At 39.4% G+C, this 72,089-nt stretch overlaps 4 non-coding genes across 4 annotated transcripts; 2 read left to right on the top strand and 2 right to left on the bottom strand.

The window, feature by feature from the left end:
- The first annotated feature begins 19,757 nt into the window (after window positions 1-19,757).
- Window positions 19,758-19,865, top strand: LOC112700429 (small nucleolar RNA R71). Its single transcript, XR_003153339.1, has one exon. It is a non-coding gene; the product is annotated as a small nucleolar RNA R71 (small nucleolar RNA).
- Window positions 19,866-44,246: 24,381 nt separating this feature from the next.
- On the top strand, window positions 44,247-44,354 carry LOC112700541 (small nucleolar RNA R71). The gene has a single exon (XR_003153448.1). It is a non-coding gene; the product is annotated as a small nucleolar RNA R71 (small nucleolar RNA).
- Window positions 44,355-53,995: 9,641 nt separating this feature from the next.
- On the bottom strand, window positions 53,996-54,099 carry LOC112700021 (small nucleolar RNA R71). The gene has a single exon (XR_003152947.1). It is a non-coding gene; the product is annotated as a small nucleolar RNA R71 (small nucleolar RNA).
- Window positions 54,100-58,167: 4,068 nt separating this feature from the next.
- On the bottom strand, window positions 58,168-58,275 carry LOC112699839 (small nucleolar RNA R71). Its single transcript, XR_003152776.1, has one exon. It is a non-coding gene; the product is annotated as a small nucleolar RNA R71 (small nucleolar RNA).
- Between the last annotated feature and the right edge of the window lie 13,814 nt (window positions 58,276-72,089).

The raw sequence follows: 72,089 nt of genomic DNA, 5'->3' as shown, positions 1-72,089 counted from the left end.
CCAATCCATCTTATGACTTAAGATGTCCTTCATGAACTTAGCATAAGAAGCTAGCTGTTCAAGATCCTCTGCAAAAGGGGATATTGATCTCTAATGTTCTGAGATAATCCGCAAAGCGAGCAAACTATTTATCTTTTTCCTCTTGATAGAGTTTCTGAGGAAATGGCATCTTAGCCTTATACTCATCAATCTTAGTTGATGAAGGCTGAGTGTCGTGTGTATTAGAAGACGGGTTATTAGCATGCTTAGGAGGGTTGTTATCAGTATGTAACTGGCCTCCCTTGCTTGGGCGTTCCACGCCCATATTGCTGCCAGGAATACTATTCCCTTTTGGGCGTTCAATGCCCTTGTTGGTGTCCCCTATTGGGTGTTCAACGCCAGGGATGGATACCATTCTTGGTGTTGAACACCAATGACATTCCTCTTTGGACATTCAATGCCCTCAAAGACGTCTTGGATATCAGTCTAGTGTTCCTCTCTTGCATTTTCTTCCTTTGATCTCTTGTTGTACTGAGGTTGGGTGTTTAAGGATTTCTCACTCCTCAGTTGAATAGCCTAGCATTCCTCTGTTATCTGCTTAGATAACTGCTGCCTTGTTTGACTCAGCTAGGCTTCTACATTCCTGCTAGAATCTTGAATTTCTCGCAAAGCCTCTTGTAGTTCCAGTAGTTATTGGGCAAGGGCATGTAGTTGTTGAGTCAATGGGCTATCTTGCTCTGGAGGGTTGGATTCAGTAGATATTGCCTTAACCTCTCCTTTCATAGAAGTCTCAGCAGCTGAGTACAGATGTTGATTAGTAGTAACTGTCTCAATAAGCTCATGAGCCTCTTCAATGGTCTTTCTCATATGTATGGAACCACCAGCAGAGTGGTCCAATGACATGTTAGCCATGTCTGAAATTCTATAGTAGAAGATGTCTAATTGTACCCATTCTAAAAATATTTCAGTGGGACATTTTCTTAGCATCCTTCTATACCACTCCCATGCATCATGAAGAGATTCATTTTCTCCTTGTTTGAAGCCTTGGATGTCCAGTCTCAGCTAGCTCATCTTTCTTGGAAGAAAGTATTGATTTAAAAACTTGTCTAATAACTGTTTCCAAGTTTTCAAGCTAGCTTTGGGCTGGTTATCCAACCACCTATTTGCTTGGTCCTTTACAGCAAAAAGAAAGAGTAATAGTCTATAGACACCTTGGTCTACTCCCTCATTGTGTACTGTGTCAGCAATCTTTAAAAAATCTGCCAGAAATTCAGAAGGTTCTTCTTGTGGAAGTCCAGAATACTGACAGTTTTGCTGCACTAAGGTAATGAGTTGAGGGTTTAGTTCAAAGCTACTTGCTCTGATGTGGGGTATGCTAATACTTCTTCCATAGAAGTTGGCAGTGGGGTTTGTATAAGACCCCAGAGTTTCTCTGAACTCTTCATTCCTATTTAGGTCCATGATGAAGAAAGGTAGGAGAAGAAGAAGAATTAAAGAATTAAAATATTTTTATTTTATTTATTTAATTGAATTCGAAAATAAAGGTTAATTAATTAAAAATATTTGAAAATTAATTAATAAATTTTTGAAAATAGAAGAGAGAGATAGAAGAGAATTTTTGAAAATAGGAGAGAGAAGAACTAGTTAGAAAATTTTAAAAAAGAAGAGAGAGAAAACAAGTAACTAATTAAGAAAGATTTGAAAATAAAATAAGATAGAGAAGATAAGATAAGTTAAGTGAGATAAGATAAGATAAGGAAGTTAAGAAAAGATAAGTTTTAAAAAGATTTGAATTTAGAAATTTGAATTTTGAAACAAGACAAGATAAAGATTTGAAAAAGATTTGATTTTTTAAAAAGGTTTAATTTTTTAAAATTTGAAATTTAAATTTTGAAATTTGAAATTGAATTTTAGAATTTGAATTTGAGATAAGATAAGATAAGATAAGATAAGATTTTTGAATTTTAAAGAAAGATAAAAAGATAAGATAATATTTTTGAAAAGATTAGATTTTGAAAAGATTTGAATTTTGAAATTTAAAACTAAGAAGATAAGATAATAATTTGAAATTAAAATCTAAAATTTTATTAAAATTTTAGAAAATTAATAAAAGATAAGAAAATATATTTTATTTTTTTATTTTTTTTTTGAATTTAATGAAGAAACAGAAAAACAACAAAAAGACACCAAACTTAAAATTTTTAGATCTAAGACACCTACTATGTGAAAATTGCAAACAAAAACACAAAGAGACACCAAACTTAAAAATTTTAAGATCAAAACAAGAAGAAAAACAAGAGCACTTTGAAGATCGAGAAGAACACCAAGAACAAAACTTAAAAGAATTCAAAGAAAACAAGAACATGCAAAAGACATCAAACTTAAAAATTTTGAAAACCAAAGACAAAATTTTTGAAAATTTAAAGAAAAAACATAAGAAGACACCAAACTTAAATATTAACACAAGAATCAAACAAAAGACACTATTTTTGAAAATTTTATGAAAAAGACTTAGAGAAATTTGAAAATTTAACAAGAACAAAAACAAAAGACTTAAACCAAAAACAAAGATTAAACAAAGAAAAGAAAAACGTTTTTGAAAAATTTTTGAATTTTTTTTTCAAAAAAGAAGAAGAAAATAAAAAGACTCAAACAAAATTAAAGACAACATCTAAGCAACAAGATAATCCGTCAGTTGTCCAAACTCGAACGATCCCCAGCAACGGTGCCAAAAACTTGGTGCACAAATCCCCACACTTCGTACAACTAAACCAGCAAGTGCACTGGGGCATCCAAGTAACACCTGAGCGAGTCAGGGTCGATCCCACGAGGATTGTGGTTTGAAGCAAGTTATGGTTATCTTGTAGATCTTAGTTAGGTGAGTAGGAGATGTTGGTATGTTGTTTAACTGCATAAAAGGAATAATGAGATGTAAACTAGGTTGACCTATTTATAATGATAAGAAGATGGTTAAGGATTGGATATGCTTTGTCCTTCTGGATTAACTCTGGTATTACTGTCTTTTTCAATTGTGAATGATTTCTTCTATGGTAGGCTGTATGTGACTGTCGCCGGTTGAGAGGTCACCAATACTCCTCCAGATCTGAACCCTAGGGTTAGTGTGGATCGATTCTGATTGAGGGTGAAGCTCCTACAGTCCATTGTCCTTAATGATCCTACTCAAAATGCCACAGACAAGGTAGGATCTTTCGGACCAGAGAATGCTGCACCTTTAGGTTCTAGCCTCTACCACAGAGACCCTTATCTCCCTATACCTCAGCCGAACTAGTCTCTCGAGAAGTCTCCAACGAAGTCATGGATTAGCTATCTAAGAGATGTATAATCAAGCTGGTGGTTCAATGCTTTTTAGTTACGTATTCACACAAACCCAAGAAGAAAACGGGTGGTTGTCAAGTACGCGGTCTTAGAATGAAAAACAAAGATAATTGTCATGGGTCATCGCATTCATCAAGTTAAAGAACGAAGATACATCTTAGAATTGAATCAAACACAGATTGAAAGGAAACAGTAATACTTTTATTAATCCATAAAACTCAAAAGGACTCTTCCCCTCAACCCAGGAGGTTTAGAAACGCATACTGATAGAAAATACAATGTGAAAAACGAAATAGGGCTGATCTCTCTCTCTCTCGAAGATCGTGTAAAAATTCTTTAAATACTAAGCTAATGACTAAGGATTACATAAGAAAGGGTAAAACAGTCTTTTAGTGCTTAAATCCACTTCCGAGACCCACTTGGTAAGTGTTTGGGCTGAGCTTTGATGAGATCCATGTGCTAGAAGGCCTCTAGGGAGCTGAACGCTGGCTAGAGGGTCCTCTTTGGGCGTTTGGACGCTGGTCTCCTTCTTGTGGGCGTTGGACGCTTGGACAGGGGTAGATGGTTGGCGTTGGACGCCAGTTTTGAGCCTTAAATTCTATAGCAAAGTATGGACTATTAACATTGCTGGAAAGATCTGAAAGTCAGCTTTTCATAGCTGTTAAGAATGCTCTATTTGGACTTCTGTAGCTCCAAAAAAGATCTTTGAAGTGCAAGCAGGTCAGATCCAGACAGCATCTGCAGTGCTTTCTCTGTCTCTGAATCAGACTTTTGCTCCGGCTCATCAATTTCAGCTAGAAAATACTTGAAATTGCATAAAAACACACAAAATCAAAGTAAAATCCAAAAGAGTGAATTTTGGACTAAAACCTATGAAAACTTAATAAAAATTAAACAAAACATGCTAAAAACTATCTGAAAATGATGCCAAAAAGCGTATAAAATATCCGCTTATCAGCTATCCAGTTCAACTTAGTTAGGCAAATAGAAAAGGGATTTTGATGGTTGAATGCATAAAACAATAAATAAGAAAATAAAGAAATCAATTAAATGGTTTGGTGTGAAAACAGAATGAAAAAATAGTTAAGGCTTCGGAGATGTTTATCTTTCCGGATTAAAACTTCTTACCAACTATTTTAACAATGAATGATTCATTCTATGGCAAACTGTAAATTTCTAAACCCTAATCTCTTAGTGATTTAGGCTCCCCTAACCTTCGTTAACCGCCACTCTCGTGGTCACTTAATTTCGATTAGAGGGCTAAGTTCAAAAACTAGTTTATGGCCACAAAAATCCTAAATACCCAAAGCAAATCAGATAATATATCACATATCACAATTAGTTCATGTAATTAACAATTTAAAAAGAGTTTGCTTTCAAGCTATAGTTCATCTGAGATAACTCTCTCAAGAATCACAGGAATACAAGTAGAATAAGGGTCAAACTCTCCTTCCACACAAATTCATAAGATTAATAATGAAAACAATCCTTAGAATTGAATCAATACATTAATTAAAATAGAAGAATAATAGTTCTAATCTATAGAAATAAAAATATCTCCTAACCTTAACCGATAGGTTTAATTGCTCATGACTTACAGAGAAAATAGGTTTCTAAAAATGTGCGAAAGCAAGATGATCTAAGTTCTAAGTGATATTTTTCCTTTTATTCTAACCTAATTTTATCCAGAAATAAATTAAAATAATAAATCATAAAACTAAAAAATATTGTTTGTAAATAAAAATTATAAAAAGAAAATAAAATAGAACTTATAAATGTTAAATGCACTTGAGAAGCCCAAAGAGAGGTGATTTCGGTCATCTGCTAGCGTTTAATGCTAGATTGGGTGTTAAACGCCCCAAACAGAGTGATGGCTTGCATGTTTGTATCCTCAAGGTTTTCTAGCAATATATAATAGTCTATACTTGTCTTTGGAAATTAAGGTCCAAAACGGGTGTTGAACGCCCAAAACACCACCTTTCTGGCGGTCAACACCCCAAAGGGAGCAAGCTTGGTGTTTGGACACCAAAAAAAGATCAAAATCGGTGTCCTATGTCCCAAGAGGAGCACTAGGACATGGATTCACCCCAAGCTCAGCCCAAACACTCACCAAGTGGGCCTGGAAGTGGATTTTCGCACCCTTTAGCTTAGTTTATCACATTTTTGTAATTTTTAATTATGAGTAACATCTTTTAGGTCTAGTATTTGATTATAAATAAGAGACTTCCTTCCTCTTGAGGATTAGGCCTCCCAAGAGGGGAGAAATACAGACACATTACTATTATTATTTTCTGTAAGCTCTGAGCAACTAAACCTCCTAAGTTAGGGTTAGGAGCTCTGCTGATTCTCATGGATTAATAATATTGCTGTTTCTAGCTCAATACACATTTGATTCCATTCTCTTGTGCATTTTCACTCTTCATTTCATGAATTGAGGATGAATTATGACTTTCATCCTTGTTCTACATGGGTTCCGTGTGAGTGCTGACCCGAATAGCATTGAACCACAGCTAGAGAGTGCACTGGGATTCCAAGAGCATACCTGGGCGACTTTGGATAAGTGACATAAAATCCTATTGACTGTGGGTTACTGAGGTCTCTATAGCGTTAAGGCTAGAGTCAGAGAAGTAACGTTCCTTGATCCGGAAGATCTGACCTTGTTTGTGGCGTTTTGAGTAGGATCGCAAAGAGGAATAGATTGCTTAGGTCTTCACCTTCGGCCATAGTGGGAAGCCATGAGTTAACTTCATGAGAGGACATGAGTTGCTCGAATATAGTGGACTGGTATGGTTTAGAAGAGATTAGTTTGATGAGAGGACATGAGTTAATCACTTATGGCTGCCATTGAATGAATCATTCGTTATTGAAGTAGATAGTAAGAAAAGTTAATCCAAAAAGAATACGTATCTTCGAAGTCTTAACTAAATCCTTATCACTATTTTTCACATCAATCTGATATTTCATTCTTTATTATTTTATTTATGCATTCAAACAAACAACCATCTTTTCAAATCGCCTGACTAAGATTTATAAGATAGCCATTGTTTGCTCAATCCGACAATCCTCGTGGGATTCGACCCTCACTCACCTGACGTATTACTTGGACGACCCGGTGCACTTGCCGGTTCAGTTGTGCAGAGTTCAATTTCGTGCACCAAGTTTTTGGCGCCGTTGCCGGGGAGTGTTCGAGATTGACAAACAAACGGACTATCTTGTTGCTTAGATAAGGCACTTTTTGAGGTTTTATTGCTCTTTACTTGTGTTATTCGTTTTCCTTTGTCAAAAACTTTTTCGAAACCTTTTCTTTTCTTTATCTTTTGTTTGAGTCTTGTGTCAATCTTTAAGTTTAGTGTCTTTTTTGTGTTTCTTGGTTTTTCTTTCCTTTAGTTTTTCGAAAAATTATCTTAATTGTTCTTTCTTTGTGTTCAAAATTGTTCTTGCTATTTTTCTTTGTTTGATCTCAAAATCTTTAAGTTTGGTGTCTCTTTATGTTTTTCCTTTCCAGAATTTCGAAAAGTATAGTCGTTGATTTCAAAATCTCTAAGTTTGGTGTCTTTCTGTGTTTGTCTTTGCAAATTTTTGAAAATTATTGCTTTGATTTCCAAAATTTTTTAAGTTTAATGTCTTTTGGTGTTTTTCCTTTTTCAAATTTTCGAAATTAGTGTCCTTGATCTTCAAAATTTTTAAGTTTGGTGTCTTTTTGTGTTTCTCCTTTGTAATTTTCGAATTTCATAGGTTTTGAATTTAAAGTTCTTAAGTTTGGTGTCCAATTAGTTATCTTTTTGTTTATCTTGTTATCTTTTCCAATCTTTATCATATCTTTTTCCTTAATTTTTAAAATTCTGGTAGCTTATCTTATTTAATTTCAAATTTTAAATTCAAATTTTTAAAGTGTAGTATCTTGTTAGTTTTTCTTTCTTTCAAAATTGAATTTCAAATCTTTAAAAAAATTTTCAAATCTTATTTTATCTTCTTTGACTTATTCTTTCAAAAATTAAAATTTCAAAATCTTTGTTTGACTTTTTAAAACTTTTTAAAATCAAATCTTCTATCTTAAATTTTAAAATCTTATCTTATCTTGTTTGACTCTTTCTTTCCAAATTTGAATTTTAAAATCTCTCTTTGACTTTCTCTTTTTAAATTTCAAATATTTTCAAAATCAAATCTTTTTCAAATCTTATCTTTTTTTTCTTGATTTCCAAATCTTGTTATCTTATCTTTAATTTTAAAGTTAAAATTTTAAAAGTTAAGTATTTTGTTAGTTGTTCTTTTCAAAATTTGATATTCAAATCTTTAAATTTTTCAAATTATATCTTATTTATCTTTTACTTGATTCTAGTTATATGATTTAAATTCAATTTTAAATTTAAATTTTAAAAGTTTGGTGTTTCTTTTGTGTTTTTTCTTTCTTGTTGAATTTCAAAATTTCTTTTTCTAAACTATTTTTAAAATTTTTCTAAATTTAAAAAATTATTTTTTTATTTTTGAATTATTTTTTATGTTTTTATTTATTTTATTTACTTCATTTTGAAATTTTAATTGAAAAAAAGTTTTTTTCTTCTTGAGCATCTCACTAGGAGCTCTCTATACTCTGACATAGAGACTCCCACTTTTCTTTGTCTTTTGTTTGTGTATGCAGGAACAGGAAGAGTGCACTATGGATCTAGAGGGAAAGGCACAACCAAGAAGAACCTTGGGGTCTTATACATCCCCCAATTCTGACTTCTATGGAAGTAGCATCAGTATACCTCCTATTGGAGTAGCTCATTTTGAGCTCAACCCATAGCTAATCACTCTAGTGTAGCAAAAATGCCAGTTTTAGGGACTTCCACAAGAAGAACCCCCGGAATTCCTTGCTGAATTCTTGTAGATAGCTGACACAGTAAGAACTAGCGGAGTAGACTAGGATGTCTATAGGCTACTGCTGCACGAAATTGTGATCATCAACAATGGCACCAAAGACTTGGAGCTCTCAAACGTGAATCACACTTTGTTACAACTTCGCACAACTTACCAGCAAGTGCACTAGGTCGTCCAAGTAATACCTTACGTGAGTAAGGGTCAATCCCACAGAGATTGTCGGCTTGAAGCAAGCTATGGTCACCTTGTAAATCTCAGTCAGGCGGATTCAAATGGGTTATGGAGTTTTCATAATTAAAAGATAAATAAATCATAAAATAAGGATAGAGATACTTATGTAATTCATTGGTGGGAATTTCAGATAAGCGTATGGAGATGCTTCATCCCTCTTGAATCTCTACTTTCCTATTGCCTTCATCCAATCCTTCATACTCCTTTCCATGGCAAGCTGTATGTTGGGCACCACCCTTGTCAATGGCTACTTCCCGTCCTCTCAGTAAAAATGGTCTGAATGCACTGTCACTGCACGGCTAATAATCTGTCGGTTCTCGATCATGTTGGAATAGAATCCAGTGATCCTTTTGCGTCTGTCACTACGCCCAACACTCGCAAGTTTAAAGCTCGTCACAGTCATCCCTTCCCAGATCCTACTCGGAATACCACAGACAAGGTTTAGACTTTCTGGATCTCAGGAATGGCCACCAATAATTCTAGCTTATACCACGAAGACTCTAATCTTTCAGAATGGAGGCTAAGAGATATACGCTCAATCTTAAGTAGAACGGAAGTGGTTGTCAGTCACGCGTTCATAGGTTGAGAATAGTGATTAGTGTCACGGATCATCATGTTCATCATATTGAAGTGCAGTGAACATCTTAGAATAAGAATAAGCATGAATTGAATAGAAAATAGTAGTAATTGCATTAATACTCGAGGAACAGCAGAGCTCCACACCCTTAATCTATGGTGCGTAGAAACTCCACCGTTGAAAATACATAAGTGATGAAGGTCCAGGCATGGCCGAATGGCCAGCCTACCCAAATGTGAAAATATAGCGTACATGATGTCTCTATGATTTGAAGATGAAAATACAGTAGTAAAAGGTCCTATTTATTATGAAACTAGCTACTAGGTTTACAAAAATAGGTAAATGATGCCAAAATCCACTTCTGGGCCCACTTGGTGTGTGCTTGGGCTGAGCATTGAGCTTTACACGTATAGAGGTCTTCCTTGGAGTTAAACACCAGCTTTGGTGCCAGTTTGGGCATTTAACTCCAACTTTTATACCAGTTCTGGCGTTTTGATGCAAGAAAATGGCAGAGAGCTGACTTTTTGACGCCATTTTACGTCGTCAAAACTCGCGCAAAGTATGGACTATTATATATTGCTGGAAATCTCTGGATATCTACTTTCCAACGCAATTGAGAGTGCACTATTGGAAGTTCTGTAACTCCAAAAAATCCACTTCGAGTGCAGGGAGGTCAGAATCCAACAGCATCTGCAGTCCTTTTTCAGCCTCTGAATCAGATTTGTGCTCAGGTCCCTCAATTTCAGCCAGAAAATACCTGAAATCACAGAAAAACACACAAATTCATAGTAAAGTCCAAAAATATGAATTTTTCATAAAAACTAATAAAAACATCCCAAAAAGTAGCTAGATCCTACTAAAAACTATATAAAAACAATGCCAAAAAGCGTATAAATTATCCGCTCATCACAATACCAAACTTAAATTGTTGTTTGTCCCCAAGCAACTGAAAACAAAATAGGATAAAAAGAAGATAATATACAATGAATCCCATAGTATCACTGAAACTTAATCCTAATTAGATGAGTGGGGCTTGTAGCTTTTTGCTTCTGAATAGTTTTGGCATCTTAACTTTTTCTTTGAAATTCAGAATGATTGGCATCTATATGAACTTAGAATTTTAGATAGTGTTATTGATTCTCCTAGTTCAGTGTGTTGATTCTTGAACACAGCTACTTTATGAGTCTTGGTCGTGACCCTAAGCACTTTGTTTTCCAGTATTACCACCGGATACATAAATGCTACAGACACATAACTAGGTGAACCTTTTCAGATTGTGACTCAGCTTTGCTAAAGTCCCCAGTTAGAGGTGTCCAGAGTTCTTAAGCACACTCTTTTGCTTTGGATCACGACTTTAACCACTCAGTCTCAAGCTTTTCACTTGGACTTTCATGACACAAGCACATGGTTAGGGACAGCTTGATTTAGCCACTTAGGCCTGTATTTTATTTCCTTGGGACCTCCTATCCATTAATGCTCAAAGCCTTGGATCCTTTTTACCCTTGCCTTTTGGTTTAAAGGGCTATTGGCTTTTTCTGCTTGCTTTTTCTTTTTCTTTCTTTCTCTTTTTTTCGCCAATTTTTTTCATTGCTTTTTCTTGCTTAAAGAATCAATTTCATGATTTTTTAGATTATCAATAACATTTCTCTTTGTTCATCATTCTTTCAAGAGCCAACAACTTTAACATTCATAAACAACAAGATAAAAAATATGCATTGTTCAAGCATTCATTCAGAGAACAAAAAGTATTGCCACCACATCAAAATAATTAAACTAGTTTCAAGATAAAATTTGATATCCAAGTACTTCTTGTTCTTTTGTAATTAAGCACATTTTTCGTTTAAGAGAGGTGAAGGATTCATGGAGTTATTCATAGCTTTAAGACATAGACACTAGACACTAATGATCATGTAATGAAGACACAAACATAGATAGAACATACAACATAAAGCCGAAAAATAGAAAATAAATAGACAAGGAGATTAAGGAATGAGTCCACCTTAGTGAGGGTGGCGTCTTCCTCCTCTTGAAGAACCAATGGTGCTCTTGAGCTCCTCTATGTCTCTTCCCTGCCTTTGTTGCTCCTCCCTCAAAGCTCTTTGATCTTCCCTGCCTTTGTTGCTCCTCCCTCAAAGCTCTTTGATCTTTTCTAATCTCATGGAGAATGATGGAGTGCTCTTGGTGTTCCACCCTTAATTGGTCCATGTTGTAACTCAAGCTTTCCAAAGAAATGTTGAGTTGCTCCCAATAATTGTGTGGAGGAAATTGCATCCCTTGAGGCATCTCAGGGATTTCTTGATGAAGGACTTCCTCATGCTCTTGTTGAGTACCATGAATGGGCTCTTTAGTTTGCTCCATCCTCTTCTTAGTGATGGGCTTGTCCTCTTCAATGAGGATGTCTCTTTCTATGACAATCCCATCTGAATAGCAAAGGTGACATATGAGATGAGGAAAGGCTAATCTTGCCAAAGGTGAGGACTTGTCAGCCACCTTGTAGAGTTCTAGAGGTATGATTTCATGAACTTCTACTTCCTCTCCAATCATGATACTATGGATCATGATGGCCCGATCCACAGTTACCTTAGATTGGTTACTAGTGGGAATGATAGAGCGTTGGATGAACTCCAACCATCCTCTAGCCACAGGCTTAAGATCCGGTCTTCTTAATTGAACCGGATTGCCTTTTGAGTCTCTTTTCTATTGAGCTCCTTCTACACATATATCCATGAGGATTTGGTCCGACCTTTGATCAAAGTTGACCCTTCTAGTGTAGGGGCGTGCGTTTTCTTCCATCATTGGCAAGTTGAACGCTAGCCTCACGTTTTTCGGATTGAAATCTAAATATTTTCTCCGAACCATTGTAAGCCAATTCTTTGGGTTTGGGTTCATACTTTGATCATGCTTCCTAGTGATCCATGCGTTTGCATAGAACTCTTGAACCATTAAGATTCTGACTTGTTGAATGGGGTTGGCAAGAATTTCCCAACCTCTTCTTCGGATCTCTTGTCGGATCTCCAGATATTCACCCTTTTTGAGCCTAAAAGGGACCTCAGGGATCACTTTCTTCTTGGCCGTAACTTCATAAAAGTGGTCTTGATAGACCTTTGAGATGAATCTCTCCATTTCCCATTACTCAGAGGTGGAGGCAGTTGCATTCCCTTTCCTCTTTCTAGAGGTTTATCTGGCCTTAAGTGTCATAAATGGTTATGGAAAAACAACAAGCAATGCTTTTACCACACCAAACTTAAAATATTTGCTCGTCCCCGAGAAAAAGAAGAAAGAAAGATGTAGAAGAAGAAGAAAATGGAGAAGATGAAGGCTGTATAGAGTTCGGCCAAAGGTAGAAGAAGGTAGTTGTGATGTGTGAAAATGAAAGGGTGAAGGCGGTATTTATAGGGAGAGTGGCTGAATGGTTTGGGAGGGAAATGGTTTTGAATTTTGAAGGTGGGTGGGGTTTTTGGGGAAGAGTTAAGGAGGTGATTAGTGAAGGGTATTTGGGGAAGAGATATGGAGGTGATTGGTGAAGGGTATTTGGGGAAGAGTGTTGTAGAAAGGTGTGAAGAGGAGAGAGAGAGTGAGTTGAGGTTGGTGGGGATCCTGTAGGGTCCACAGATCCTGAAGGGTCAAGGAATTCTTCATCCCTGCTCCAATTGGGCGTTTACAACGCCTTAGAGTGCAATTCTGGCGTTTAAACGCCAGTCTGCTCCCTGTTCTGGCATTTAAACGCCAGTTTTTCTTCCTGTTCTGGCATCTAAACGCTAGTTTGTTGCCCTGTTCTGGCATTTAAACGCCAGTCTGGTGCCTTATTCTAGCGTTTAAATGCCCAGAAAGCTGCCAGATTGGGCGTTTAAATGCCCATTTTGCTACCCTTACTGGCGTTTAAACGCGAGTAAGTCCTTCCTCCAGGGTGTGCTGTTTTCAATGCTATTTTTTATTTTTTTCTTTATTTTTGTAATTGTCTTTGTGACTTCACATGATCATCAACCTAAAAGAAAATAAAATAATATAGATAAAATTAAAATAAAATTGGGTTGCCTCCCAATAAGCGCTTCTTTAATGTCAATAGCTTAACAGTGAGCTCTTATGGAGCCTCACAGATGATCAGAGTATGGTTGAGATCTTTCAACACCAAACTTAGAGTTTGGCTGTGGTCTCCCAACACCAAACTTAAAGTTTGAATGTGAGGGCTCTGTTTGACTCTGTATTGGGAGAAGCTCTTCATGCTTACTCTCCATGGTTACAGATGGAGAACCTTGAGCCTTTACTACAAGGTATTCTTCATTCACATGAAGGATCAACTCTCCTCTGTCAACATCAATCACAGCTCTTGCTGTGGCTAGGAAGGGTCTTCCAAGGATGATGGATTCATCCTCATCCCTCCTAGTGTTTAGGATTATGAAATCAGCAGGGAAGTAAAAGCCTTCAACCTTCACTAGCACGTCCTCTACTAGTCCATAAGCCTTTTTCATAGATTTATCTGCCATCTCTAATGAGAATTTGGCAGCCTGTACCTCATAGATTTCCAGTCTCTCTATTACAGAGAGGGGCATCATGTTTATCCCTGACCCCAGGTCACACAGAGCTTTTTCAAAGGTCAAGGTGCCTATAGTACAGGGTATTAAGAATTTATGAGGATCCTGTTTCTTCTGAGGTAAATTTTGCTGAACCAATGTATTCAGTTCATTGGTGAACAAGGGAGGCTCTTCCTCCCAAGTCTCATTACCAAACAGCTTGGCATTCAGCTTCATGATTGCTCTTAAATATTGGGCAATTTGCCCTTCAATAATGTCTTCATCCTCTTCAGAAGATGAATAGTCATTAGAGCTCATGAATGGTAAAAGGAGATCCAAGGGAATCTCTATGGTCTCTATGTGAGCCTCAAATTCCTTTGGTTCCTCATTAGGGGATTCCGTACTGACCATTGGACGTCCCCTGAGGTCTTCCTCATTGGGATTCACGTCCTCCTCCTCCTCTAAGGTTTCGGCTAGGGGTGGCAAACGGGCCTTAATCCGCCGGGCCAGCCCGCGTAACCCGCCAAAAAAGGCGGGCTGGGCTGGAAATTTGGGACCGCCGTAAGACAAAAGCCCGCCAAACCCAAACCGTTTAAACCGTGGGCTTTGGCGGGCTTTGGACGGGCTGGCCCGGCGGGCTGAAGGTTTTTTTTTGGGCTGAACCCAGACCCAGAACCCATGAACCCACCCCAACCGACCCGACCCGACCCAATCCCCATTCCCCACCCACCTAAACGGCTGTTGAAAGCCTGAAACCCTAAATTGAATCCCTCCCCCCATTCGGCCATTCGCCCATTCCCCAATCCCTAATCCCCATTGCAGCTGCCTCACTCTCACAGTCTCACTCCTCGGTCCTCTCCTCTCAGTTCCTCGGCAGACGGCAGCGCCACCCAGGATCTCAGTCGTCTCGTCTCCACTCTCCAGTCTCCTCGACGGATCTCAGCCTCTCACTCGGTTCCTCAGTCTCAGTTCCTCAGTTCCTCAGTTCCTCACCGCCACTCTCAGTCTCTCACTCGGTCATCCTAAGCTCCTCACCGTCACTCTCAGTCTCTCAATTTCATCGTCCAGCGACCTCAGCTCGAACTTCAGAGTTACGTCCTCACCTCTGTTTGGCCATCGTCGCTGCTGCCTGCTGGTCTCGGTCCTGGGCTCCTAGGTCTTGTGAGTCGTGGGCTCGTGGCTTGTCCTCTGAATCTGCTGCTCCTCGCTCTCGGTCACGGCTGCTCCTCGTTCTCGGTCACGGCTACTCCACCTCTCGGTCACGGCTACTCCTCGAAATGCATCAAATGTGAAGTAAGAGAAAGATGGCACACTTAATTATTGTGGTTATTATTAGGATCTAGAATGGTTCTATTTTGGCATTGACACAAGTTTTAGTTAACTTTTCAGGTTCACACTAGTGGTTTTCATATGCTGATGAATAGTGATTTTTAGCTTTTATTAGTTTAAACCTATTTTGTTGAAAAAAAATATTGAGGAAAAGAATTACAATATACGGTGTTTTCTCATCATAGTATTATGTTGTTCCTAGCACTTGCTAAAGAAAAAAAAGGTGGGGATTATGTGAATATTGGAGAGGGTGGAACGGTTGGTAAAGTATTTTAACATGATAATCAATAATTGTAATATCTCAATTAGAAATAATTATTTTCTAGTTTTGCTTATTAGAGCACTTCAATTATATTGTAGTTTAAGATTTTTTTTTTGTGTTATGTTTCCCTTTCTTATTGTATGGAGGCAGGGTGAGTCATACTGTGATATTTTTATTGGCTGCTTTTGGTGATTGATTCTGTTATTAAAGTTGGAATTATAAGACCCAAAAAAAAGGTTGGAATTATGATTAAACAAGAATTGATGATGGAGGGTATGTGGTTACCCACTAATAACAATGGTTACATGACATGTGAATCTGAAAGTTCCAAGTTTCCATTGGAAGCTAAACAAGGCAGAGTAGAAAGGTACCATGTGCTAAGGTTGCAGATTTTGGATCAATTGTTACTTTTTATAATTGATTGATTTCTTAACACTAAGGATAAAAGAGTGCAGAATCTAATGGAGAACTAGTAATAATAAGCTAAGAAAAAAAAAGGAAAGAATCTTAAATATGTTGTTCCATTATTCATCTATATCATTATTTTGCATCTAAATCTTTTTCCTAGGCCATTTGATTAGACATTCATTCATCCTATTCTCAATTATTAAACTAAAGCTTGTTTTCCAATCATATTCTTATTGAATAGGTCACTTCTCTGGGTTCAACACTTGCTATTCAACACTTGCAGATCCAAACTTGGCTCCAAGGTACTTAATCCTTTATGATTGTTGTTAGAATACAGAGTCTTTGAAATTTAGTTCCCAACAAATTTAGCTTTGATTGGATGTTGTTTTCATATAATTCAGTTCTAAATTTGTTAGAATCTCACAGTTGGAGATTATTTTTCTTTTAATATTTTTCCTCCTATTTTAATATTTTTCAACTGGTTGTAATTGAGATTTGAGGGTGGTACCAGTTCTTAAGAAAAATAACAGTATGTGACTATACATTGATTGCGGGACAACAATTTATTTCGTTGTTAAAATATGCATTTAAGTTAATGTGCTAAATTGTTCTAACTAGATGAGTATTCAATTTTTAAATATACTTGATAATGGTTGATTGTTGGTTAAATGCTTGAATTTGATAATGGTTGAGTTTTGAATATACTTCATAATGGTTGAGTTTTGATTATGACTGAATACTTGCTGTTTTTTGTATGATTTGCTAATGGTTGAAAACCCTAGTTCATATAAACAATTTACATTTTACTTTTATTTCAGGAAATATGAATTCTGAAACTGTGAGTAACCTTGTTACCACTGGAGTTGGTTCTGAGGCTGCTCCGGTCAAGGTTGATGAACCTAGTTCGAAAAGGCTGAGACCAGCAACCTCTGATGTTTGGAATTTTTTCAAAAAGCTCGGTCCAGATAAGGATGGAGTAGAACGTGCTGAGTGTAAAGGATGCAAGAAAGTGTTTAAAGCTGGAGGTAAGCGATATGGCACTTCTACTATAAAACGGCATCTTGATAGTTGTACTCAAATTAAGCATGAAGATATTGGTCAGACTATAGCAGAATTGCAACTTAAAATGGGTTCACTTAAGATTGATTCAGGAGTGGCTAGAGATATATTTGCTGGGTATGTAGTTGCTGGGGATAAGCCTTTTAATATGGTTGATGATAGGAGATTTAGAAACTGGGTGAAATATATTAGTCCAACTTTGAAACTTCCTTCTAGGAATACGGTTAAAGCTGACATAGTGAAAGTTTACAAGAGAGAAGCTGCGAAACTTAAAAAAATTTTAGTTTCCATTCCAAATAGAATTTGCTTAACATCTGATCTTTGGACTTCCAGTACCAATGAGGGGTTTATATGTTTGACTGCACATTTTGTTGATGAGAACTGGAAATTACAGAGTAAAATTCTCATTTTTTGTCATATGCCTCCTCCTCACACAGGATTTGAATTGTCTTCTAAAATCTTTACGCTTTTGACTGAGTGGAAAGTTGATAAAAAGATTTTTTCCATTACTTTGGATAATGCTTCTTCTAATGATACTTGTGTTCAACACTTGAAAAGTACTTTGGATGTGCATGGTTCATTGTTGTGTGGTGGTGAATTCTTTCATGTTCGTTGCTCTGCTCATATTTTAAATCTTATTGTCCAAGATGGAATGAAAATATGTGGTGATGCAGTGTCTAAGATTAGAGAGGGTATTAAGTTTCTGAGAAAATCTGAAAGTCGAATGGTTAAGTTTAAAGAATGTTTTGAAGATATTGAGGGACTTGAGTATACGACTGCATTATGTTTAGATGTTCCTACTAGGTGGAATTCACTTTATGCAATGCTTGCAAGTGCTATTCCTTATAAGAAAGCTTTTGAAATGTATAAAGTAAAAGAAGCTGGGTTTAGGGAGTTTTCCTTCATCAGATGAGTGGAGAAGAACTGAAAAGATATGTGATTTCTTGTTACCATTTTATGAAACTACCAAGTTGATGTCTGGAACTTCTTACCCAACATCCAACTTGTATTTTTTACAAGTTTGGCAAATCCAGCTGATTTTAATGAATAGTTTGAAGAATGATGAAGTGCTTATAAGGAACATGGGAGAAAAAATGATGATTAAGTTCAATAAATATTGGGAAGAATACAGTGTTGTTCTTGCATTTGGGGCAGTTCTTGATCCTAGATTTAAACTCAACACTTTGGTTCATTACTATAATGAGATTGATCCTATTAGTGCTAAAGACAAAGTGGAGCTTGTGAAGAGTAAGTTATACAAGCTGTTTGAGGTTTATGATCAAAATTCCTCTACAACTGTAGAGAGTTCTTCCCAACTTTCAAGTAATTTTTCTCAAGCAACATCTTCTGCAATTGGAACTCAACTTATTAAAATTGTTGGTGTAAGTATTTTTATCTACTTGATTATATGTGTTTTTTATTTTTCATGCTTTTTGATTCATATATTGTTTGTAATGCAAAGGATTTGATGTCCCGTAATCAAGAAGCTGAAGTGAAAAGTGGAAAGAATCAACTGGATATTTATTTGAGTGAGGCAACATTATTTTGCAATGATGCAATCATTGATGTTTTGCAATGGTGGAAAGACAACCATCATCGTTTTCCAACCCTATCACTAATGGCACGAGATTTGTTGAGCATTCCTATTACTACTGTGGCTTCAGAATCTGCATTTAGCATGGGTTCTCATGTTTTGAATAAGTATAGAAGTCGTTTGTTGTCAGATAATGTTGAAGCGGTGATTTGCACCAGAAATTGGATTCGTGGATATGATGATTTTGGTATATTATATTTATGACATACATACTTGAGTGATTTTGAACATTATTATGTACTATTTTGCTAATATATTTATTTACTTTTTTCTAGAGGAAGATAAAGATCAGGAAGATATTGCAAAAGAAGAAGGCTATTCTTCAGGAGTTGGTTCCAATGATGTTATTGACTTATATGAAGATGAAGATGAAAATTAAGTGTATTGAATTAAGTTTAATTTGCTTTGAAGACTATTTATAATTATGTTTTTGGACTTTGGATTATATATTTATTTTATCTATGGGACTATTTATAACTATGACTTGAGTATTTTGGATAATTGGATTATGTTTATTTACTTTGAAGACTATTTATATAATTATATCCTTTGAAGACTATTTATATTTAATATTTGTATTTATATTGATTTAAATAGAAGATATTAGATATGTTCTTCTAAAAAAAACAATTAATTAGGCGGGCTTAGTCCGATTTATATTGATTTAAATAGAAGATACTTTTTCTTATTTAAAAAAAAAACTAATTAGGCGGGCTTAGCCCGCCAGCCCGCCAGCCCGCCATTAGGCGGGGCGGGCTAGGATTTTGGGACTGCCTGAATAGGCGGGGCGGGGCGGGGCGGGGCGGGGCGGGGCGGGCTTCCCCGCCTGACACCCCTAGTTTCGGCCATGTTGATTATATCAATGGCCTTGCACTCTCCTTTGGGATTCTCTTCTGTATTGCTTGGGAGAGTGCTAGGAGGAGTTTCAGTAACCTTTTTACTCAGCTGGCCCACTTGTGCCTCCAAATTTCTAATGGAGGATCTTGCTTCAGTCATGAAACTAAGAGTAGCCTTAGATAGATCAGAGACTATGTTTGCTAAACTAGAAGGATTCTGCTCAGAATGCTCTGTCTGTTGCTGAGATGATGATGGGAAATATTTGCTATTGCTAAACCTGTTTCTTCCACCATTGTTATTATTGAAGCCTTGCTTCTGTTGATCCTTCCATGAAAAATTTGGATGATTTTTCCATGAAGGATTATAGGTGTTGCCAAAGGCTTCACCCATGTAATTCACCTCTGCCATTGCAAGGTTCTCAGGATCATAAGCTTCTTCTTCAGAAGATGCTTCTTTAGTACTGTTGGATGCATTTTGCAATCTATTCAGACTCTGAGAGATCATATTGACTTGTTGGGTCAATATTTTGTTCTGAGCCAGTATGGCATTTAGAGCATCAATTTAAAGAACTCCTCTCTTTTGAGGCGTCCTATTACTCACAGGATTCCTCTCAGAGGTATACATGAACTGGTTATTTGCAACCATTTCAATAAGTTTCTGAGCTTCTGCAGGTATTTTCTTTAGGTGAATGGATCTACCTGCAGAGTGGTCTAGTGACATCTTGGAAAATTCAGACAGACCATCATAGAATATATCTAATGTGGTCCATTCTGAAAGCATGTCAAAAGGACACTTTTTGGTCAGTTGCTTGTATCTTTCCCAAGCTTCATAGAGGGACTCACCTTCTTTCTGTCTGAAGGTTTGAACATCCACTCTAAGCTTGCTCATCTTTTGAGGAGGAAAGAACTTGGCCAAGAAAGTCGTGACCAGCTTATCCCAAGAGCCAGGCTATCTCTGGGTTGTGATTCCAACCATGTTCTAGCTCTGTCTCTTACAGTAAAAGAGAAAAACATAAGCTTGTAGACTTCAGGATCAACTCCATTGGTCTTAACAGTATCACAGATCTGCAAGAACTCAGTTAAAAACTGATAAGGGTCTTCTGATGGAAGTCTGTGAAACTTGGAGTTCTATTGCAGTAGAGAAACTAATTAAGGCTTTAGCTCAAAATTGTTTGCTCCTATGGCAGGGATTGAGATGCTTCTTCCATAGAAGTTGGAAGTTGGTGTGGTAAAATCACCAAGCATCATCCTTGCATTGTTGTTTGGTTCGGCCATAATTGTTTCTTTTGCTGCTTCCTTTTCGAAAAATTTAGTGAGGTCATCTTCCGAGTTTTGTGCTTTAGCTGCTCTTAGCTTCCTCTTTAGAGTCCTTTCAGGTTCAGGATCAGCTTCAACAAGTATGCCTTTATCTTTGTTCTTGCTCATATGAAAGAGAAGAAAATAAAGAAAATATGGAATCCTCTATGTCACAGTATAGAGATTCCTTGAGGTGTCAGAGGAAAACAAGAATGGAAGGATGAGGTAGGTAAAATTTCGAACACACAAAGAGAGATGGAGTTCAAATTGACAATGGAGGAGGAATGTTAGTGTTTAAATAGAAAAAGATAAGAGAGGGGGAAGAATTTTTGAAAAAAGAATAAAATTTAAAATAAATTTTTGAAAAATTGGTTGTGGTTTTGAAAAAGATAAGAAATAGTAAAACAAACAAATATTAAATATAGGCATACAAACATCATGAGGTCTTTTCCCAGGTTGTAATGGGGCTAAGGTAAGGGTAAGGATGTATATATAAGGCTAAGTGAGCTAACAAAGTGAATCCTTGATTAGTCTAAGATCTCACCTAACATATACACACTTTATATAATTTCAAAGTTCTTTACCTAGCTACCCAAATTTTCCCACTTTTGTGTTGCATGCTCTGCACCAAATTTATTTTTGAATTTTGTCCCATGTGCTTTGGTTCTTTTTATTTTGCATTGGGGTAATTTTTGTATCCCCTTGTTTAATTACTTAATAATTTTTTTTCAATGCACATGGTAATTTAATTATTTTGATTTCACATAAGCATGCTTCCCAAATTTTTAAATAACTTATTCAATTTAATTTCCTACTTTTTTCTATCATCCCATGTTCCCATAAAATTTTCCACACTTAAATTATACACAATATCTATCTTAAGCTAACCAAAGATTCAACTTGGGATTTTTATTTTGTTTTTCTGCTTAAGGCTAGTAATGTGGATATGAAATAGAAGGGGGTTAAAAGGCTCGAGGGGGCTAACAAGGATGGCATAAAAGGTAGGTTTATTTGGGATAAGTGAGCAAAAATACAAATAATGGCCTCAATCATCTCTTGGTATGTATCTATATTCTATATTTGGACATATAGATTAAAACAAAGTAAAGATTGCAAGCATAGAAAAGAAGTACGAAACACACAGGAATGAAATTTATGGTTAAGTGTAACCATACAATTAAGCTCAAAACTCACAGGTTGTGTGTTCTCTAGCTCAGAAATCATATATCAGTTATGTATGTCATGCAAGTAGAAATCAAGAGTTTTCATTCAACTCAATGTGAATCTTAGGGTGGCCCTTAAAATCTTAGTGTTCTTCCTTGATGAAATATTGTTAACTAACTCACATTTGTTGCTATATATATACAAGGTGTGTGGATTGTTTTTATTCTGTTACACTTAGGTTTCTAGTTTACTCTTTTATTTTCAATTAAAACAACTTATCATATGCTAAAAGGGTAAACTATACTAATTAATCCACATATTCTATAACTAATAAGCTAAAAGTGCAAATTAAGCTAGATATCTAAGATATATACAGCCCAAAGTGAAAAATACAAAAATAAAATAAAAATACAGCAAAAGCAAAAAAAAATGTGCAAGTACTAAAAGATAAAATAAAATACAGAAAATGAACAAAATAAGATAGAAGAGTCTTATAGTGGTTCACCAAAAAAAATATGCCAAAGATGGCAACCTCCCCACACTTAAAATATAGCATCGTCCTCGATGCTCACTCAAGCTGGGTGTGAAGAAGTGTCATCTTCAGAAGGGTGGGCTGCCGGTGTCATTGTGGTAGGCTGAGAGTCTGCAATCCCGGTGAGTGTAGGAGGAGCTGCCTGCTGAAGCGGAGGCTCTGTCTATAGAGGAATCTCCGGATCTGCGGCCTGTATCTGGTGGTGCTCTTCATGGTGTGGTGTAACCTGCTCAGCTCCTCCCTGCTCAGCCTGGGCATGTGCCTCCTCCTCATGATCACTCGCTTCTACCTCAGAAGTCTCAGATGGTGTGTCAGGCTCGGAGGGGATGTCGCTGCCGGATCGGATCATCAACTTGAGGTGCTCATAGTGTCACTTGTGGCGATGCTCAGACCTCTCATAACGTTGTCTGTGGCGGTGTTCCATCTGATCCAGGCGGTCAAAGAGTCGGTGCACTAGATGATAAACGGGCTCGGGAGCAGGTGGAGGTGCATGGGATGGAGCTGGGGCAGTGGATGCTGAAGGGGAAGCGGAAGATGTGGCTGCCTCAGCATAAGCAGTAAGGAAAGGTGGCCTGTAACCCAAGGCTTGGAACTTTCTGTTGTGAGGGATAATTTTCTTGCAGTCTGCAGTAAGTGGCTTCTCACCAGCAAGCTCCCAGGGCACGTCAGCTCGGCGGTCTAGCTGGGTGATCAGATAAGGGAAAGGGAGAGTGCCTCTGACATGGACCCTGGCCATATAATACCTGATGAAATGAGGAAGATATAGGTCCTTACCCTCTATCACACACCAGATGAGGGTGATCATAGCAGCGGGCACTTCTATCTCATGAGTGCTCAGCATAATATATTTACTCAGAATCTGCTGCTAAAGCTGAGCCTCATCATTCAAATACATCAACTTGATTCCCTTAGGTACCACTTTACTCTTTCCCATGACCCATGGGGCAATAGGATCAAGGGCTATTCTCTGCTTGACTGCGTCCCAGTCAGATCGCATATACCTCATATCCTCTTCAGCCTGTTGGTAACCGTCAGGCTAATTTGACTTAGGCTAAAGCTGGAGGATGTCTTCAATAGCTTCCTCGGTGAGCAAGATCTACTTCCCTCTGAGGTGCACTACATCCAGGGAAGTCTTGAAATAGTTGCAATAAAATTCTCTGACCCAGGAAGCATTAATTTCAGTCAAGTTTCTTTCCAAGAAGAACTAGCCTTTTTGTTTTATCTGGTCGGAGGTGTACTGGGCGAGTTCTTCTGAAATTTTAAGAGTTTTTTCCAGGTAAAGGTTCCTGGAAGAGGCAAACACTGGATACTTTAGCTCACAGTATCTGTTTGCGAATTTGACTTGATCTATTGCAGGTACTAATTGATCAGCCTTTTCCTGCGGAGTAAAATTTTTCTCCCGCCAGGAAGCATCATGCAAAATATCGACGATGGTCATAGAGGATTTGCCTCTCTTCCTTTTGCCTGTAGTGGCCTTAGCCTTTCCCTTACTTTTGGGATCAGACATCCTGAAAAGCAGAAGTAGCAGGATATAATTAAAGAACGAAAGCAGGAAAACAAGTAGGCAAGTAGGAATTATCAATACAAGCAAAAAGGCAAAAGAGCAGTAGAAGCATGAATTGAGTCAAATATATGTGCATTATGGATTGTATTCGAGTTAAAAGTCAGAAAATAAAAAATCACAATCCAAAATGTATGATAAGTGGAATTCAAGTTAATTAGGAAAAACAGTAATCATGCCTTAAGTTAGAAAGTTAAAGTAGTAGGGAAAAACCAAAAAGAGAAGTTAGAAAGTTAAAATGGTTAGTATGTAAAAAGGAAGTTAGAAAGATAAAGCAGTTAGTTAGTAAAAAAAAAGGTAAAGTATGGGGCATGATAATGGGTTTCCTAGTTAACAATAAATTCACAAATTTAAAAAACAATCAACTCATATTCAAGCAAAGATTTCAACTTATTGATGATAATTCAGATAAATAAAGGAAGTGTAAAATGAGAATGAAATCATCAATAAGCAATTTATTACGCAGGGAACCAAAAGGAATAAGAATGCTAGCCCGTGAATTCATGAATTGGTTTGGTGGTAGCCAAGTAATGCCCAATACCAAATTTCCAAACCAATACATGAATGAGGTAGAAAGAAACAATTTGCAAAAAATTAGGCAGCATCCCGGCTAAAATTGAATGTTCCTGGGTAATAAACAATAGAAAAAATCAGTTCATATGAAATTAAATAGTGCTGCAGAGAGTTACTGTTCCGAGGGTTACCTGAAACAGTAGGTCGATCTCGGTCGAGATCTTCTGTGTGGGTCAAAGCTGTTGTTGTCCGACTTGTGGGACTTGGTGATGGTGCTGATCCTTCATCCCTGGAGGGTGGAGGGTACCTACAAGGGACTCCGATGCTTAAGTTAGCAAGGGTATTAAGCAGGTATTGAGTATAATCAGAGTATGAGTTATACCTGGGTACTCTAGTGTATTTATAATAGCATGGAGTGACCTTCTTAGATAAGATAAGTTAGTTATCTTATCTTATCTTTATCTTTTGAGTGAGGACATCTTATCTTCAAGGGAATCGCCCTTCTCTCTGTAGGCTTGGGCTGCCTTAGGATTTGGGGTGTGTTCCTCTATTTGGGCCCTTCTTTGGGCTTTCCTGGTGACTTGGCCGAGCTCTTTGGAAATAGGTCGGGTTGTCCTGACCTGAAGAGGTCAGTCGCTTTGCCTGTAGAACATCCCGGGTCGACCAGCTCGACCCAGGGTATGAACAGTGCCCCTGCTCGAGCTTGGTCTTCCTTTTTGAGGTCGAGTCTTTAGTTTTAGGACTTCGATCCTTTTTTGGTGAAGCCGAACTCAAGCATTTTGTAGATTTCTTTTTGTAGAGTTCTCTTTTTTTGAATGCAGAACGTTTCGCTTCCTTTTTAAAATGCGTACTTTTGAATTAGCGTTCTAGCCTTGGGAACGTGCGAAGGTTTTTAATGCCCCATTAATTGGTTTTTGATGCTCCGTTTCTCTTGGCTTTTATTTTGAACTTTACTCTCAAGAAACGTTTTCTCTCCTCATCTGTTTTTGCTGTGACTTCTCTTTTTCTCCTCTCCTTCTGTTTTCTTTTGAAAACCTACATTCCTTTGTGTTTCTTTTTGCAACGTTTGTTCGGCGATTGTAAGTGCTTTTGACGGCGATCTCTAACCTCCTCGTCTTCAACCCTCTTGCGTATTCTTCTCCTTTCTCAGGTTGGTTTTGCTTTCCCCTCGCCGTTTACTTCTGCTGTGTTGTGTTTTGATTTTGAAGCTTTGATTTTGACTGAGTGCATGTTGGAAAGCTTGAATTTTTGTTGCACCTGGTTTGTTTTTGTGATGCATGCTTTTTCCCTTTTGACCTTATATATGCTTCTGAGTGTATTTTCTTGGTTTGGCTCTTTAGGGCTTTGTGTGCTTCTGCCGATTCCTGAACTGTTGTAGCCTTTTCTTTTAGCGACTCATTTGATCTTTTTCGCATTTGTTTTTCTTGGAAAGGGTTTCTGTTGCGACATTAATCATGTAGATTTTCCTGAATCTCTATTCCCTGATTGCCTCCAAAGGATGCCTCTAGACCTTGGGTTGTGTCCTGGGGTTTTCCTTTTTATCTGCTGTACCACGTTGGAATGTGCTGTCCGAGTTGTTTTGATTTCTTCTGGGATGTCTTTGCCTTTTTAGTAACCCAATCTTTTTCTTGCTTTGTAGGATTAGTTGGCCATGTCTTCTCGAAAAAACATTGTCGAGGCGTCTTCTGAGGTTCCCGAAGGGATGTCCGATTGGCTGGACTCTCTTGTCTTGCTGTGTGTTTCTTTAGTTGATTCAGAATTTTGTGCGACGCTTAGAAAGCATCATCGTGTCTGTAGCAGTGCGGATTAGGAGGGCAATTATGAGATGGTAGCACCCGATTCTGGTGATAGAGTCTGCTTCCCAATCATGATCCAGGGGGAGTGTCCCTTCTTCTATGCTTATGACTTCTTTTTTAGCCAAATGAACATCACCTTTCCTTTTACTTCTTTTGAAACCGACCTGTTGTAGTCTTGTAATGTAGCCCCTTCGCAACTCCATCCGAATTCATGGGGCTTCATAAAGATTTTTCAGCTTGTTTGTCAAGAATTTGGTGTTACGCCTTCTCAAACTCTTTTTCTGTATCTTTTTGTGTTGACCAAACCTGGGACTACCAAGGAGAAAGCTTCTTGGATTTCTTTTAGGTCTGCCCAGGGCCACAAGGTCTTTTCCATGTATGACGAATCTTTCCGGGATTTTAAGAACTACTTCTTTAAGGTCCGGGCTGTTGAAGGAGCCCGACCTTTCTTTCTGGATCAAAATAATGAGCCCTGCTTTCCCTTAGAGTGGCAGAGGAATGTAGTGGTATCCCGATATACTTGGGAGATGTTGAGCGAGGTCGAGCAGTCCTTTGTGAGTGTTTTGGAGGATATTTGGGGAGAACCTCCCCATTTGGATACTAAAAAGTCTTTGGGAGATCCGTCCCTTATCTGAACTGCTTTGGGTACTGCCTTGATATATCTTGTTATCTTTGTTTTTCTCCTATTTTTCTTTCTGGCGTGATAAATTGTTGTTTTTCATTTTGCAGAGATGGCCAAGAATAATAATGCCCGGGCTGATGGGGAAGGAGCTTCCCAAGCTCCTTTGAAGCCATCCGTGCTGAGCTCTCCTGGCCCGAGGAGAATGATCCCTACACCTCGGGTCCGTTTAGTGTATCCCCCTCAGTCTTCTACCGCTGCTGTGATTTCTTCTTCGGCCGTCCCTCCTCCAAAAAGACCTCGAACTGTTGAACCTTTCAATCTAGATGCCCCAGATTTTGATCCTATTGTGGACCAGCAGATCGCACCTTATGGTGCTCTTTCAATGGATGATGTATCTCTCCTTCATCACTTGGATTTTATAACTCGGAGTAGTGTCAAGATGGCCCATATGGGAGCTGCTTTGTATCGCACTGCCCAAAATCTACCTCTGCATGCTACCAAAGCTTTTATGGAGGAAGCTAAGCGAGAATTTGATCGGATGAAGGGTCTCAAGGAGGAGTTTAAAGCGGAGGTGACTCAACAGAAAAAGGAGCTGGAAGGGGAGAAGGCCAGCTCTCTTGCCCTAGCCGCCTCTGTTTGATTGGCTTTGAAGCACAAAGAAAGCTATGTCGCATCCTATCGAGAAGTGATGCATCTTCGGGATGAGCTAGAGTCGGTCTGGGTTGATTATTCCAAGCTCCAGGGTCATCTTGTGGGCAGTGTAACCGCTGCCTATTAGAACCTGAAGGAACAAGTTCGGGTTATTGCCCCGGAGGCTGACCTTGCCTTGTTTAGCTTGGATAGTGTTGTAAAGGATGGCAAAATTGTTCCTGAGGACCCTGATGATGATGATGTTGAGCCTCCTCTTGTACCTTCTACCAAAGTCTCCGTTGTGCCGTCCTCTTCTTCTCAGGCTGCTGAAGTCATTCAACCTGAGTCTGATCCTGAAGTTCAGATCCTGAACCGGGATGATGGGACGGTAGATGCAGTGCTTCTTCAGACTCGTCCTCCTTCACCCCGGGATGCTGCTACTGGGAAACCTTTTGACTCTCTTTGATTATTTCTGATGAATTAGCGTATAGCCCGGCCTGTGAGCTTTGAACTCTTTTTTGTTTTGTAAATGGTGTTTTGTTGACTGTTGATACTTCTGTTGCTTGTTTAGCAACTTTACTTTGAAAAAAAAAGTGACTTTCAAGCTTCCTGGGCTGATTTTGGCGGCCTTTTTAGCTTGCTGTTATCATAACTTAGTAGTTTTTGTATCCTGTCTTCTTTGCACTCATCTTGGCACCTTCGTAGGTTTTTATCTGTCATGATTCACTTGATTCTTTGGCCTGATGCTGCTCTCATCAATCTTAAACTGTTGTTTATCGTAATACTGAGATTGCCGATTTTTCAACTTGGTTTTTGTTTGTTTGTGATCTCTAACTTTGGATGCTCCAGTTGCTACTTTAGCAACTTTATTTTGAAAAACAAAATAATTTCTCTTGCTCTTGGGGTTGGCTTCGAACGGCCTCTTGAGTCTTTGTTTTATGGTAACTGCCATATTTTTTGTGATATGCTTGCTTGCAGCTTTCTTTTAGCATTTACTTGGAATCTTCAGAGTGTTTTTTTATCCGACCTCTTTTGATTGTCTTTGGCGAGGTCAGGGTCTATCGGGTCGAGTTATCTCTCCTCCGTTGGTTGATTCTCTCAGTTGATCTTTTCCTGAGTTGTTTCTAGTAACACCTTGGGATTACTTTTTATAACTTTTTGTAGCTTTAAAGGTCATTTTCGATAAAGGCCCGCTGTCTTACTTCTCGGTTGTATCTGGAGGCCATTTATCTTTTTAGCGCCTCTTCCCTTATCTGAGCTTTCTCTCGGATTTCTGGAAGTAAGTCGAGCTCTTCCCTTTGAAGTTGGGAATTCCATTTTTTGCTAAAATGGATTACTCTGGGTAATCCTTCTTTGACTTCTACTGGAATTATTGCCTCCATTCCGTAAGCAAATCGGAAGGGTGACTCCTTTGTTGTGGAATGTGGGGTCGTTCGGTACACCCATAGGACTTGTGGGAGCTCCTCAGCCCAGGCTCCCTTTGCATCCTATAATCTTCGCTTTATCCCTGCTAATATAACTTTGTTAGCAGCTTTGGCTTGCCCATTGGCTTGGGGATGCTTAACAGAGGTGAATTATTGTTTTATATTCAGGTCGGCCGCTACTTTTCTGAAGCCTGCGTCTGTGAACTGGGTACCATTGTCTGTAGTGATGGAGTATGGAACTCTGAATCCTGTGACGATGTTTCTATACAGGAATTTCCGACTTTTTTAAGCTGTGGCATTGGCTAGGGGTTCTGCCTCGATCCATTTTGTGAAGTAGTCTATTCCTACTATGAGGAATTTGACTTGTCCTGATCCTTAAGGAAAAGGTCCGAGGAGATCGTGTCCCCATTTTGTGAATGGCCAAGGTGAGGTTACACTGATGAGTTCCTCTGGTGGAGCGGTGTGGAAGTTGGCATGCTTTTGACATGGTGAACATGTCCTTATGAATTATGTGGCTTCTTTTTGTAGGGTTAGCCAATAGAATCCTGCCCGTAATACTTTTTTGGCAAGTGCTTGCGCTCCGAGGTGATTGCCACAAATATCACTGTGTACTTCTTCTAAGATATCCTTAGTGTTGGAAGTCGGCACGCATTTTAGCAATGGTGTTGAAATTCCTCTTTTGTATAAAGTATTATTTATGATGGTATAGTATTGTGCTTCCCGTTTTAACCTCTTTGCCTCTTTCTCATCTGTAGGAAGGGTCTCTGTTGTGAGGTAATTAATTATGGGGGTCATCCATCCCTGATCACGACTGTTATGGCTAGGACCTTTTCTTCTTATGAGATTGATGGCTTCTGTAGAATTTCTTGGATAAGGCTTCTATTGTTGCCTCCTGGTTTGGTGCTGGCTAGTTTTGAGAGTGCATCGGCCCGGGCATTCTGTTCTTGGGATATGTGTCGAATCTCGTACTCTCCGAGTTGTCCGAGCTATTCTCCGGTTTTGTCCAGGTACTTTTTCATAGTGGGATCTTTTGGCTTGCTAGCTGCCTGTTATTTGTGAGGTGACTACCTGTGAGTTGCTGAAGATGATGAGTTTTTGAGCTCCGACCTCCCTAGCCAGCTTCAAACCAGCTAGTAGTGGCTCATATTCCGCTTGATTGTTTGAGGCAGGGAACCCAAATTTGAGGGAGAGTTCGATCTGGGTCCCCTGGTCACTTTCGATTATTACGCCTGCGCCACTTCTTGTTTTATTTGAGGAGCCGTTCACATATAGATTCCATTCTGTGGGGATTTCCGGTGTGTCCGTAAATTCCGCAATGAAGTCGGCCAGATATTGAGATTTGATGGTCGTCCGAGCTTCGTATTAAAGGTCGAATTCGGACAACTCGACTGCCCATTGCAAGATTCTGCCTGCCAAGTCTGTTTTCTGCAAGATTTCTTTTATGGGCTGGTTGGTCTGAATTTTAATGGTGTGAGACTGGAAATATGGGCGAAGTCGTCGAGATGTTATTATGAGAGTGTAAGTGAATTTTTCTATTTTTTGATAGTTCAGCTCGGATCCTTGTAATGATTTGCTGAAAAAGTATATGGGTTGTTGCCCGCTGTTATCTTCTCGGACCAGTGTTGAGGTTATTGCCCGATTTCCCACTACGAGGTACAAGATGAGTGGTTCCCCTTCCCGTGGCTGACTTAATATAGGTGGCTGTCCCAGAAATTTTTTGAAGTCTTGGAAGGCTTACTCGCATTCAACTGTCCATTCGAACTCCTTTCCCTTCCTTAGAGTGGCGTAGAAGGGGAGAGATCTTATTGCGGATCCCGCCAGGACTCTAGACAAGGCTGCCAGCCGTCCGTTGAGTTGTTGTACCTCTTTGATACAAGTCGAGCTTTTTATGTCGAGTACGGCCCTGCACTTGTCCGGGTTTGCCTTGATTCCTCTCTGTGTGATCATAAAACCCAAGAATTTACCAGCTTCTACGGCGAAGGTACATTTTGTGGGATTGAGTCGCATGTCGTGTCGTCTTATGGTGTTGAATACTTGTGTCAGGTCGGATAATAACATCTCTTCATTTTGCGTCTTCACTAGCATGTTGTCTACGTAGACCTCCATGATCTTTCCGATGTGTTTCGAAAAAACTTTGTTCATTAATCTTTGGTAAGTGGCTCCCGCATTTTTGAGTCTGAAAGACAAAACAATGTAGCAGTAATTTGCCTTTGGGGTTAAGAAAGAGGTTTTTTCTTGGTCGGGTGGGTACATTGGGATTTGGTTATATCCCGAGTATGCGTTCATAAAGGAGAGGTATTTGTATCCGGAGGAGGCATCTACCAGTGCATTGATGTTTGGGAGCGGATAAGGATCTTTTGGGCAAGCTTTGTTGAGATCGGTATAGTCGGTGCACATTCTCCACTTCCCATTTGACTTTTTTACCAAAACGACATTAGCAAGCCATAGTGAGTATTTGACTTCTCTTATGAAGGCTGCCTCCAGTAAAGCTCGTACCTGTTCTTCCACCATTTGAGAGCGTTCTGGTCCTAGCTTTCTGCGCCTTTGTTGTACCAGCCGAGATCCTGGGTAGACTGCTAGCTTGCGGCACATTAGTTGGGGATCTATGTCTGGTATGTCTGCGGCCTTCCATGCAAATAGGTCGGCGTTGTCGCGTAGGAACTATATGAGTGATTCTTTTATGTCCCCTTTTAGGTGTGTGCTGATGTTGGTTATTTGGTCCGGGGTGTTTCTGATCTGGATTTTCTCTATTTCTCCTTCAGGTTGTGGGCAGAGCTCCTCCCGCCTCCGAACTCCACCGAACTCGATTGTGTGGAATTCTTCTCCTCTGCCTCTGAGGTTTAGACTTTCGTTGTAACAGCGGCGCGCCATTTTCTGGTCTGCCTTTACTGTGGCTATTCCTTCTATGGTTGGGAACTTCATGCATAGATGCGGAGTTGAGACTATTGCATCGAGTTCATTTAACGTTGTTCGACCTATTAGTGCATTGTAGGTTGAGCTTACGTCAACGATGATGTAATCTATTTTGAGTGTTCTTGACTGACTTTCCTTTCCAAAAGTTTTGTGGAGCGGGATGTATCCCATTGGTTGAACCGGGGTATCTCCTAACTCGAACAGGCTGTCCAGATATGCTCTGAGTTCTTTTTCTTCCAAGCCGAGTTTGTCGAAGGCGGTTTTGAATAAGATATCGGCAGAGCTCCCCTGGTCTATCAATGTGCGGTAAAGATTTGCGTTTGCCAGTATAATAGTGATCACCATGGGATCGTCATGCCCTGCCGTGACGCCGGATGTGTCTTCCTTGGTAAAAGTGATCGCTGGGATGTCGGGTGTTTCCTTCTTTTCTGCGACATGGTATACGTCTTTGAGATGTCTCTTGCGGGATGATTTGGAGATTCCTCCCCCGGCGAATCCACCATGTATCATGTGGACATGTCTTTCTAGCATCCGGGATGATCGTGCGGTTGGTCCGACGTCATCTGCTCTTCTTCTTTTCCTTTGTTCATCATCACGGGTGGCTAGGTATCGATCTAGCTTCCCTTCTCGTACGAGCTTTTCTACGACTTTTTTCAAGTCAAAACACTTATTGGTGGAGTGCCCGCGGATTCGATAGTATTCACAATATTCAGCCCAGTTTTCTCCTCCTTTTTTGCCTTTGAGTGGTCGAGCTGGTGGTATTTTTTCTGTATTGCAAACCTCTCTGTAGACATCCACAAGAGACACCCGAAGAGGGGTGTAATTGTGGTACTTTTTTATTTTCTCTCCATGTCAATCTTCCTTTTTTCTGGAATCTTTGTCTTTATCCCGAGGGGTGAACCCTGCTTTTGAGGTCTCTCCTAATCAGGAGTTTTCCTCCATATTGATGTACTTTTCCGCTCGCTCCTGTACCTCGTTCAGAGATATGGGGTATTTCTTTGATATGGATTGACTAAAAGGCCCTTCTCGCAGACCATTAATGAGACCCATGATGGCAGCTTCTATTGGAAGGTTTTGTATATCCATGCATGTTTTGTTGAATCTCTCCATGTAGTTACGCAGGGTCTCCCGTTCTCCTTGTCTGATTCCTAGTAAGCTCAGAGCGTGTTTAGCTTTGTCCTTTTGGATGGAGAATCTGGCCAGGAGTTTTTTAGCCATGTCGTCGAAACTTGAGATGGACCTAGGAGGGAGATTGTCAAACCATCTAATTGTTATTTTTATTAAAGTAGTTGGAAAGGCTTTGCAACGGACTGCATCTGAGGCATCGGTGATGTACATTCTGCTTCTGAAGTTGCTGAGATGATAGCTGGGATCTGTATTGCCGTCTTATAAGGTCATGTCTGGGAGTTTGAAGTCCTTTGGTATTTTTGTCTTCATGATTTCTTTGGTGAATGGGTCTTGCTCCTTTCGTGCATTATCTTCGGGAATAGATCGGCTGGCTTTCGTCTTGACATCAGGTTCAAGTTTTAGGAGTTTGGTTTTCAGTTCCCAGCGTCGCCTTATTTCTCTTTGCAGATCCTTCTCGGCCTCTAGTTGAAGTAGGGCGTCTTCCTCAAGTTGTTTTAACCGATCTTGGAATGCCTCCAGGGCTCCCTCGTTTGGGGAGTTCTTATTGTTGATTTGGGGAGTATCTTTTGGTGTTGTGTCTGCATTTTTGTGCGGTGTTCTTTCTTCTAGATCTGAGTTATGATCGTTGTCATGGTCATCTGCAATGGTAATGGGATGACTTCCAGGTTCCCCGGCAACGGCGCCAATGTTTCGAGGGTTACCTGAAACAGTAGGTCGATCTCGGTCGAGATCTTCTGTGTGGGTCGGAGCTGTTGTTGTCCGACTTGTGGGACTTGGTGATGGTGCTGATCCTTCGTCCCCAGAGGGTGGGGGTACTTGCAAGGGACTCCGATGCTTAAGTTAGCAAGGGTATTAAGCAGGTATTGAGTAGAATCAGAGTATGAGTTATACCTGGGTGCTCCAGTGTATTTACAATAGCATGGAGTGACCTTCTTAGATAAGATAAGTTAGTTATCTTATATTATCTTTATCTTTTGAGTGAGGTCATCTTATCTTCAAGGGAACCGCCCTTCTCTCTGTAGGCTTGGGCTGCCTTAGGATTTGGGGCGTGTTCCTCTATTTGGGCCTTTCTTTGGGCTTTCCTGGTGACTTGGCCGAGCTCTTTGGAAAGAGGTCGGGTTGTCCTGACCTGAAGAGGTCAGTCACTTTGCCTGTAGAACATCCCGGATCGGCCAACTTGACCCAGGGTATGAACAGTTACAAATAGCAGGAACATTAAAGAACATTGTAACAGCAGCATGAAACATGGAAGAACGGCATATGAACAGCATCAACATCACAGCAAGATCAAAATTGCAAAATAGATAAAAACAAGTAACAAGAATGGCACAATTATTAGGCCTAAATCCACTAACCATATCCTAGCTACCTAACCACCTAAAATCCACTACAATCATGCATCTCTAACTATCCTAATTTTAACAAAATCTAAAAAATATGCAACTAGCTAACTAATGATAGAGGAATCGGTGTTCGGCGGAACCTGGTGTGTGTATAAACAGTAATCGGACACAGAGAGATGGAGGGAATATGGTGATGGTGTTGCTGACGCGGCAGCGATGGGAGGGGTGGCGCGGCGGCGGTCGGAGGTGGTGGCAGGGGTGGGTTTGTGGTGCTGGGTTAGGGTTAAGGGAGGGGTAAGGAAAGAAGAAGTGGGCGAGGGTTGTGGGGCTGTGGTGGTGGTCGGCGGTGATGGGAGGCGGCACGGTGGTGGTGGCTCGGTGAGGCGGCACGGCAGTGGAGGGAGTGAAAGGGAAGAAGAGGTAAGGGAGGAGAAGAGAAGAAAGAAGATAGAGGGGGTGTCGCGGGGTGGTGCGGCGGTGGGCGGGGCTCGGCGCGGCAGCTGTCGGAGCTGGATGGTTGGAGTGGTGGTGGTTGGGTGGTTGGGGAGGGGCGAAGAGAGAGTGCAGAGGGGGAAAAGGAGGGAAAGTGGGGACGCAGGGGGGGCTAGGGTTTCGCGTGGTTGGGGTCAGTAATTTCAAATTTCAATCCACGTGAACGCGTGGTTCACGCAGCAGCGTGGATGATGTGAAAATGCAACGACGCGGAAATGTCATTGACGCGATCGTGTGAATGCGGGATAATGAAATTGACGCGTTCGTGTGAGACACGCGTACGCATCGCTCAGAATTGTGCTAAACGCATGATTCCATCGTCGTTGTGGTGCAACTCTCTGTTCAATAAAAAGGGGCAAAGATGTTCACGCGACGCGTGCGCGTTGCTCACGCTTTCGCGTGATTTGTGTGAAGTGAAAGTGACGCGTTCGTGTCGTGGACGCGGACGCGTGGGACAATTTGTGCTAAACGCACAACAGCCGCACGATTCCAGCCCAACATTCTGCGCGTTGGATCTTTATGCCGATTTCGAATTGACGCCCACGCGTGGCCTGGGCGCTCGCATGGGGTGATTTTTTTTATATGTGCAGGATGTAAAATGCAATGCTAATGTGGATGCTATAAATAATTCCAGGTTCAATAAAATAAAATAAAAGAGAACTTAAAAACAAACAAAATGAAATAAAAGTGAAAATGGAACGATCATACCATGGTGGGTTGTCTCCCACCTAGCACTTTTGGTTAAAGTCCTTAAGTTGCACATTTGATGAGCTCCCTGTTATGGTGGCTTGTGCTTGTATTCATCCAAAAATCTCCACCAGTGTTTGGAAGTCCAACAGCCTCCGGGGTCCTAAACAAGGCATGTAAAGCCTTGAGCAGTTTCAAACAGGTTCTCAGGCTTCTGGGGTGTTGGATGTCAGAACAGATTCTAAGATCCCAAACCTTGCTTTTGCGCCCGTCTTTCTCTCGATTTATATTTTTCCAATCCTTGCTCCTCACATTGAAATGTGAAAGCTCATTGAGTCTTGCATACCAGCTCTAGGTGCAAGTCATTTCCCTTTTACTCTTAAAGCCGCAAAGAGCTCTAAGCTGGCCATCTGTTTCAAGTAAACGATATTCAAGTGGAAAAGTAAAGATAAAAGCTAATGATTTTCAACACTTGAAGTTTGTATTGGGCGGTAATGGCCTTGGGATAAGTGTGTCTAGTGGTTTTGCAAGCTCTGCTTCCTTGTAGTCTTCTGTAAATTCTTCCACTTTTTTGCAAATTTCTTCAACTACAACCACGTCTTGATCAAAGTCTTCGATATCTTCCTCATCACTTAAGTCATAATTGGGAGGTTGAGAAAAGTCTACCTCTGTATCATCTTCGTATTCACTAGGGGAAGATCCTTCTATCTCAAAGAACTCACTTGTGGATGCAAGTTCATTACTGGGAGAACTTGACTGGTGATTATGATCATCAAGAAAACTTGTGTCTTGGGTCGTTCCGTCCAGTTCTTCATAAGATACCTGCTTTGGGGGTTGTGCACTCTCCTCCTTAGCATCAATCGCAACGTCCTTGACGGAATTCTCCTCAATTCTGGATTCCCATGGAGGTTCAGCGTCTCCTAAGTCTTCAACCAACTCTTCTTCTTCTATAATGACAGCTTCCTCCGCTTGTTCCAGTATAAAGTCATGCTCTGTACTGTCTACTGGAGTATCTAGTATCTCCTTCATGCTACGTTCTTCATTAGATTGTCCACATGGAGCCATGGGAGTTCCTTGAGTGTCCGAACGTCTAGATGGTAATTGATTTATTGCTTGCTCCAATTGATGAAAGGTTGCGTGAACTTGATCTACTGTTTCCTTGAGGCGAGCCTGTGATTCTTGGGTCGATGGATATGGACATGGTGCATATGGAAGTGGTGATTCTTGGGAGTAATTGGATTGGAATTGGTATGGATATGGGTTAGGGTCATATGGAGGTGAATGGTGGTAGGGGGCATGTGAGTGTGGTGGTCCAAAGCTGTGTTGAGAAGGTGGTTCATAGGCATATGATGGGGCTTGTTGGTAGCCACAGGGGGGTCCACTATATCTATTGTCTTGACATGCATTCTGGAATGGTCGTGGTCCATGGTATCTTGGAGGGTGTTGTTGTCAAAAGGGTTGATCAGATGCTCGTGGCTCCGTCCATCTTTGATTGTTTTGACCTTGATGCATGTTCCTGTTATAATTTCCATTCCTTGCAACAGCATTGGAACCAAACTCAAAGCGATAGGGGTGAGAAGAACTCATAGTAGTTAATAAAAATTAAAAACAAAAATAAAAACAAAAACAAGTAAAATCAAATATTTACAATAACCAATAATAAGGTACACGTTTGCAATTCCCCGGCAACGGCGCCATTTTGACAATCGGATTTCTACTAGTAAAGAAATTCACAAATATAATCGCGTTGTAAGTATAGTTTCTAAACCAATAGAAAATCCTTTCGTACAAAAGTTTTGTTTGTCACTTAAGCAAACCCAATAAAATTTATAACCGAAGTATTCAAACTTCGGGTTGTCTTCTCAAGGAATTGCAGGGAAGTATGATTTATTATTGGTTACGGAAAAACGTATATTTTTGGGTTTTTGAAATAAGGAACAAGTAATTTAAATGACAAGAAAAATAAATTAATAATTAAGAAAACTCTTGGCAAGGTATGAAAATTGGAATTCCTATCCTAGTTATCCTTATCAGGTGTGATGAAATTGGGTTTTAATCCCGCTTAGTTATCCCTTATTAAATAAAGGAAAGTCAAGTGGACTTATTAAATTGATCCTCAAGTCCTAGTAACTTTAGAGCGATCCAAATCAATCAGCAATTGCCAATTTCAACCACTGTTGAGTTTGATAACTTAAGTGTTACCAATTAATTAACCAAAGCCAAAAAGGGAAAATAAATCATAAATAGAGCAAAACAATCATGAGTCTGAAATATCTCAATTATATTAATTAAGAAATTCCTAACATGAAAAGTTCATAAGCCAATTTGGCAACATAAGTCATGAATAAATAAAAGCATTAAAGTATCTAAAAGTAGAAAAGAAGTCAAAATAAAGGAATATTGAACCTGTGATTGAAGAAGATGAAATCCTAATCCTAATAGAAATCCTAATTCTAATGCTAAAAGAGAGGAGAGAACCTCTCTCTCTAAAAACTACATCTAAATTATGAAAAGTGAATTATAAATGTTGTATGAAGTCCATATGATGAATGGATGGATTCCCCAATTTATAGCCTCTAATCTGTGTTCTCTGGGCTTGGATCTGGACCAAAAAGGCTCCAAAAGTCGCTGGGGCCGACTTCTGTAATTTTCTGTATGTGGAGTCTGTCACGCGTTCATGTGGGTCATGCGTCCGCATAATCTAGAGTTTTGCTCTTTCGCGCGTCCGCGTCAATCACGCGTCCGCGTCAGTCATGCGTTCGCATCATCTGGAGTTTTGCTTTTCCACGCGTTTGCGTCAGTCACGCATCCGCGTCAATTGCGTTATGCTCAAGGTATGCGTCCGCGTCGTTCATGCGTTCGCGCCGCTGCTTTTTGCGCTAAGCATGCTGGTGCACGAAATTGTGATCAATACTTTTCACAAATCAAATAATCCCCGGTAATGAATCCAAAAACTTGGTGTTCAATACCATGGCATAAACACAACTTCGCACAACTAACCAGCAAGTGTACTGGGTCGTCCAAGTAATAAACCTTACGCGAGTAAGGGTCGATCCCACAGAGATTGTTGGTATGAAGCAAGCTATGGTCACCTTGTAAATCTTAGTCAGGCAAACTCAAATGGTTATGAATGATGAATAAAACATAAAGATAAAGATAGAGATACTTATGTATTTCATTGGTGGAAATTTCAGATAAGCGTATGAAGATGCTTGGTCCCTTCTGTCTCTCTGCTTTCCTACTGTCTTCATCCAATCCTTCTTACTCCTTTCCATGGCAAGCTGTATGCAAGGGTTTCACCGTTGTCAGTGGCTACCTCCCATCCTCTTAGTGAAAATGTTCAACGCACCCTGTCACGGCACGGCTATCCAACTGTCGGTTCTCGATCATGTCGGAATAGAATCCAGTGATTCTTTTGCGTCTGTCACTAACGCCCCACAATCGCGAGTTTGAAGCTCGTCACAGTCATTCGATCATTGAATCCTACTCAGAATACCACAGACAAGGTTTAGACCTCCCGGATTCTCTTGAATGCCGCCATCAATTCTAGCTTATACCACGAAGATTCCGGTTAAAGAATCCAAGAGATATCCACCCAATCTAAGGTAGAACAGAGGTGGTTGTCAGGCACACGTTCATAGGTGAGAATGATGATGAGTGTCACAGATCATCACATTCATCAAGTTGAAGAACAAGTGATATCTTGGAACAAGAACAAGCGGAATTGAATAGAAGAACAATAGTAATTGCATTAATACTCGAGGTACAGCAGAGCTCCACACCTTAATCTATGGTGTGTAGAAACTCCACCGTTGAAAATACATAAGAACAAGGTCTAGGCATGGCCGAATGGCCAGCCTCCCAAAGAGGGTTCAATCATAAAAACATGATCTAAAGATCAAAAGATTCCAAAGATCAGAAGATGAAAATACAATAGTAAAAGGTCCTACTTATAGAGAACTAGTAGCCTAGGGTTTACAGAGATGAGTAAATGAAATAAAAATCCACTTCCGGGCCCACTTGGTGTGTGCTTGGGCTGAGCATTGAAGCATTTTCGTGTAGAGACTCTTCTTGGAGTTAAACGCCAGCTTTCATGCCAGTTTGGGCGTTTAACTCCCATCCTTGTGCCAGTTCCGGCGTTTAACGCTGGGAATTCTGATGGTGACGTTGAACGCCGGTTTGGGCCATCAAATCTTAGGAAAAGTATGAACTATCATATATTGCTGGAAAGCCCAGGATGTCTACGTTTCAACGCCATTGAGAGCGCGCCAATTGGGCTTCTGTAGCTCCAGAAAATCCACTTCGAGTGCAGGGAGGTCAGAATCCAACAGCATCTGCAGTCCTTTTTAGTCTCTGAATCAGATTTTTGCTCAGGTCCTTCAATTTTAGCCAGAAAATATCTGAAATCACAGAAAAACACACAAACTCATAGTAAAGTCCAGAGAAGTGAATTTTAACTAAAAACTAATAAAAATATACTAAAAACTAACTACATCATACTAAAAACATACTAAAAATAATGCCAAAAAGCGTACAAATTATTCGCTCATCACAACACCAAACTTAAAATGTTGCTTGTCCTCAAGCAACTAAAAATCAAATAAGATAAAAAGAAGAGAATATGCAATGAATTCCAAAAACATCTATGAGGATCAGTATTAATTAGATGAGCGGGGCTTTTAGCTTTTTGCCTCTGAACAGTTTTGGCATCCCACTCTATCCTTTGAAATTCAGAATGATTGGCTTCTTTAGGAACTCAGAATCCAGATAGTGTTATTGATTCTCCTAGTTAAGTATGATGATTCTTGAACACAGCTACTTATTGAGTCTTGGCCTTGGCCCAAAGCACTCTGTCTTCCAGTATTACCACCGGATACATACATGCCACAGACACATAATTGGGTGAACCTTTTCAGATTGTGACTCAGCTTTGCTAGAGTCCCCAACTAGAGGTGTCTAGGGTTCTTAAGCACACTTTTTTTGCCTTGGATCACAACTTTATTTCTTTCTTTTTCTCTCTTTTTTTTCGTTTTTCTCCTTTTTTTTCTTCTTTTTTCGTTTTTCTTCTTCTCTTTTTTTTTTTGTATTCACTGCTTTTTCTTGCTTCAAGAATCATTTTTATGATTTTTCAGATCCTCAGTAACATGTCTCCTTTTTCATCATTCTTTCAAAAGCCAACATTCATGAACCACAAATTCAAAAGACATATGCACTGTTTAAGCATACATTCATAAAACAAAAGTATTGCCACCACATCAAAATAATTAAACTGTTATAAAATTCAAAATTCATGCAATTCTTTTCTTTTTCAATTAAGAACATTTTTCATTCAAGAAAGGTGATGGATTCATAGGACATTCATAACTTTAAGGCATAGACACTAAGACACTAATGATCACAAGACACAAACATGGATAAACATAAGCACTAAAATTTGAAAAATAGGAAAATAAAGAACAAGGAAATTAAAGAACGGGTCCACCTTAGTGATGGCGACTTGTTTTTCCTCTTGAAGATCCTATGGAGTGCTTGAGCTCCTCAATGTCTCTTCCTTGCCTTTGTTGCTCCTCTCTCATGATTCTTTGATCTTCTCTAATTTCATGGAGGAGGATGGAATGTTCTTGGTGCTCCACCCTTAGTTGTCCCATGTTGGAACTCAATTCTCCTAGGGAGGTGTTTAGTTGCTCCCAATAGTTTTGTGGAGGAAAGTGCATCCCTTGAGGCATCTCAGGGATTTGATGATGAGAGGGGTCTCTTGTTTGCTCCATCCTCTTCTTAGTGATGGGCTTGTCCTCATCAATGGGGATGTCTCCCTCTATGTCAACTCCAACTGAACAACAGAGGTGACAAATGAGATGAGGAAAGGCTAACCTTGCCAAGGTAGAGGACTTGTCTGCCACCTTATAGAGTTCTTGGGATATAACCTCATGAACTTCTATTTCTTCTCCAATCATGATGCTATAAATCATGATAGCCCGGTCTATAGTAACTTCAGACCAGTTGCTAGTGGGAATGATTGAGCGTTGGATAAACTCCAACCATCCTCTAGCCACGGGCTTGAGGTCATGCCTTCTCAGTTGAACCGGCTTCCCTCTTGAATCTCTCTTCCATTGGGTGCCCTCTTCACAAATGACTGTGAGGACTTGGTCCAACCTGTGATCAAAGTTGACCCTTCTAGTGTAAGGATGTTCATCTCCTTGCATCATGGGCAACTTGAATGCCAACCTTACATTTTCCGGACTAAAATTCAAGTATTTCCCCCGAACCATAGTAAGCCAATTCTTTGGGTCCGGGTTCACACTTTGATCATGGTTCTTGGTGATCCATGCATTGGCATAGAACTCTTGAACCATTAAGATTCCGACTTGTTGAATGGGGTTGGTAAGAACTTCCCAACCTCTTCTTCGGAACTTATGTCGGATCTCCGGATATTCACTATTTTTGAGTTTGAAAGGGACCTCGGGGATCACCTTCTTCAAGGCCACAACTTCATAGAAGTGGTCTTGATGCACCCTTGAGATGAATCTCTCCATCTCCTATGACTCGGAGGTGGAAGCTTTTGCCTTTCCTTTCCTCTTTCTAGAGGTTTCTCCGGCCTTGGATGCCATAAATGGTTATGGAAAAACAAAAAGCAATGCTTTTACCACACCAAACTTAAAAGGTTTGCTCGTCCTCGAGCAAAAGAAGAAAGAAGAGAGTAGAAGAAGAAGAAATGAAGGGAAAGGGAATGGCTTTGTGGTTCGGCCAAAAGGGGGAGAAGTAGTGTTTAGGTTGTGTGAAAATGAAGGAGTGAAGATGGGTTTATATAGGGGTGGGGGGAGGGGTAGGTTTCGGCTATGGGAGGGTGGGTTTGGGAGGGAAAGTGTTTTGAATTTGAATGGTGAGGTAGGTGGGGTTTTATGAAGGATGGATGTGAGTGGTGAAGAGAAAGATGGGATTTGATAGGTGAAGGGTTTTTGGGGAAGAGGAGTTGAGGTGATTGGTGCATGGGTGAAGAAGAGAGAGAGTGGTGGGGTAGGTGGGGATCCTGTGGGGTCCACAGATCCTGAGGTGTCAAGGAAAAGTCATCCCTGCACCAAGTGGCGAGCAAAATTGCTCTTTGTGCCAAATCTGGCGTTAAACGCCGGGCTGGTGCCCATTTCTGGCGTTTAACGCCAACTTCTTGCCCTTTACTGGCGTTTAACGCCAGTCTGGTGCCCCTTTCTGGCGTTAAACGCCCAGAATGGTGCCAGACTGGGCGTTAAACGCCCATCTGCTAGCCTCACTGGCGTTTAAACGCCAGCTAAGTCTCCTCCAGGGTGTGCTGTTTTTCTTTCTGTTTTTGCTTTTTCAATTGATTTTGTGACTTCTCATGTTCATCAACCTACAGAAAACATAAAATAACAAAGGAAAAATAGATAAAATATAACATTGGGTTGCCTCCCAACAAGCACTTCTTTAATGTCAGTAGCTTGACAGTGGGCTCTCATGGAGCCTCACAGATGTTCAGAGCAATGTTGGAACCTCCCAACACCAAACTTAGAGTTTGAATGTGGGGGTTCAACACCAAACTTAGAAGTTGGTTGTGGCCTCCCAACACCAAACTTAGAGTTTGAATGTGGGGGCTCTGTTTGGCTCTGTTTTGAGAGAAGCTCTTCATGCTTCCTCTCCATGGTGACAGAGGGATATCCTTGAGCCTTAAACACAAAGGATTCTTCATTCACTTGAATGATCAATTCTCCTCTATCAACATCAATCACAGCCTTTGCTGTGGCTAGGAAGGGTCTGCCAAGGATGATGGATTCATCCATGTACTTCCCAGTCTCTAGGACTATGAAATCAGCAGGGATGTAATGATCTTCAACTTTTACCAGAACATTCTCTACAAGTCCATGAGCTTGTTTTCTTGAGTTGTCTGCCATCTCTAGTGAGATTTTTGCAGCTTGCACCTCAAAGATCCTTAGCTTCTCCATTACAGAGAGAGGCATGAGGTTTACACTTGACCCTAGGTCACACAAGGCCTTCTTGAAGGTCATGGTGCCTATGGTACAAGGTATTGAAAACTTCCCAGGATCCTGTCTTTTTTGAGGTAATTTCTGCCTAGACAAGTCATCCAGTTCTTTGGTGAGCAGAGGGGGTTCATCCTCCCAAGTCTCATTTCCAAATAATTTGTCATTTAGCTTCATGATTGCTCCAAGGTATTTAGCAACTTGCTCTTTAGTGACATACTCATCCTCTTCAGAGGAAGAATACTCATCAGAGCTGATGAATGGCAGAAGTGAGTCCAATGGAATCTCTATGGTCTCATTTTGAGCCTCAGATTCCCATGGTTCCTCATTGGGGAACTCATTGGAAGTCAGTGGACGTCCATTGAGGTCTTCCTCAGTGGCGTTCACTGCCTCTTCCTCCTCTCTAAATTCGGCCATGTTGATGGCTTTGCACTCTCCCTTTGGATTTTCTTCTGTATTGCTTGGAAGAGTACTAAGAGGGAGTTTAGTAATTTTCTTGCTCAGCTGACCCACTTGTCCCTCCAAATTTCTAATGGAGGACCTTGTTTCAGTCATGAAACTTTGAGTGGTTTTGATTAGATCAGAGACCATGGTTGCTAAGTCAGATGTGTTCTGCTTAGAACTCTCTGTCTGTTGCTGAGAAGATGATGGAAAAGGCTTGCCATTGATAAACCTGTTTCTTCCACCATTATTGTTGTTGAAACCTTGTTGAGGTCTCTGTTGATCCTTCCATGAGAGATTTGGATGATTTCTCCATGAAGGATTATAGGTGTTTCGATAGGGTTCTCCCATGTAATTCACCTCTTCCATTGAAGGGTTCTCATGATCATAAGCTTTTCTTCAGATGAAGCTTCCTTAGTACTGCCTGGTACATTTTGCATTCCAGACAGACTTTGAAAAATCAAATTGACTTGCTGAGTCAATATTTTGTTCTGAGCCAATATGGCATTCAGAGTATCAATCTCAAGAACTCCTTTCTTCTGATTAGTCCCATTGTTCACAGGATTCCTTTCAGAAGTGTACATGAATTGGTTATTTGCAACCATTTCAATTAGTTCTTGAGCTTCTGTAGGCGTCTTCTTCAGATGAAAAGATCCTCCAGCAGAGCTATCCAAAGACATCTTGGACAGTTCAGACAGACCATCATAGAAAATACCTATGATGCTCCATTCAGAAAGCATGTCAGAAGGACACTTTCTGATTAATTGTTTGTATCTTTCCCAAGCTTCATAGAGGGATTCTCCTTCCTTCTGTCTGAAGGTTTGGACTTCCACTCTAAGCTTACTCAATTTTTGAGGTGGAAAGAACTTTGCCAAGAGTTCAGCCTTTCTTTAGGTTGGGAGTCCAACCATATCCTAGCTCTGTCTCTTACAGCAAAAGGGAATAGCATAAGTCTGTAGACCTCAGGGTCAACCCCATTAGTCTTGACAGTGTCACAGATTTGCAAGAACTCAGCTAAAAACTGATGAGGATCTTCCAATGGAAGTCCATGGAACTTGCAATTCTGTTGCATTAGAGAAACTAATTGAGGCTTAAACTCAAAGTTGTTTGCTCCAATGGCAGGGATAGAGATGCTTCTCCCATAGAAGTCGGGAGTAGGTGCAGTAAAGTCACCTAGTACCTTCCTTGCATTGTTGGCATTGTTGTTGTTTTCGGCTGCCATGGGTTCTTCTTCTTTGAAGATTTCTTGTTAGGTCCTCTACAGAGAGTTGTGCCTTAGCTTCTCTTAGTTTCCGCTTCAAGGTCCTTTCAGGTTCAGGATCAGCCTCAACAAGAATGCTTTTGTCTTTGCTCCTGCTCATATGAAAGAGAAGAAAACAAGAAAATATGGAATCCTCTATGTCACAGTATAGAGATTCCTTGAGGTGTCAGAGGAAAAGAAAAATGGAAGGAAGAGTTAGAAAATTCGAACTTATCAAGAAAGATGGAGTTCGAATTGTGTATTAAGGAATAGTGTTAGTCCATAAATAGAAGGATGTGAGAAGAGGGGAAGAAATTTTCGAAAATAATTTAAAAATATTTTAAAAACGTTTTGAAAAACTGATTGATAATTTTCGAAAACAAAAAGTGGGAAAGAAATCAAGTGATTTTTGAAAAAGGTTTGAAATTAAAAATCAAAAAGATATGATTGATTTTAAAAAGATGTGATTGAGAAGATATGATTTGAAAAATATTTTAAAAAGATTTTATTTTAAAAATTAATAACTTGGCTAACAAGAAAAGATATGATTCAAACATTAAATCTTTCTCAACAGAAAAGACAACATACTTGAAATGTTGAATCAAATCATTAATTGATAGCAAGCATTTTTGAAAAAGGAAAGAAATTGATTTTGAAAAAGATTTGACTGAAAATATTTGATTTGAAAAAGATTTGATTTTGAAAAGATTTTGAAAACTTGAAAAAATTGAACTGAAAACAGAATCTTCCCTCTTGTGCCATCCTGGCGTTAAACGCCCAGAATGGTGCACATTCTGGCGTTTAAAGCCCAAACCACTACCCTTTTGGGCGTTAAACGCCCAGCCAGGCACCCTGGCTGGCGTTTAAACGCCAGTTTGCCTTCCTCACTGGGCATTTTGAACGCCCAGCTTCTTCTGTGTAATTCCTCTGCAGTATGTTCTGAATCTTCAATTCTCTGTATTATTGACTTGAAAAGACACAAATTAAAAATATTTTTGGATTTTTAATAATAAGGAATAATCAAAATGCAACTAAAATCAAATAACAATGCATGCAAGACACAAAACTTAGCAGTTTGTATACTACTGACACTAACAAGATGAGAATGCATATGAGAAACACAAACACTCAAGTCAAGAGAATTTAAAGATCAAAGTAATGAAATCATCAAGAACATCTTGAAGATCACTGAAGACACATGAATGAATGCAAGAAGAACAGAAACATGCAATTGACACCAAACTTAACATGAGACTCTAGACTCAAACAAGAAATATTTTTGGATTTTCTTTTTCGAAAATTAAGTGGAAAAAGAAAATAAAGGTATCAAAATTCTTAATGAGAATTCTAGGAATCATGCAATGTTAGTCTAAAGCTTTAGTCTAAAGAAATTAGACATGGCTGAACAAGCTTCAGCAGGACATTGCATTCAAGAGCTAAATTGATGAAAATCAATCAGCTTTGGTGATGATAAGAACATCACCTTGAAACACTAGAATTCATTCTTAAGAACTCTGAAGAAAAATACCTAATCTAAGCAACAAGACGAACCGTCAGTTGTCCAAACTCAACAATCCCCGGCAACGGCGCCAAAAACTTTGTGCACGAAATTGTGATCAATACTTTTCACAAATCAAATAATCCCCGGTAATGAATCCAAAAACTTGGTGTTCAATACCATGTCATAAACACAACTTCGCACAACTAACCAGCAAGTGTACTGGGTCGTCCAAGTAATAAACCTTACGCGAGTAAGGGTCGATCCCACAGAGATTGTTGGTATGAAGCAAGCTATGGTCACCTTGTAAATCTTAGTCAGGCAAACTCAAATGGTTATGAATGATGAATAAAACATAAAGATAAAGATAGATATACTTATGTATTTCATTGGTGGAAATTTCAGATAAGCGTATGAAGATGCTTGGTCCCTTCCGTCTCTCTGCTTTCCTACTATCTTCATCCAATCCTTCTTACTCCTTTCCATGGCAAGCTGTATGCAAGGGTTTCACCGTTGTCAGTAGCTACCTCCCATCCTCTCAATGGAAATGTTCAACGCACCCTGTCACGGCACGGCTATCCAGCTGTCGGTTATCGATCATGTCGGAATAGAATCCAGTGATTCTTTTGCGTCTGTCACTAACGCCCCACAATCGCGAGTTTGAAGCTCGTCACAGTCATTCGATCGTTGAATCCTACTCAGAATACCACAGACAAGGTTTAGACCTTCCGGATTATCTTGAATGCTGCCATCAATTCTAGCTTATACCACGAAGATTCCGGTTAAAGAATCCAAGAGATATCCACCCAATCTAAGGTAGAACGGAGGTGGTTGTCAGGCACACGTTCATAGGTGAGAATGATGATGAGTGTCACTGATCATCACATTCATCAAGTTGAAGAACAAGTGATATCTTGGAACAAGAACAAGCGGAATTGAATAGAAGAACAATAGTAATTGCATTAATACTTGAGGTACAGCAGAGCTCCACACCTTAATCTATGGTGTGTAGAAACTCCACCGTTGAAAATACATAAGAACAAGGTCTAGGCATGGCCGAATGGCCAGCCTCCCAAAGAGGGTTCAATCATAAAAACATGATCAAAAGATCTAAAGATCAAAAGATTCCAAAGATCAGAAGATGAAAATACAATAGTAAAAGGTCCTACTTATAGAGAACTAGTAGCCTAGGGATTACAGAGATGAGTAAATGACATAAAAATTCACTTCCGGGCCTACTTGGTGTGTGCTTGGGCTGAGCATTGAAGCATTTTCGTGTAGAGACTCTTCTTGGAGTTAAACGCCAGCTTTCATGCCAGTTTGGGCGTTTAACTCCCATCCTTGTGCCAGTTCCGGCGTTTAACGCTGGGAATTCTGATGGTGACTTTGAACGCCGGTTTGGGCCATCAAATCTTGGGCAAAGTATAGACTATCATATATTGCTGGAAAGCCCAGGATGTCTACTTTTCAACGCCGTTGAGATCACGCCAATTGGGCTTCTGTAGCTCCAGAAAATCCACTTCGAGTGCAGGAAGGTCAAAATCAAACAGCATCTGCAGTCCTTTTTAGTCTCTGAATCAGATTTTTGCTCAAGTCCCTCAATTTCAGCCAGAAAATACCTGAAATCACAGAAAAATACACAAACTCATAGTAAAGTCCAGAAAAGTGAATTTTAACTAAAAACTAATAAAAATATACTAAAAACTAACTAGATCATACTAAAAACATACTAAAAACAATGCCAAAAAGCGTACAAATTATCCGCTCATCACATGCGTCCGCGTCGTCCATGCATTCGTCTCGCTACTTTTTCTTCAAAACTCCATTTTTGTGCTTTCCTTCCATTTTTGCGTGTTTTCTTTCTGTCCTCTAAGTCATTCCTGCCCTATGAAACCTGAAAATACTTAACACACAAATCACGGCATCGAATGGTAATAAAGGATAATTAAATTTAATATTTTTAAAGTATAGGAAACATGTTTCTCATATATCATAAAACAAGGAAGAAATAGTAAAACCATGCAATTTACATGAATAAGTGGGTGAAGATTTGATAAAACACTCAATTTAAGCACAAGATGAATCATAAAATAGGGGTTTATCACTCTTCCTAGAGACATAGAGTTGATCCAAGAGAAGAGTGTCAGGCCCTCATTAATACGAAGGAGGTTGAGCCTAAGGTGGTACGCACTATTGATGAACTAAATGAAGAAGAGGCTCAAAGAGAGGTTGAAAGCACACTATTACATGACCCTCTTATGGGAAGAAAGCCTGAAGTACCACACCCTCACAAGCCCCAAAAGGAGACCAAGGACAAGCACTGCTCACAGTCTTTGGAAGGCTCTAAGTAGTTGCAATTCAATATTCCTTTTGTTAAGGTTTTGGAGCAATGGTCTCTCTCTATTGGAAGAAACCTCTCTGATGCTGAAAAAGGCAAATTGGTGCTGAGGTTACAGAAGAATTACATGATTATCAAGGTCCTTAAACCTCTACTACCCCCTGACAAAGGAAGTACTTTGATGAGCGGATAATTTATACGCTATTTGGCATTGCTTTTAGATAGTTTTTAGTATAATCTAGCTATTTTTAGGGATGTTTTCATTAGTTTTTATGCTAAATTCACATTTCTGGACTTTACTATGAGTTTGTGTGTTTTTCTGTGATTTCAGGTATTTTCTGGCTGAAATTGAGGGACCTGAGCAAAACTCTGATAGGAGGCTGACAAAGGACTGCTGATGCTGTTGGAATCTAACCTCCCTGCACTCAAAATGGATTTTCTGGAGCTACAGAACTCCAAATGGTGCGCTCTAAACGGCCTTCGAAAGTAGACATCCAGCGCTTTCCAGCAATATATAATAGTTCATACTTTATTCGTAATTAGATGACATAAACTGGCGCTCAACGCCAGTTTCATGCTGCATTCTAGAGTCAAACGCCGGAAATACGTCACGAACCAGAGTTGAACGCCCAAAACACGTTACAACTTGGCGTTCAACTCCAAGAGAAGCCTCAGCTCGTGGATAGATTGATAAACCACTATTTTATGGTTTATCTTGTGCTCAATTGGGTGGATTTTATCAACTCTTTACCCGCTTATTCATAATATTTGCATAGTTTTATATTTCCTTCCTGATTTTGTACTATGATTGAAAACGTGCTTCTTTGATCTTATATTTGCTTATTATTAATCCTCTCTTATTATCATTAGATGCCTTGATATGTGTGTTAAGTGATTTCAGAGATTACAGGACAGGAATGGCTCAGAGGATGGAAAGGAAGCATGCAAAAGTGGAAGGAATACAAGAAGTTGGAGAAATTGCTAAGCTGTCCAGCCTGACCTCTTTGCACTCAAACGGCTATAACTTTAGCTATAGAGGTTCTAAACGACGCGGTTCCAGTTGCATTGAAAAGCTAACGTTCGGGACTTCGATTTGATATATAATTTGCCATAGCTGCCCCGACGCCAGGCGACGCGAATACGTGGGTCACGCGGACGCGTGACCTGGCAGGAACACAACCCGCGCGGCCGCGTGAGCCATGCGGCCGCGTCACTTTTCCGTGACCTGTACGTACCAGAATATGCTGAGGGCGATTTCTGAGCTGTTTTTAACCCAGTTTGCGGCCCAAAAAACACAGATTAGAGGCTATAAAGTGGGGGAATCCATTCATTCATGAGGAGGCTCTCATAATTCACTTTTCATGTTTTAGATGTAGTTTTTAGAGAGAGAGGTTCTCTCCTCTCTCTTAGTATTAGGATTTAGGATTTCTCTTAGTTTTAGGAGTGGCTCTCAATCCCGGGTTCTTTATTTATTCTATTATTTTATTTTAGTTTGTTAATGTTGGTTTACGAACTTCATGTTAGAATTGATTTCTTTTATTAATGCATTTTGAGGTATTTCAGATTATGATTGTTTTATTCTATTTAAGATTGCTTTCAATTCAATTTACATTTGTTTTTCCCTTTCGGCTTTGGTTAAATAATTGGTGACCCTTGAGTTATCAAACTCATTGTTGATTGAAAATTGGAATTCTTCAAGAATTAATTCAAGTTCCAATAACTCTAGTCTTTCCTAAGGAAAGACTAGGACCTGAGGAATCAGAATTAATTCATCCACATAACTTACCTTCATAGTTAGAGGTTAACAAAGTGGGAGAAGAATCCAATTCTCTTTACAATTGATAAGGATAACCAGGATAGGACTTCCTATTTTCGTACCTTGCCAAGAGTTTATTTTATAGTTATTTATTTATTTTATTTCTTCTTATGCAACATACTGCTCCCTAATTTCTAAAACCCCTAATTTACAAACTCATAACCAATAATAAGAACATACCTCCCTGCAATTCCTTGAGAAGACGACCTGAGGTTTGAATACTCGGTTATCAATTTCAAGGGGGTTTGTTACTTGTGACAACCAAAACATTTGTATGAAAGGACTTTTGAAGGTTTAGAAACTATACTTGCAACGAGGATTTATCCGCAAATTTCTAGACCACGCAAAAGTTCTCTCATCATAGATCAAGCTTAGCCCAACCACACACCAAGTGGGCCCCGAAAGTGAATTTATGCATCAATTACTTATTTCTGTAAACTCTAGTAGCTAGTTTAGTATAAATAGAACTTTTTACTAGTGTATCAGACGTCTTCGATTGTATTATTCAGTCTTTCATGGGGGCTGGCCATTCGGCTATGCCTGGACCTTCATCACTTATGTATTTTCAATGGTAGAGTTTCTGCACACCATAGATTAAGGGTGTGGAGCTCTGCTGTACCTCAAGTTTCAATGCAATTACTACTATTTTCTATTCAATTCAATTTATTCCTATTCCAAGATATTCATTGCACTTCAACATGAGAAAGGTGATGATCCGTGACACTCATCATCATTCTCACCTATGAACGCGTGACTAACAACCACTTCCGTTCTACCTTAAACCGGGCGCATATCTCTTGGATTCCTTAAACAGAATCTTCGTGGTATAAGCTAAAATTGATGGCGGCATTCATGGGAATCCGGAAAGTCTAACCTTGTCTGTGGTATTCTAAGTAGGATTCCGGGATTGAATGACTGTGACGAGCTTCAAACTCGCAATTGTTGGGCGTGATGACAAACGCAAAAGAATCAAGGGATTCTATTCCAACATGATCGAGAACCGACAGATGATAAACCGTGCTATGACAGAGCATTTGGACCATTTTCACTGAGAGGATGGGATGTAGCCATTGACAACAGTGATGCCCTACATACAGCTTGCCATAGAAAGGAGTGACAAAGATTGGATAAAGACAGTAGAAAAAGTAGAGATTTAGAAGGAACACAGTACCTCCATACACCTATCTGAAATTTCCACTATTGGATTACATGAGTAACTTTATCTTTATTTTATATTTAATTTATTATTATTATTCGAAAAACCAATAATCTCTTAAATTAGTTAAATCCGCCTGACTGGGATTTACAAGATGACCATAGCTTGCTTCATACCAACAATCTCTGTGGGATCGACCCTTACTCACGTAAGGTATTACTTGGACGACCCAGTACACTTGCTGGTTAGTTGTGCGGAGTTGTGACAAAGTGTGATTTATGTTTGAGAGCACCAAGTCTTTGGAGCCATTGTTGATGATCACAATTTCGTCCACCAAGTTTTTGGCGCCATTGCTGGGGATTGTTCGAGTATGGACAACTGACGGTTCGTCTTGTTGCTTAGATCAGGTAATTTTCTTTTTGTTTTAATTTCAAAAACTTTTCAAAAAAATCTTTCAAAAAAAATTTTCTTTATTTTCATTTTTCTAAAGAATATTTTCGAAAAATTTATTAAGAAAATACAAAAAAATCATAAAATCGTAAAAAAATCAAAAATATTTTTTGTTTCTTGTTTGAGTCTTGAGTCAACTTTTAAGTTTGGTGTCAATTGCATATTCATATTGTTCTTGCATTTTTTTCGAAACATTCATGCATTCATGGTGTTCTTAATGATCTTCAAGTTGTTCTTGATAAGTCTTCTTGTTTGATCTTGATGTTTTCTTGTTTTGTATTTTTTGTTGTTTATCATATGCATTTTTCGTTTGTTAGAGTCCAAGCATTAAAGATTTCTAAGTTTGGTATCTTGCATGTTTTCTTTGCATCAAAAATTTTTCAAAAATTTGTTCTTGATGTTCATCATGATCTTCAAAGTGTTCTTGGTGTTCATCTTGACATTCATAGTGTTCTTGCATGCATCATGCGTTTTGATTCATAATTTTCATGTTGTGAGTCATTTTTATGTTTTTCTCTCTCATAATTAAAAATTCAAAAATAAAAAATATCTTTTCCTTAATTTTCTCATAATTTTCAAAAATTTGAGTTGACTTAGTCAAAAAATTTTAAAATTAGTTGTTTCTTATAAGTCAAGTCAAATTTTCAATTTTAAAAATCTTATCTTTTCAAAATCTTTTTCAAAAATTAAATCCTTTTTATTTAATTTTCGAAAATCTTTTTAAATATTTTTCAAAAATATTTTTCTTAATTTTATCTTGATTTTCGAAAATTATACTAACAAGTAATATGATTGATTCAAAAATTTGAAGTTTGTTACTTTCTTGTTAAGAAAGGTTCAATCTTTAAATTCTAGAATCTTATCTTTTAGTTTCTTGTTAGTTAAGTAATTAATTTTAATTTTTAAAAAAATTAAATCTATCTTATCTTATCTTTTATATCATATCTTTTTCAAAATTTTATCTTTTTCAAAAATTTGATTTTAAAATATCTTATCTTATCTTATCTTCTTATCTTTTCAAATTTGATTTTTAATATCTTTTTCAACTAACTAATCAACATTTTGTTTGTTTCTTATCTTTTTCAAAACCACCTAACTACTTTACCCTCTCTAATTTTCGAAAATATCTCATCCCTTTTTCAAAATTCTTTTTAAATTAACTAATTGTTTTAAATTTTAATTTTAATTATATCTCACCTTTAATTTTCGAAAATCATTAACTCCTTTTCAAAATTAATTTTTGAATTCTCTCTCTCATCTTCTTCTATTTATTTATTTGTTTACTAACACTTCTCTTCACCTCTCTTCATCTCCAATCACTGCCTCTATCCTTATCCTTGTGTTTGGATTCTCCTTTCTTTATTCTTTTCTTCTTCTACTAATAATAAGGATCCTCTTTACTATGACATAGAGGATTCCTCTTCTTTTCTTGTTCTTTTCTCTTTCATATGAGCAGGAACAAGGAAAAAGACACTCTTGTTGAAGCTGATCCTGAACCTGAAAGGACTCTAAAAAGGAAACTAAGAGAAGCTAAATTACAACAATCCAGAGGTAACCTTTCTGAAATTTTTGAACAAGAGAAGGAGATGGCAGCCGAACCCAACAACAATAATGCAAGGAGGATGCTTGGTGATTTTACTAAACCCACGTCCAAGTTTGATGGAAGAAGCATCTCAATTCCTACCATTGGAGCAAACAACTTTGAGCTGAAACCTCAACTAGTTGCTCTAATGCAACAAAACTGCAAGTTTCATGGACTTTCATCAGAAGATCCCTATCAGTTTTTAACTGAGTTCTTGTAGATCTGTGAGACTGTAAAGATGAATGGAGTAAATCCTGAAGTCTACAGGCTCATGTTTTTCCTTTTTGCTGTAAGAGATAGAGCTAGAACATGGTTGGACTCTCAACCTAAAGATAGCCTAGACTCCTGGGATAAGCTGGTCACGGCCTTCTTGGATAAATTCTTTCCTCCTCAAAAGCTGAGCAAGCTTAGAGTGGATGTTCAGACCTTCAAGCAAAAAGATGGTGAATGCCTCTATGAAGCTTGGGAAAGATACAAGCAGATGACCAAAAAGTGTCCTTCTGACATGTTTTTAGAGTGGACCATATTAGATATATTCTATTATGGTCTATCTGAGTTTTCCAAGATGTCATTGGACCACTCTGCAGATGGATCCTTCACCTAAAGAAAACGCCTGCAAAAGCTCAAGAACTTATTGACATGGTTGAAAATAACCAATTCATGTACACTTCTGAGAGGAATTTCGTGAATAATGGGACGCTGATGAGCGGATAATTTGTACGCTTTTTGGCATTATTTCTAGTATGTTTTTAGTATGATCTAGTTAGTTTTTAGTATATTTTTATTAGTTTTTAGTTAAAATTCACTTTTCTGGACTTTACTATGAGTTTGTGTGTTTTTCTGTGATTTCAGGTATTTTCTGGCTGAAATTGAGGGACCTGAGCAAAAATCTGATTCAGAGACTAAAAAGAACTGCAGATGCTGTTGGATTCTGACCTCCCTGCACTCGAAGTGGATTTTCTGGAGCTACAGAAGCCCAATTGGCGTGCTCTCAACGGCGTTGGAAAGTAGATATCCTGGGCTTTCCAGCAATATATGATAGTCCATACTTTGCCCAAGATTTGATGGCCCAAACCAGCATTCAAAGTCACCCTCAGGAATTCCAGCGTTAAACGCCGGAACTGGCACAAGAATGGGAGTTAAACGCCCAAACTGGCACCAAAGCTGGCGTTTAACTCCAGGAGGAGTCTCTACACGAAAATGCTTCAATGCTCAGCCCAAGCACACACCAAGTGGGCCCGGAAGTGGATTTTTATGTCATTTACTCATCTCTGTAAACCCTAGGCTACTAGTTCTCTATAAGTAGGACCTTTTACTATTGTATTTTCATCTTGGTTCTTCTGGTTCCCTCTCTGGGACTGAAGCCAATGATCACTTTTGTTCTTATGTATTTTCAACGGTGGAGTTTCTACACACCATAGATTAAGGTGTGGAGCTCTGCTGTACCTCGAGTATTAATGCAATTACTATTGTTCTTCTATTCAATTTCGCTTGTTCTTGTTCTAAGATATCACTTGTTCTTCAACTTGATGAATGTGATGATCCGTGACACTCATCATCATTCTCACCTATGAACGTGTGACTGACAACCACCTCCGTTCTACCTTCGATTGGGTGAATATCTCTTGGATTCCTGATACACGATGCATGGTTGATCGCCTGACAACCGAGTGCTCGCCTGACAAACGAGCCAGCCATTCCGTGAGATCAGAGTCTTCGTGGTATAGGCTAGAACTAATGGCGGCATTCAAGAGAATTCGGAAGGTCTAACCTTGTCTGTGGTATTCTGAGTAGGATTCAATGATTGAATGACTGTGACGTGCTTCAAACTCCTGAGGGCGAGGCGTTAGTGACAGACGCAAAAGAATCACTGGATTCTATTCCGGCCTGATCGAGAACCGACAGATGGATAGCCGTGCCGTGACAGGGTGCGTTGAACATTTCCACTGAGAGGATGGGAGGTAGCCACTGACAACGGTGAAACCCTTGCTTAAGCTTGCCATGGAAAGGAGTAAGAAGGATTGGATGAAGACAGTAGGAAAGCAGAGAGACGGAAGGGAAGGCATCTTCATACGCTTATCTGAAATTCCTACCAATGAATTACATAAGTATCTCTATCTTTATTTTTATGTTTTATGCGTTTATCACCATACCCATTTGAGTTTGCCTGACTAAGATTTACAAGGTGACCATAGCTTGCTTCATACTAACAATCTCTGTGGGATCGACCCTTACTCGTGTAAGGTTTATTACTTGGACGACCCAGTACACTTGCTGGTTAGTTGTGCGAAGTTGTAGTGATCACAATTTCGTCCACCAAGTTTTTGGCGCCGTTGCCGGGGATTGTTCGAGTTTTCGGCAAGCTTTTGGTCCGGTAACATCAGTGCCAAATTTCTGATCCGGCAACAGCACCAAGTTTTTGGCGCCGTTGCCGGGGATTGTTGAGTTTGGACAACTGACGGTTCATCTTGTTGCTTAGATTAGGTATTTTTTTTTTCGGAATTCTTGAAGATGAATTCTAGAGTTTCATGATGATTTGTTGAAGTCTGGCTGGCTGTGAAGCCATGTCTAATTTCATTGGACCGAGGTTTCAACTTATCATCACAAGAGCTTGTTGATTTTTATCAATCTTGCTGTTGGAGCAGTGATCTGCTAAGGCTTGGCTGGCCATTGGCCATGTCTAGTGTTTTGGACCGAAGCTTTCCTTGAAAGCTTGGCTGGCTGTGAAGCCATGTCTAATTCCTGGACCGGAGTCTTAGACTAAACATTGCATGATTCCTGGAGTTCTCATTAAGAATTTTGATACCTTTATCTTCTTTTTCCACTTAATTTTCGAAAATCACAAAAAAAAATTTTACAAAGTCATAAAATCCAAAAATATTTCTTGTTTGAGTCTAGTGTCTCATGTTAAGTTTGGTGTCAATTGCATGCATTCATTCATGTGTCTTAGTGATCTTCAAGATGTTCTTGATGATTTCTTACTCTAATCTTTAAATTCTCTTGACTTGAGTGTTTTGTGTGTCTCATATGCATTCTCATTAGTGTCAGTAGTATACAAACTGCTAAGTTTGGTGTCTTGCATGCATTGTTATTTGATTTTTGTTGCATTTTGATTTTTCCTTATTATTAAAAATCCAAAAATATTTTTAATTTGTGTCTTCTCAAAGTCAATAATACAGAGAATTGAAGATTCAGAACATACAGCAGAGGAATTACACAGAAAAAGCTAGGCGTTCAAAACGCCCAGTGAAGAAGGACAGACTGGCGTTTAAACGCCAGCCAGGGTACCTGGTTGGGCGTTTAACGCCCAAAAGGGTATAGTTTTGGGCGTTAAACGCCAGAATGTGCACCATTCTGGGCGTTTAACGCCAGGATGGCACAAGAGGGAAGATTTTGTTTTTAACGCAGATTTTTTTTCAGTTTTCAAAGTTTTTCAAAATCAAATCTTTTTCAAAATCAAATCTTTTTGATTTCTTTCTATTTTCAAAGATACTTGCTATCAATTAATGATTTGATTCAACATATCAAGTATGTTGCCTTTTCTGTTGAGAGAGGTTTAATGTCTGAATCATATCTTTTCTTGATAGCCAAGTCATTAATTTTCAAAATCAAATCTTTTAAAATGTTTTTCAAATCATATCTTCTCAATCACATCTTTTTAAACTAATCATATCTTCTTAACCACATCTTTTTCAAAATAGCTTTCAATCAAATCTTTTTGATTTCTAATTTCAAATTCTTTTTCAAAAATCACTTGGTTTCTTTCCCACTTTTATTTTCGAAAATTAATAAGTGTTTTTCAAAATGTTTTCGAAATCTTTTACTTAATTTTCGAAAATTGCTTCCCTTCTTCTCACATCCTTCTATTTATGGACTAACACTATCCCTTAATGCAAAATTCGAACTCCATCTTCCTTGATAAATTCGAATTTTCTACTTCTGCCTTCTATTTTTCTTTTCCTCTGACACCTCAAGGAATCTCTATACTGTGACATAGAGGATTCCACATTTTCTTGTTCTCTTCTCTTTCCTATGAGCAGGAGCAAGGACAAAAGCATTCTTGTTGAGACTGACCCTGAACCTGAAAGGACCTTGAAGCGAAAACTAAGAGAAGCTAAGGCACAATTCTCTGTAGAGGACCTAACAGAAATCTTCAAAGAAGAAGAACACATGGCAGCCGAAAACAACAACAATGCCAACAATGCAAGGAAGGTGCTGGGTGACTTTACTGCACCTACTCCCGACTTTTATGGGAGAAGCATTTCTATCCCTGCCATTGGAGCAAACAACTTTGAGCTTAAGCCTCAATTAGTTTCTCTAATGCAATAGAATTGCAAGTTCCATGGACTTCCATTGGAAGATCCTCATCAGTTTTTAGCTGAATTCTTGTAAATCTGTGACACTGTCAAGACTAATGGGGTTGACCCTGAGGTCTACAGACTTATGCTATTCCCTTTTGCTGTAAGAGACAGAGCTAGGACATGGTTGGACTCACAACCTATAGAAAGCCTGGACTCTTGGGAAAAGCTAGTCAATGCCTTCTTGGCAAAGTTCTTTCCACCTCAAAAATTGAGTAAGCTTAGAGTGGAAGTCCAAACCTTCAGACAGAAGGAAGGAGAATCCCTCTATGAAGCTTGGGAAAGATACAAACAATTAATCAGAAAGTGTCCTTCTGATATGCTTTCTGAATTGAGCATCATAGGTATTTTCTATGATGGTCTCTCTGAACTGTCCAAGATGTCTTTGGATAGCTCTGTTGGAGGATCTCTTCATCTGAAGAAGACGCCTACAGAAGCTCAAGAGCTGATTGAAATGGTTGCAAATAACCAATTCATGTACACTTCTGAAAGAAATCCTGTGAACAATGGGATTAGTCAGAAGAAAGGAGTTCTTGAGATTGACACTCTGAATGCCATATTGGCTCAGAACAAAATATTGACTCAACAAGTCAATATGATTTCTCAAAGTCTGTCTGGAATGCAAAATGCACCAAGCAGTACTAAGGAAGCTTCATCTGAAGAAGAAGCTTATGATCCTGAGAACCCTTCAATGGAAGAGGTGAATTACATGGGAGAACCCTATGGAAACACCTATAATCCTTCATGGAGAAATCATCCAAATCTCTCATGGAAGGATCAACAGAGACCTCAACAAGGTTTCAACAATAATAATGGTGGAAGAAACAGGTTTAGCAATAGCAAGCCTTTTCCATCATCTTCTCAGCAACAGACAGAGAGTTCTAAGCAGAATACCTCTGACTTAGCAACCATGGTCTCTGATCTAATCAAAACCACTCAAAGTTTCATGACTGAAACAAGGTCCTCCATTAGAAACTTGGAGGCACAAGTGGGTCAGCTGAGCAAGAGAATTACTGAACTCCCTCCTAGTACTCTCCCGAGCAATACAGAAGAAAAAGGAAAGTGCAAGGCCATCAACATGGCCGAATTTTGGGAGGAAGGAGAGGCAGTGAACACCACTGAGGAAGACCTCAATAGACGTCCACTGGCCTCCAATGAGTTCCCCAATGAGGAACCATGGGAATCTGAGGCTCAAAATGAGACCATAGAGATTCCATTGGACTTACTTCTGCCATTCATGAGCTCTGATGAGTATTCTTCCTCTGAAGAGGATGAGTATGTCACTGAAGAGCAAGTTGCTAAATACCTTGGAGCAATCATGAAGCTAAATGACAAGTTATTTGGAAATGAGACTTGGGAGGATGAACCCCCTTTGCTCACCAAAGAACTGGATGACTTGTCTAGGCAGAAATTACCTCAAAAGAGACAGGATCCTGGGAAGTTTTCAATACCTTGTACCATAGGCACCATGACCTTCAAGAAGGCCTTGTGTGACTTAGGGTCAAGTGTAAACCTCATGCCTCTCTCTGTAATGGAGAAGCTAGGGATCTTTGAGGTACAAGCTGCAAAAATCTCACTAGAGATGGCAGACAACTCAAGAAAACAGGCTTATGGACTTGTAGAGGATGTTCTGGTAAAAGTTGAAGACCATTACATCCCTACTGATTTCATAGTCCTAGAGATTGGGAAGTGCATGGATGAATTCATCATCCTTGGCAGACCCTTCCTAGCCACAGCAAAGGCTGTGATTGATGTTGATAGAGGAGAGTTGATCATTCAAGTGAATGAAGAATCCTTTGTGTTTGAGGCTCAAGGATATCCCTCTGTCACCATGGAGAGGAAGCATGAAGAGCTTCTCTCAAAACAGAGCCAAACAGAGCCCCCACAGTCAAACTCTAAGTTTGGTGTTGGGAGGCCACAACCAAACTCTAAGTTTGGTGTTGAACCCCCACATTCAAACTCTAAGTTTGGTGTTGGGAGGTTCCAACATGGCTCTGAGCATTTCTGAGGCTCCATGAGAGCCCACTGTCAAGCTACTGACATTAAAGAAGCGCTTGTTGGGAGGCAACCCAATGTTATATTTTGACTATTTTCCTTTGTTATTTTATGTTTTTTGTAGGTTGATGATCATGAGAAGTCACAAAATCAATGAAAAAAGCAAAAACAGAATGAAAAACAGGAAGAAAAATAGCACACCCTGGAGGAAGAACTTACTGGCGTTTAAACGCCAGTAAGGCTAGCTGTTGGGCGTTTAAACGCCCAGTCTGGCACCATTCTGGGCGTTTAACGCCAGAAAGGGGCACCAGACTAGCGTTAAACACCAGAAAAGGGCAAGAAGCTGGCGTTAAACGCCAGAAATGGGCACCAGCCCGGCGTTTAACGCCAGAAATGGATAAAAACGCATTTTTGCATGCCATTTGGTGCAGGGATGACTTTTCCTTGACACCTCAGGATCTGTGGACCCCACAGGATCCCTACCTACCCCACCACTCTCTCTCTTCTTCACCCATTCACCAATCACCTCAACACCTCTTCCCCAAAAACCCTTCACCTATCAAATCCCATCTTTCTCTTCACCACTCACATCCATCCTTCACAAAACCCCACCTACCTCACCATTCAAATTCAAACCACTTTCCCACCCAAACCCACCCTCAATTAACCGAACCCTACCCTTTCCCCACTCCTATATAAACCCTCCTTCACTCCTTCATTTTCACACAACCTAAACACTACTTCTCCTCCTTTGGCCGACCACAAAGCCATTCCCTTCTTCCTCATTTCTTCTTCTTCTACTCTCTTCTTTCTTCTTTTGCTCGAGGACGAGCAAACATTTTAAGTTTGGTGTGGTAAAAGCATTGCTTTTTGTTTTTCCATAACCATTTATGGCATCCAAGGCCGGAGAAACCTCTAGAAAGAGGAAAGGGAAGGCAAAAGCTTCCACCTCCGAGTCATGGGAGATGGAGAGATTCATCTCAAGGGTGCATCAAGACCACTTCTATGAAGTTGTGGCCTTGAAGAAGGTGATCCCCGAGGTCCCTTTTTCACTCAAAAAGAGTGAATATCCGGAGATCCGACATAAGATCCGAAGAAGAGGTTGGGAAATTCTTACCAACCCCATTCAACAAGTCGGAATCTTAATGGTTCAAGAGTTCTATGCCAATGCATGGATCACCAAGAACCATGATCAAAGTGTGAACCCGGATCCAAAGAATTGGCTTACCATGGTTCGGGGGAAATACTTGGATTTTAGTCCGGAAAGTGTAAGGTTGGCATTCAATTTGCCCATGATGCAAGGAGATGAACATCCTTACACTAGAAGGGTCAACTTTGATCAAAGGTTGGACCAAGTCCTCACAGTTATTTGTGAAGAGGGCGCCCAATGGAAGAGAGATTCAAGAGGAAAGCCGGTTCAATTGAGAAGGCATGACCTCAAACCCGTGGCTAGAGGATAGTTGGAGTTTATCCAACGCTCAATCATTCCCACTAGCAATCGGTCTGAAGTTACCATAGACCGGGCTATCATGATTCATAGCATCATGATTGGAGAAGAAATAGAAGTTCATGAGGTTATATCTCAAGAACTTTATAAGGTGGCGAACAAGTCCTCTACCTTGGCAAGGTTAGCCTTCCCTCATCTCATTTGTCACCTCTGTTATTTGGTTGGAGTTGACATAGAGGGAGACATCCCTATTGATGAGGACAAGCCCATCACTAAGAAGAGGATGGAGCACACAAGAGACCCCACTCATCATGAGATCCCTGAGATGCCTCAAGGGATGCACTTTCCTCCACAAAACTATTGGGAGCAACTAAACACCTCCCTAGGAGAATTGAGTTCCAACATGGGACAACTAAGGGTGGAGCACCAAGAACACTCTATCATCCTCCATGAAATTAGAGAAGATCAAAGAATCATGAGAGAGGAGCAACAAAGACAAGGAAGAGACATTGAGGAGCTCAAGCACTCCATAGGATCTTCAAGAGGAAGAAAGAGCCGCCATCACTAAGGTGGACCCGTTCTTTAATTTCCTTGTTCTCTACTTTCTTGTTTTTTGAATTTTAGTGCTTATGTTATCTATGTTTGTGTCTTGTGATCATTAGTGTCTTAGTGTCTATGCCTTAAAGTTATGAATGTCCTATGAATCCATCACCTTTCTTAAAAAAAATGTTCTTAATTGAAAAAGAAAAGAATTGCACGAATTTTGAATTTTATAACAGTTTAATTATTTTGATGTGGTGGTAATGCTTTTGTTTTCTGAATGTATGCTTAAACAGTGCATATGTCTTTTGAATTTGTGGTTCATGAATGTTGGCTCTTGAAAGAATGATGAAAAAGGAGACATGTTACTGAGGATCTGAAAAATCATTAAAATGATTCTTGAAGCAAGAAAAAGCAGTGAATACAAAAAAAAAGAGAAAAAAATTCGAAAAAAAGAAGAAAGAAAAAGAAAGAGAAAAAGAGAAAAAGAAAGAAAAAAAAGAAATAAAGTTGTGATCCAAAGCAAAAAGAGTGTGCTTAAGAACCCTGGACACCTCTAATTGGGGACTCTAGCAAAGCTGAGTCAAAATCTGAAAAGGTTCACCCAATTATGTGTCTGTGGCATGTATATATCCGGTGGTAATACTGGAAGACAGAGTGCTTTGGGCCACGGCCAAGACTCAATAAGTAGCTATGTTCAAGAATCATCATACTTTACTAGGAGAATCAATAACACTATCTGGATTTTAAGTTCCTAAAGAAGCCAATCATTCTGAATTTCAAAGGATAGAGTGAGATGCCAAAACTATTCAGAGGCAAAAAGCTAAAAGCCCCGCTCATCTAATTAATACTGATCTTCATAGATGTTTTTGGAATTCATTGCATATTCTCTTCTTTTTATCTTATTTGATTTTCAGTTGCTTGTCCTCAAGCAACAATTTAAGTTTGGTGTTGTGATGAGCGGATAACTTGTACGCTTTTTGGCATTGTTTTTAGTATGTTTTTAGTATGATCTAGTTAGTTTTTAGTATATTTTTATTAGTTTTTAGTTAAAATTCACTTTTCTGGACTTTACTATGAGTTTGTGTGTTTTTCTGTGATTTCAGGTATTTTCTGGCTGAAATTGAGGGACCTGAGCAAAAATCTGATTCAGAGACTAAAAAGGACTGCAGATGCTGTTGGATTCTGACCTCCCTGCACTCAAAGTGGATTTTCTGGAGCTACAGAAGCCCAATTGGCGCGCTCTCAACGGCGTTGGAAAGTAGACATCCTGGGCTTTCCAGCAATATATGATAGTTCATACTTTGCCCAAGATTTGATGGCCCAAACCGGCGTTCAAGGTCACCCTCAAGAATTCCAGCGTTAAACGCCGGAACTGGCACAAGAATGGGAGTTAAACGCCCAAACTGGCACCAAAGCTGGCGTTTAACTCCAAGAGGAGTCTCTACACGAAAATGCTTCAATGCTCAGCCCAAGCACACACCAAGTGGGCCCGGAAGTGGATTTTTATGTCATTTACTCATCTCTGTAAACCCTAGGCTACTAGTTCTCTATAAGTAGGACCTTTTACTATTGTATTTTCATCTTGGTTCTTCTGGTTCCCTCTCTGGGACTGAAGCCAATGATCACTTTTGTTCTTATGTATTTTCAACGGTGGAGTTTCTACACACCATAGATTAAGGTGTGGAGCTCTGCTGTACCTCGAGTATTAATGCAATTACTATTGTTCTTCTATTCAATTTTGCTTGTTCTTGTTCTAAGATATCACTTGTTCTTCAACTTGATGAATGTGATGATCCGTGACACTCATCATCATTCTCACCTATGAACGTGTGACTGACAACCACCTCCGTTCTACCTTCGATTGGGTGAATATCTCTTGGATTCCTGATACACGATGCATGGTTGATCGCCTGACAACCGAGTGCTCGCCTGACAAACGAGCCAGCCATTCCGTGAGATCAGAGTCTTCGTGGTATAGGCTAGAACTGATGGCGGCATTCAAGAGAATCCGGAAGGTCTAACCTTGTCTGTGGTATTCTGAGTAGGATTTAATGATTGAATGACTGTGACGTGCTTCAAACTCCTGAGGGCGGGGCGTTAGTGACAGACGCAAAAGAATCACTGGATTCTATTCCGGCCTGATCGAGAACCGACAGATGGATAGCCGTGCCGTGACAGGGTGCGTTGAACATTTCCACTGAGAGGATGGGAGGTAGCCACTGACAACGGTGAAACCCTTGCTTAAGCTTGCCATGGAAAGGAGTAAGAAGGATTGGATGAAGACAGTAGGAAAGCAGAGAGACGGAAGGGAAGGCATCTTCATACGCTTATCTGAAATTCCTACCAATGAATTACATAAGTATCTCTATCTTTATTTTTATGTTTTATGCGTTTATCACCATACCCATTTGAGTTTGCCTGACTAAGATTTACAAGGTGACCATAGCTTGCTTCATACCAACAATCTCTGTGGGATCGACCCTTACTCGCGTAAGGTTTATTACTTGGACGACCCAGTACACTTGCTGGTTAGTTGTGCGAAGTTGTAGTGATCACAATTTCGTCCACCAGACGCCTAAGAGGAAGGGAGTTCTTGAAATTGATGCTCTGAATGCCATATTGGCTCAGAACAAAGTGTTGACTCAGCATGTCAACATGATTTCTCAAAGTCTGAATGGATGGCAAAATGCATCCAACAGTACTAAAGAGGCATCTTCTGAAGAAGAAGCTTATGATCCTGAGAACCCTGCAATGGCAGAGGTAAATTACATGGGTGAACCTTATGGAAACACCTATAATTCATCTTGGAGAAATCATCCAAATTTCTCATAGAAGGATCAACAAAAGCCTCAACAAGGCTTTAATAATGGTGAAGGAAATAGGCTCAGCAATATCAAGCCTTATCCATCATCTTCTCAGCAACAGATAGAGAATTATGAACAGAATAGTTCTAACTTAGCAAATATAGTCTCTGATCTGTCTAAGGCCACTTTAAGTTTCATGAGTGAAATAAGGTCCTCCATCAGAAATTTGGAGGCATAAGTGGGCCAGCTGAGTAAGAAAGTAACTGAAACTCCTCCTAGTACTCTCCCAAGCAATACAGAAGAGAATCCAAAGAGAGAGTGCAAGGCCATTGATATAGTCAATATGGCCGAATGCAGAGAGGGAGGAAAGGACGAAAATCCTAGTGAGGAAGACCTCCTACGACGTCCTCTGAGCAAGAAGGAGTTCCCTATTAAGGATCCAAAGGAATCTGAGGCTCATATAGAGACCATAGAGATTCCTTAAATCTCCTTCTGCCATTCATGAGCACTGAAGATTATTCTTCCTCTGAAGAGGATGAAGATGTAACTGGAGAGCAAGTTGTTCAATATCTAGGAGCCATCATGAAGCTGAATGCCAAGTTATTTGGTAATGAGACTTGGGAAGGTGAACCTCCCTTGCTCATTAGTGAACTTGATACATGGGTTCAGCAAACTTTACCTCAAAAGAAACAAGATCCTGGGAAATTCCTAATACCCTGTACCATAAGCACCATGACATTTGAAAAAGCTCTGTGTGACCTAGGGTCAGGCATAAATCTTATGCCACTCTCTATAATGGAGAAGCTGGGGATCATTGAGGTACAGCCTGCCTTATTCTCATTACAATTGGCAGACAAGTTAGTAAGACAGGCTTATGGATTAGTAGAGGACGTGTTGGTAAAGGTTAAAGGCCTTTACATTCCTGCTGATTTCGTAATCTTAGACACTAGGAAGGAGGAGGATGAATGCATCATCCTTGGAAGACCTTTCCTAGCCACAGCAGAAGCTGTGATAGATGTTAAGAGAGGAGAATTAGTCCTTCAATTGAATGGGGACTACCTTGTGTTTAAGGCACACGGCTATCCTTCTATAACAAGGGAGAGAAAGCATGCAGAGCTTCTCTCAGTACAGAGTCAAACAGAGCCCCCACAATCAAACTCTAAGTTTGGTGTTGGGAGGCCACAACCAAACTCTAAGTTTGGTGTTGGGACTATACAATATTGACCTGATTACCTGTGAGGCTCCATGAGAGCCCACTGTCAAGCTATTGACATTAAAGAAGCGCTTATTGGGAGGCAACCCAATTTTTATTTATCTAATTTTATTTTTTATTTTATTGTTCTTTTATGTTTTATTGTATGAATAAGTGAGTAAAGAGTTGATAAAAACCACTCAATTGAGCATAAGATAAACCATAAAATAGTGGTTTATCAACCTCCCTACACTTAAACATTAGCATGTCCTCATGCTAAGCTCTAGAGAAGCTATAAAGATGAAGAGGAATGGTAGAAAGTATGAAATGCAATCCTATCTATAAGAATGCAACTAAATGTGAAATGCTTCTACTTGGTTAAAAATAAATAAGTTCTCCATGACAAACATAAATCAGATTTCACTAATTCAAATTATACAATAAAAGACAAGTAAACTTGTAAGAAGATAGCTCATGAAAGCAGGGAACATAGAATCAAGCATTGAACCCTCACAGGAAGTGTATATCACTCTAATCTCTCAAGTGTCTAGGGTCAATCACTCTAATCTTCCCTAGTCATGCTTTCTAAACCTTGTTCTTCATCTAACCAATCAACAAATATTTAGCATACCAATGCAAACATCATGAGGTCTTTTTAAGGTTGTAATGGGGCTGAGGTAAAGGTAAGGATGTATGGCCAAGTGAGCTTTATAAAGTGAATCCTTGATTAGTCTAAGATCTCACCTAACATATACATACTTTATACAATTTTAGAATACTTTACCTAACTACCCAAAATTTTTCCACTTTTGTATTACAAGCTCATGTATCAAACTTATTTTTGAATTTTGTCCCATGTGCATTGATCCTTTTTATTTTGCATTTGGGGTAATATTATTTTTCTTCTCTTTTCTTTTCTTTCTCTTTTTTTTGTATCCCCTTATTTAATTACTTAATATATATTTTTTATTTTTATTTTTTTCAATGCACATGGTAATTTAATTATTTTGATTTCACATGAGCATGCTTCCCAAAACTTTTATTTTGAAATGTCTTTATTCTTTTTAACTTTCTACCTTTTTTTATATCATCCATGTTCCCATAAGGTTCCCCACACTTAAACAATACACAATTTCTATCTTAAGCTAACCAAGGATTCAACTTGGGATTATTTTGTTTTTCTGCTTAAGGCTGGTAATGTGGTTATAAAACAAGAGGGGATTAAAAGCTCAAGGGGGCTAACAAGGGTGATGTAAAAGGTAGGCTAATTTGGAAATGGTGAGCTAGAATCAAACAATGGCCTCAATCATATGCAAATATGTAAATATACTAAATAATGGACATATAGAATGGAACAAAGCAAAGATTTGTAATCATAGAGAAGAAAACACACAAGAATAAAATATTATGGTTAAATAATATAACCATACAATTAAGCTCAAATCTTACAGGTTGTGTGTTCTAGCTTTTACCTATGTTCCAAGTAAAACTTCAAACAAATTTAACAAAAATTTTCAATTTAAATTAGTGAAATACTATAGAAATTTCTTGAAAAAGAAAATATTACTTCAACCAAGTAGTAACTAAATGCACAAAATCAAACAAACATGCAAATGCGACAATTAACAAATTAACATTGGTGTTGAGAAGGGATTAACTAACCCGCGGAGATCCGTATCGACCTCCCCACACTTAAAGATTGCACCGTCCTCGGTGCATGCTGAGATGTGCAGGTGGATGGGGGTTGTGGTTCCTCAGCTGGTGCTTTCTTTGTTCCTTTCCTTGCTGGTGGTTTGGGAGTAGCTTTCTCTCTTTACCCTTCTTGGTGGCCATCCTGAAAGGGCAAAAAGGAAAGTAACAAGTAAAGCTAGGGGATCCAGCAAGGAAGAGAGCGGGAAATGTGGTAATCAATGCACAGTAAAGAAGAATGATGTTAACACATGGTCATGACTACATGTGAAAAGTCATCAATGGAAATATAGTAAGTGCATGTGATGACAGTTAAATGCAAGATGTTTATTGGCATGCTGGCAAAGGCATGAGTAGCATAGATCAAGCATTCAATGTCCAAGTTGGATTACCAAGTCTACCAAACTAATAATATGTTTGCAAAAACAATTATATTTAAATAATAAAATAGAGAAGGGGTTATGTGAAAAGCAGGCATTTAGAGTGGTAGATTTAAAAGAAATCTAAAAATAGTGCAAAATGCCATATGGGCATTTTCACAAACACATAGCATGCATGTTAAATAAGGTATGGAAAATATTAATTAGAACATGCAAGCACCCTTATAATAATATATAATTGTTTAAACAAATCCCAAATAATCCCTAAGCAAAATATGGGAAATAATGACCCAAATAAATTTCCAACACCAATTAAAAGAAAAAAGAAGAAAAAGAAAGGAAGGAAGAAAGAAATAAGAAGTGAAAGAAAAGATTTAGATTTAGGGGAGAAAAGAGAAGATATCTTGGTTGATCTGGATAAGCTGTGCGGCGCAGGCGACGCGAACGCGTGAATGACGCGTTCGCGTGGTTGGCGCTATTGTCAAGTGACACAGCCGCGTGGGGCACGTGATCGCGTGAGTGAATTCGTGCTACAGGCGTGAGGGCATCCGCACGATCACGTAACTTTCTGTTCAAAATCTTATTTTGTCAAAAATCTGGGTGACGCGGTCACGTGGGTGACGCGATCGCGTGGAGGGCCATTTTTGAAAGACGACGCGGCCGCGTGGGGCACGTGTTCGCGTCGGAGGGCTTGGGCTTCTAGCACGAATCCAGCCCAATTTCAGCACAACTTTCGGCCATGCACCTTTTTTACGTCGATTTTCATAGCACGCGGCCGCGTGGATAACGCGGTCGCGTGGGAGGCCAAAGTTCCACATGACGTGGTCGCGTGAGCGACGCGGTCGCGTGGGGTCAAAGCATGCTAAAGGCGCGCCTCCAGGCACGCTCTCGTGTGACTCTCTATTCAATTCTTTTCTTCCCAACGCACTAGTGACGCGGACGCGTCAGCAACGCTGTTGCGTCGCGTGCTTGTTTTCCCTTTTTTTTAAGCAATTATGCAGTGTTAATGTAGATGCTATGAAAACTTCCAGGTTCAATGAAAATAAAATAAAATAAAAAAAATAAACAGCACAAAATAAAATTGAAAAAGAACGATCATACTATGGTGGGTTGTCTCCCACCTAGCACTTTTAGTTAAAGTCCTTAAGTTGGACCTTTGGTGAGCTCCCTGTTATGGTTGTTTATGCTTGTACTGATCCAGGAATCCCCACCAATGTTTGTACTTCCAGTAGCCTCTGAGGTCCCAAACTAAGCATGTAAAGCCCTTAAGAAGCTTCAAACAGATTCTTAGGCTCCCGGGGTGACAAATGTCAGAATAGATTCCAGGATCCCAAACCTCACTTTTACACCCGTTTTTGTCTCGATCTGCATTTTTCTAGCCGGGTGAAAGGTGATCTGAATTCTCACTGCAGCAACCAAACAGCTTCCTAGACCCATTCAGTTGAGCTTTACACCAACCTTTGCGTTTAAACTTAAAGCTTCCAACCATAATGAACCTTGCAGGACAATTCTTACAACTGGCCATCTTCCGCTTACTCTTAATGTCACAAAGAGCTCTAAGTTGACCATCTGTCTCCAGTAGCCCATATTCAAGTGGAATTAGAAAGCTAAGGGATATGAATTTTACACACTTGAATGTTATGAAGGATGATGGCAACTTAGGGGGAGGTATTTTTAATGAAATTGCAAGCTCCACTCCCCTATGCTCTTCTCTGATAATTACCACCTCTTTGCAAGCTTCTTCAATTTTAACCTCTTCCTCTTGGTAGCTCTCTTCCAATTCAATCTCCTCTTCATTGCTTTCCAAGGGCATGAGAGGTTGTGCTTCTTCTTCTTGAATCTCCATCTCTTGATCAACCTCTTCCAAGTCTTCAACAGTGATATGCCTTGGAGGTTGTACACCCTCCTCAGCATCAATTTCAAACGTCTTGGAAAGGGGTTCTATGACTGGACTTTCCTATGGAGGTTCTGCAACTCCTAAATCTTCAACCATTTCTTCCTCTACAACTATTATGGTTTTCTCCACTTGTTCCAAACAAAGCCATGTTCCTCATTGTCCTCCGGAGTTTCTAATGTCTCCTTCATGCTACGTTCTTCATTAGATTGTCCACATGAAGCCATGGGGGTTCCTTGAGTGTCCGAACGTCGGAAAGCTAATATATTTACTAAGTTGCCTAAGGCGGCCGTGAAATTTAGCACACTTGTATTCATCCTTTCTTGCCTTTGAAGAATAACACGAAGTCTGTCATCCATTGGAGGTTGGGGTGGATATGAGGATTCATTGGTTGGGAGAGAGGGTTCATAATAGGAAGGTGGTTCATTTTGATAATAATATGGAGATGGTGAATATTGAGGTGGTGGTTCATAAGAGTAGTTGTGTTGGAAAGGTGGTGGTTCTGTGTATGGTTCATTTGACTCATAAGGTGGTTGGTATGGTGGATGAGGGTTAGGGTCATATGGAGGTGAATGGTGGAAAGGGGCTTGTGAGTATGGTGGTCTAAAGTCATGTTGAGGAGGGGGTTCATAGGCATATGGTGGTGGTTGTTGATAATCAAAAGAGCACTCACCATAGCCATCATCTTGATATGCATCACAGAATTGTTGTTGGTAGTCCATTGGAGGTGGTTGTTGCCATGAGGGTTGATCAAATCCTTGTGGCTCCTCCCATCTTTGATTGTTCCAACCTTGATGCCTATTCTCATTGTAATTTCCTCTTCCTGCAACATAATTATAACCAGACTCAAAGCCAAAGGGGTGAGAGTTCATAGTAATAAGAGAAAAGAAAAACAAAAATTAATAAAAAGAAAATATTTTGAAAAAAGATATAATTTTTGAAAAAGATTTGAATTTTGAAAAATAAGATATGATAAGATAAAAATTTTAAAATAAAAATCTGAAAAAAAAATTTTTCTTTTTTTTTTTGAAAAAATATTTACAACAACCAATAATAAGGCACACGTTTGCAATTCCCCGGCAACGGCGCCATTTTGACGTTGGGATTTTTGCTAGTAAAGAATTTATAAAAATATTCGCGTTGTAGATATAGCTTCTAAACTAACAGAAATCCCTTCGTGCAAACGTTTTGGTTGTCACAAGTAACAAACCCCTAAATAAATTGATAACCGAGTATTTAAACCTCAGGTCATCTTCTCAAGGAATTGCAGGGAGGTATGTTCTTATTATTGGCTATGAAAAAGGTAAAATTGGGGTTTTTGGAATTTGGGCAATGGGCACAAGTATATTTTCAAAGCAATAAAAATAAATAAATAACTGTAAAATAAACTCTTGGCAAGGTATAAGAACTGGAAGTCATATCCTTATCAATTGTGATGAGAATTGGATTTTAATCCCACTTAGTTAACCTTTACTAAACAAAGGAAGGTCAAGTGGACTAATTAATTTGATACCTAAAGTTCTAGTCTTTCCTTTGGAAAGGCTAGAGTTATTGGAACTCAAATTAATTAGCAACTCCCAATTTCAACCACTGCAGCTCAAGCATCACCAATTAATCAACCAAAGCCAAAAGAGTAACAGGAAAATCCAAATTATTTATATAAATAAAAGACAACAATCATCAATCTGAAATATCTCAAATAACATTAATTAAGAAAATCAATCTAAACATGGAACATTGAAAATAAATAAATACAAAGAACCTTGGATTCAGAGTCACTCCTAAAACTAAGAGAAGTCCTAAATCCTAATTTCTAAAAATCCTACCTAAATCCTAAGAGAGAGGAGAGAACCTATCTCTCTAAAAACTACATCTAAAACATGAAAAGTGAATTATGATAGCATAATCATGAATGGATATATTCTCCCACTTTATAGCCTCTAATCTGTGTTCTTTGGGCCGAAAACTGGGTTAGAAACAGCCCAAAAGTCACTTCCAGCACTTTCTGGTCCGTACAGGTCGCGGCCAAGTGACGCGGAGGCATCGCCCACGCGGCCGCGCGGATTGAAGTTCGCAGATGCGACGTGTTCGCATGGATCACGCGTTTGCGTCACCTAGCGTCAGAGCAACTATGGCATATTATATATCAAATCGAAGCCTCGGACGTTAGCTTTCTAAAGCAACTGAAACCGCGT

The sequence above is a fragment of the Arachis hypogaea genome, chromosome 6, assembly GCF_003086295.3.
Source record: "Arachis hypogaea cultivar Tifrunner chromosome 6, arahy.Tifrunner.gnm2.J5K5, whole genome shotgun sequence".
In the NCBI taxonomy this organism is placed as follows: domain Eukaryota; kingdom Viridiplantae; phylum Streptophyta; class Magnoliopsida; order Fabales; family Fabaceae; genus Arachis; species Arachis hypogaea.
This window is presented reverse-complemented; position numbering and strand designations above follow the sequence as displayed.